Raw genomic sequence first — 72,089 nt, 5'->3', positions numbered from 1 at the left:
CCAACCAGGGATCAGACCGGTGTTGCCTGCATTGCAAGGTGGATTACTAACCAATGAACCACCAGGGAAGCCCCACCACCATTACTGAATTCTGTAACCCAAACTTCCTTCTTCAATCCAGCTTAAAGACTAGGACATGGAACACAGGAAAGTGTGAAGTAATTTCCAAAATGAGGTAGCTTCTGTGAAGGGCAAGGTACTGATGGAATGCCCAACACATCTGAAGGCGTACGTTCTCTGTTTAAGCCAAGAAGTCACCTACTGTCCTTAAAGTATATACATATATAGATAAGATACACACACACAAACACACACACACATATAATGTTATTTCAATTATGTTGTCTGGGAAGATAGGTTATCCTGGAAAATAAAAGACATCAGCCTCTGCTAAAGCTAGGATTTTCAGAAATAAAAGTAGGAGAACACTTCAGGCAAGAGCAACAAAAACAAAAATAAACAAATGAGACTACAAAAAACTAAAAAGCTTTTGCACAACAAAGGAAGCCATTAACAAAACAAAATAGCAGCCTTCGGAACGACAGAAGATATTCACAAATTGTATCTCCAATAAGGGGTTAATATCCAAAATATAAAAAAACTCACAACTCAATATCAAACACACAAGCAATCTAATTAAAAATGGACAGAGAACCTGACCAGACATATTTCCGAGAAAGACATAGAGATGGGCAAATCAGACTCATTAAACGATGTTCAACATCACTAATCATCAGGAAAATGCAAATCAAAATCACCTCTGTCAGAATGGTTATTATCAAAAAGACAACAAAAAACAAGCATCGGTGAAGATGTTGAAAAAAAGAATCATCGTGCCGTATTGGTGGGAATGTAAATTGGTGCAGCCACTGTGGAAAACTGTATAGAAATTCCTTAAAAACATTTAAAATAGAACTAAAATATGATCCAGCAATCCTACTTCTGGGTATTTATCTAAAATCATTTAAATCAGGATCTCAAATAGATGTTCAAATGAACCTCAAATGAACACTCCTATGTTCACGGCAGGACTATTCATAAGAACGAAGATGTGGAAACAATTAAATGCCCATCAATGAGTACATGCTAAGTCACTTCAGTTATGCCTGTCTCTCTGCGACCCTATGGACTGTAGCCTGCCAGGCTCCTCTGTCCATGGGATTCTCCAGGCAAGAACACAGGAGTGGGTTGCCATGCCCTCCTTCAGGGGATCTTCCCAACCTGGGGATCAAATCTGCCTCTCCTGCATTGTAGGTGGATTCTTTACCGCTGAGCCACAGGGGAAGTCCAAATGCCCACTGATAGATGAATGGATAAAGACAGTGTGTCTATACATGCAATGGAATGATACGTAGCCTTTATAAAACAGAAGATAATTCTGCAATACATACCAACATGGATGAACCTGGAAGATATTATGCTAAGTGAAATAAGCCTGTCACAGAAAGACAAATGATGACTGATTCCTTTTTTTTTTTTTTGAAGACTTACGATTCCTCTTTTTTTTTTTTAAATTTTTATTGAATTTGTTACAATAAGATTTCCATTTTATGTTTTGGTGTTTTGGCCCCACAACATGTGGGATCTTAGTTCCCTGACCAGGGATGGAAACGGCAGCCCCCGAATTAGAAGCGCAGAATCTTAACCACTGGACCCTCAGGGAAGTCCCTGCATGATTCCTCTTATTCATTCCTTATAACGACTCTGCACAGGCTGCATGACTATCCAAAATTTTGCAAATGTATTGTTTAAGGCTCCGAGAGGGTAAGAAACCTGACGGTCACCCAGCGAGCAAGGTCCAAAGCCAGGATTTAAATGCTGGTCCCCAAGTCTTCTATGCCTTGTTCTCTAGAGACTCAGGCAAGAGCTGGTGCTTCTGAGGAGAGGAGAGTGGGAGGAGTCTAAGATCCTGGAGGGAAGCAGGCCTGATCCGGAGAAAGGGCCCAGGGCTCAGGGGGAGACTTGCCCAGGGAACTCCCAATGCTGGGAGCCCCCTACCTCCCTCCTCCAGCCCTCAATTTTCTATCGCCACCAGACAGCTGTTTGAAATACTACAGCTCCAATCCCCATGACCCTCTTGGAATTCTTCCACCATCCCCACGGCCTCAAAGTCCCAGTATGGGAAATTGTGCTTTAGAGGGATGTTATGAATATTAAGGAACAAGTGATTATAAATCTTTTGGCAAACAAACAGTCCTATAGAAATGTTAAATAACCGTATGTTCCCATTTAACTTCATTTATAGTGTTTGGATGAAACTAAGACATTTTGCTCTTGTTTAGGACTTACACTATTCAGTATTTGTAAAGAAATCATTAGCCACCTCTTACGTAAGTCTTAGGGAGGTTCTCATCATCTCCATGCCATCTGCTCCAGGGGATTGTCTTTTCTGGGGGGCGGGCAGTGCAGAGTTGGAGGTTTGGTCTACTCTGAATGCCCTGTAGTTGGCTGGGTCTGCTACGAATAGTCTTTTAATTATGTGACTTTACTCCGGTCAAAAGGCTTCATCAATTCACTGACTCTCCAAGGGCATTTACAGGTCATTAGAAAACTAAGCTCTTCATCTTGAACTACAGATAACATTCAATACTATTCCTTTCCACGTGTTTCCATTTTGTTGTGCAAAACATCCTCCTCCTATCCCTACATCAGTGTGCATGTTTCTCCGAAATCCAATTATTCATAAAAATGTGGGACCTGTATCTAGAATAAATGATATCCATAAGTGTTCCAGGAAACTTTAACCTTAACTACTTCATGATAATTAATGGCGCCAAATTAAGCCAGCAAGCCTTTTACTAGAGTTGCCAAAAAGGAACTTAACTTCTTTGAGAGCCTTTACTCCACCCTCATCCCATGATTCTACAGAAGTTCCAAAGAGACATAGCAGAAAGGTGACGGTCATGGCAGATGGAGATGAAATGTGTCTGGTTCTCTGCAGGCTGGACAGTCGACCCTCCACTTCCTTGAGATGGAGTCCCTCCTCTAGATTCTTCCTACAGTTGGCAGTGCCTCCATTTTTCCTCTCTCCTTGGTGGATTTAATGAGTGCTTCCCACTATTTTGGAATCGCCTCCCATGTAAACAATTTCATGATTCGAGGAGGCCATCAGGTGGACCACAGTCTTCTGCGACTTCGTCTCCCCCTCACTTTGATTCCATCTTCAAAGTCTGTCCATAGCCAGTGCCCAGGGCCCTCTCTCTGGCCTGATTAGAGCCCCTGGGCCCCCAGTACAAAGCGTATGATCTCGGGATCAGAAATGCCTCACCAGACTCTTCTTCTACATCTTTAGTAAACTAAGTTAGTACTAAGACATTTTAAAGCAATAAAGTCTTCATTTACACCCTTTAAATATCTGTAGACAGTTATCACGGCCCTCAGTCAAGCAACACGCTAACCCAGTTCTGCCCTCTCTCAGAAAACACACCCGAGCAGTATTTGTGCTATTTCAGAAGATCTTTACGTCACCAAACACCCTGAATCCCTTGTTATTCAGAAATGGAAGGTGAACACAGAGCACAGAGAAACTTCTCCTTTTCTTCATAAAAACTCCCTGTGCAGCCTACAAACAACGGGATGTGGGCAAATGGTCATCAGTAAATAGCATTTTATCGAGCAGTTTTCTCATAGTAGTAAGATGTCTTCTCTTCCTTTTTTCTCTAAACTGCATTTTCCCTTCTATTTCTGTTGGCTCTTATCTTCTGGTAAAAACTGTGAATCTGCTCCTCAAAGAAAACTTTGAACAGGCTTCACTATGAATTTTTGAAGGACAGTGATTATAATAGTAATCTATGTGTGAGAGAGAGAGAGCCAAATAAGTGAGTGGCTGAATAAATAAATGACTAAATGAACACAACTGCAAAAAGAAATCATCAGGAAATAGGAGATAAGTTAAAAGAAGGAAGAAAATCTGGTTATTTTTCTACATTCAATACTGATGGTGTACTGTGACTGAAGCAGAAAATCCTAAGAAAACTGTGATGACTAAGAAAGGCACGTAGCAATTTGCCGGCTTTGGCAACAGACAGTCTTAAACTTAAATCCTGGCCCCATCACTTAGGAACCTCCTAAACCTCTCCAAACCTCAGTTTTCTCTTCTTCCTGAGGCAGGTCAAAACAGCCGTCATTCCCACGTCACAGGACTCACAATAGAATTATGTCGTAAATTGCTTGCCACTGTGCCTCGCACAGGGAGTGCTCAACAAATGTTGTAATGATTTCTGGATGACATTCTAGCAAGCGTGAAAGACATTTCTTTTGGCTAAATATACAACATGCGTCCCACTGACCTGTTCTCTCCCATCTTTTAATTCTCATCTCTTGTTTTTAAATCCTTAGTGTTTATTTTACTGAAGTAATTCCCATACTCTTTTCAGATCAGGACTTAGTAAGTAATGCCTTGCCTGTGTCTTGCCCAGGTTTTGGAGGACAAGGTCAAAGACCGAGGTGGTGCTCACCCCATCTGCAGCTGTGCTCCAAGTCCTCTCGTCCCACCCTTCCCGTTTTTGATGATGCAACTGCACGGGAGCATAAAATAAAGGAGAGTGCTCCAGCAAGTAAAGAAATGTCCCTAACATAAATCAGAAGAGGCAGAAAGGCAACTGAACATTTTTCAAATTCTAAAGGTATCGTTCAAATGGTCTCTCTTCCAGAATGTCTTATCTGAAGTTGGAGAAGATATTCCCGGAATCCTCTCTGCCAATAAAACTTGGAAGTTTTGCAAGAACCCCCAACAAGGCAGGCATCTTAGACCTGGTGCCGCCATGTTGCCTGTAAACTCAATCCGGGTCCCATCCTGTTAGTCTCCTCAAAGCAAAACCGCACAGCTGAGGTTGTCCTGGACACTATCACAACTGACAAGCGGGTTGAGAAGAGAAAAGGGAGCCAGGAGTGAGTTTGCTATGAGTGGGAAAGGAGGGAGCAGCAAGACTACTTAGCTGAGACACAGGTACTGAGGGCTTCACATGATTAAGAAAATAATGAATCCCCAGCTTAACAGCTGTTGGCTAGGGAGACATCAGCATGCCATTTTTATTTAGGGCTCAATTATCTTCACAGAGATCGGGATGTCTGTGCAAGACAGGCTGCCTGGGGTGGTTGAGAGCCTCCGATTTGCCACAAGCAGAGGATGCTGAGTCCACAGATGGAAAAGTTATGTGCCAGCCCCTATGGTCAGCTTTTGCAGGAATTGTCTCAGTTAATCCTCACAAAACTCCCTGTGAGTAAGGTGTGGTGGCTAGTGCCCATTTTACAGACGGAGAAACTGAATGGAGGGATATGAAGTAACTTGACCACGTTCATAAAGGGTCAGGATTCCTGCTCCAGCACAGGGACTTCTAGGCCACATTCCTAACCACTGTGCAACCTGGCCTCCTTAGCGACCTGGAAAGAAGCATGCATGGAAGCTCAGTCGCTCAGTCATGTCCAACTCCACGTGACCCCATGGACTGTAGTGCTCCAGGGTCCTCTGTCCATGGGATCCTCCAGGTAAGAATACTAGAGTGAGTTGCCATTTCCTTCTCCAGGGGATCTTCCAGCGATCAGACGCAAGTCTCTTGCATCTGCTACATTGGTAGGTGGATTCTTTAACGCTGAGCCACCTAGGAAGGCACCTGGGAAAGAAACAGTGACGTTTTAAGGTGAACTCTGGTGGTGGTTACCTAAGCCCTGTCCTAGACCCAAGACACATCAGGGTTGCTGAAAGGGCATTTTTTACTTCAGTATGGCTGGTGGAAATGTGGATATTCCAGGACGTTCATCCAGAAGAGGAGAGAGACTTGGTGGAGGAGAGAATGTGGAGTGTATATGTGATACAGAAGACACATGTCCTTACTCACTCATGTCTCCATGAGAAGCTCCAGGCAAGATGGTGCTCCTCCTTCTTTACCAGTGACCCCGGCCCAGTACCGTGGTAACACACTCTTCTCTCTCCCTTAGCATCCTCACCTATGCTACTCCTCAAATCCTGACCTCCTGGCTAGCATACTCCTTCCCATTACCTGGATACCCAGATTTCCCCTTGGAACATGGATCTTTGTTTCTCTTTGTTCTTTGAAAGCAGGAGACACAGAGGCTTGCTGCTTACTTATTATGTCCTTCTGCTTAAAATCCTGGCTGAAGTTGATAGAACCAAAATTAAACCACAGTAGATAAAGAACTTAATGTTAAATGAAAGTAACACTTCTTTTTAAAAAAATTTTCATTAGCATTCATGTCATTCTGACTTACTGGAAACTTCTTCCCATGAAATTCATATATTTTCTGAGCTTAACACTTCAATCACAATGATCGCTTTACATTTTTACTTCTTTCAACTGGGTTTTTGCAACTCGGAGATCAAGTTTGTTACATAATAACATTAACAGCTAATCAATTAGGCTCTCCTTTGCCATTTTCTTGAGCAGGGCTGGTGGAGCCAAGGCCTAACCGAATTTTGTGGGAACCTGTTTAGAGGCTGAGCTTCTCTTTAGACTCTAAGTTTCAGATTCCAAGCCAGAGCTGTGCTTCTCCTAACCGGGGAAATGGATGTGAGAGTCACCATGATATGGATTCATAAGCTCTTCTCTGAAGCTCTTTGAACCAACATAACTGAAGATTTTTTCAATTTCAGAGGAGAAATGTGCACATACTATGTATTATGTAACTTCTCCCTTTGGTGTCTGGGACAGCACCCCCTAATCAGACACATTAATATGTCTGCAGGTGAATATATGAATACTCCCACTAAGTGGGGTAAATGTGAAATAAAAACATCAGGCCAGGTTAGCTCTGTCATAACTTTAGATCAGATCATGGGCGTCACATGAGTTACCTTTGGTTTTCAGTGGTTTTGGATTGGGGATTTATGGGGAAGAGATTGTGGACCTGTAGATCGATGCAAATCGCTGCCGTTTATTGATCATTGGTTTGTGTTGTTGTTCAGTTGCTCAACTCTTTGCCACCCCATAGACTGTAGCCAGCAAGGTTTCCCTTCACTATCTCCCAGTGTTAGCTCAAACTCATGACCATTGAGTCGATGATGTCATCCAACAATCTCACTCTCTGTCTTCCCCTTCTCCTGCCTTCAGTCTTTCCCAGTATCAGGGTCTCTTGGTTTTGTATGCTCACGTGTAAACCCAGCAGAAAGTTAATTGCAGCAGAGGAAGGTAGTTCTGTTCTCAGCTTCGTGCCATAGATCAGGAAACTCCCAAGCGGAGAGTCTAGGAAAACGGCCTGAGGTCTCAGAGCTAGACCAGGACTCAGAGCTGGGTATCTCAAGCCATTCCAGGTGGCCATGATGTTCTCCTCCTGAGAAAGTAACCGGCTTTGGAGGGTTTTTTCCCTCAAGATGACAGCTTTTTGTATCTCCCCATCTAACTGGAAGCCCCCGGCTCCTTGGCCTTGGGAGCTCCGCCCTCCTCACGGACCAGCGTCTCTGGGGGCTGGTCCTGGCTCCTTCCGCAGGGCCTCTCTCCTTCTCTTGCTCAAGTTATTTTAAAAATAGTTGAGTGCCCCAGACATTCTTGAAGCAGTCACTTCCTTCCCTTCTCCTTTATTAATGGGTTTATTTCTTTGGCCTCCCCAGCGCTGCTCTGAGGCACGGTGGAAGGCCTGTTTATTGCCTTTGGCTGACATTACCTTTCTCCTCCTCCACCCACAACCTTATCTTCTCCCCGCCAGTGGGACTAACCTTTGTGCCTTTCCTCCTCTGGGCTTCCCTCTCCTGCTCTGCATTTTTCTGGGGTGAGCCTTCTCCCCACCCCCACCCCCGGGGTGGGGGATGGGGCGGAATTTCTGAGTGCGGCTCCCGGCCTGGGGAACTACAGCCTGCTCCTGGCCCCTGTTCCTCTGCAAGGGCCTGACTGTGAGGGAGTCACACTCCGTATCAAAAATGTCCAAGCTCCATGTGAAATTCTGACCATCTTCAATGTTCTTTGGCATTTCATATTCTCCCCAGGGCCAGTACTTTGGCTACCTGATGTGAAGAGCTGACTCATTGGAAAAGGCCCTGATCCTGGGAAAGACTCAGGGCAGGAGGAGAAGGGGGTGACAGAGGATGAGATGGTTGGATGGCATCACTGACTCAATGGACACGAGTTTGAACACTCTGGGAGATGATGAAGGACAGGGAAGTCTGGCGTGCTGCAGTCCATGGGGCTGCAAAGAGTTGGACACGACTGAGTGGTGACTGAACAACACCTTCTCCCGGGATGCACATGCTCTCAAGCAGGCAGGGCCTGAGGCTAGGGCTCTTCTTATTGGAAATCTAGTGCAGGATCACGTGCTCCTGGGCAGCTCCTGGCGGCTTTGTGAGGACAGTGGTTGTGGTGAATCGACACCAAAGGAACCTGCGCCACCTGGGGCTTCTGCTCTCCCAGCCTTTTTGGAAGGGGCCCCTGGCTGTTTAGGCAAGACTGGCTGAGGGTGGGGCTGATACGGTCTGCAGTTCCCAGCTCACCCGTTGGGGGACCTCCCAAGCAATCTCTTAATTAACCTCTTTTCCTTCACGCCACATCTATAAAATGAGAGTTATGAGAATATCACTGCCCTTTCACTAGTTTCAGTGCATGCTTTTTCACACCACCGAGCAATTCTCCCATGCCAGTAGAGGGTCCTACAATCCCACTCAGCTGTCATCCTATATACCTGGAGACGGCATCGGATCCCCCAGGTTAAGGGTTCAGTTCTAACAAGACTCCTCTTCAGGTATCAATGGCAAGTCCAAGTTGTCACCTGTGCTTCTGACCCACTGGCTCTCAATCAGAGGTTCCCATGACCCCATCCTTGGGTTTGATTAGTTTGCTAGAGGAGCTCGCAGAACTCAGACAAACATTTACTTAACCTTTATCAGCTTAGTTCCCAGGTGGCACCAGTGGTAAAGAAACCAAAATGCAGGAGACGTAAGAGATGCAGGCTTGATCCCTGGGTTGGGAAGATCCCCTGGATCTCCTGAATGGCAACCCGTTCCAGTATTGCCTGGAGAATCTTATGGGCAGAAGAGCCCGGCAGGCTACAGTCCATAAGTTTGCAAAGAGTCATACATGACAGAATAACTTAACATGCATGCATCAGCTTATTATGAAAGGATGTGACTCAGGGCAAGCACAAAGCTTCCACCATCTCCCAGCGGGTTCCTCTACCAAAACCTCCATGTGTTCACCACTCCAGAAGCTCTCTGAGCCTGGTTCAGTACATGGACGTGAGTGATGAAATCATTGGCCACTAGTGATGGATTCAACCTCCAACCCATCTCTGGTCTGTGGAGGCCTGGAGTGGGACCGAAAATTCCAATCCTCTGGGCATGGGGCAGGTTGCCCTGGCAACCAGCCCCCCACCCCCATTACTGATAGACTTTCCAAGAATCACTTTGTTAACATAACAAAAGATAGCTTTCTCACTCCATCACAGAAGAAATCCCAATGGCTTTAGGATCTCTGTGCCTGAAACATGGACTGAAACCAACTATGTATTTCTTGTTATAAATCACAACATTACAACCACCAAAGCCGTTGACTTGTTTTGAGGAATAAGTCAATTGAATGAGCAAATGTGTGTGGAGGCTTCCACACTCTGTCAGCTCTCTGGACAGAGTTCTCCATTACCCCCAAACTCTTCTGTGCTCCAGAGTGAAGTTCTAAGGCCACCAAGGCTTACAAGTGCTAAGATTGTTATCTCTCACTAGTTTCTGTCTCATCAGTCATTCTTTAATTGCTTCATTTTACAGATAAGGAAGGACAATTCCATAAACTTGCCCAGGGTGGGAACCCCCACACAGATAGGGTTGAAACTAAAACCCAAGGGTTGGGTTCTGTGTTGGTGCTCCCTACTAGGTTGACCAACCATCCTGGCTTTCTAGGGACTCTTTCCATTTTAGCACCAGAAGTTCCTCTTCTCAGAAAACCCTGAGCCCAGCTGGTCACTCTGACCCTCTGGTATTCGTAAGTCTTGTTGCTTTATTAATCAAAATAGTATGTTTATTGTGTTTACGACTATTTTGTTGTTGTTTTTCAGTTGCTAAGTTGTGCTCAACTCTTTATAACCCCATGGACTGCAGCTTGCCAGGCTTCCCTGTCCTTTACCATCTCCCAGAGTTTGCTCAAACTCATGTCCATTGAGTCAGTGATACCATCCAACCATTTTATCCTCTGTTGCCCCCTTCTCCTCCTGCTCTTAATCTTTTCTGGCACAACTATTCACATGGGGGGGAAAAACCCTTCACATGCCAGTTCTCCATATAGGCAATATTTTTAAGCCACTGAATCCTAACATTTTATAAAATAAGTGTTTTCAGTTAGGCATACTGTTTGTTTTTAATTACCTTCCATATCACAGCTCATTAGACTTCTTCAAACCAAGTGAGTAATCTGTAGCTGGCTGTCCAGAGGGAGGGGATGGGCTTTCAAACTGACTGCGAATGAGTTCAATGCTGTTAATTTAAAAGACAAAAATCATAAAGTTCTAACTAACTTTGGAGAGTAGCTTACAATCCATCAGACTTAATCCCCACATTTGAAAAATGTTGGCCTTCTGGAAACCATTATAAGAAGCTTTTGTTGCAAACACACTGATGGAGGATAAATGCTATGCAAACTAAAACATTAAATGATGTTATTAATCCAAATATCTTACCACAGTGGCTGTTTCTTTTGGAAGAGAGTGGGCAAATCTAAGGCTTGGCCTAAAACTTGCAGGAACTCAAGAAAAGTGATTATGGCTCCCATCGGTTTAATCTATAAAAATATTTATTGCATGCTCAATAGATGCTTGTCACAGGTGTTGGCTATTAAAAAGTAAATTATATCAAATAAGACAGAAAATGGCTGCTGTCCTCATGGCGCCTAGGGTAGCAAAAAAGAGAAAACTAATATAATTGCACAAATAAGGATGAAATCGTATTTGTGACGAGTGTCATGAATTAGAGTGCTGGGGGTTCTGCGAGTGTTTCACAGGGAATCAAATCTAAACAATCTGAAACTTGTAGGATTAGTTAGCCAGACTCAGACTTGGTGAGTAGCATTTCAGGTGGTGAGACCAACATAGGCAAAGACCCTCTCATGGGAAAAGGGTTTGGCGTATACCAAGATTCTGACTGCAGTCATGAAGTTAAAAGATGCTTGCTGCCTGGAAGAAAAGCTATGACAAACCTAGACACCATATTAAAAAGCAGAGACATCATTTTGCCCACAAAAGTCTGTATAGTCAAAGCTGTGGTTTTTCCAGTAGTCATGTATGGATGTGAGAGTTGGATCATAAGGAAGGCTGAGCACCAAAGAATTGATGCTTTCAAATTGTGGTACTGGAGAAGACTCCTGAGAATCCCTTCGATAGCAAGGAGATCAAACCAGTCAATCCTAAAGGAAATCAACCCTGAATATTCATTAGAAGGACTGATATTGAAGCTGAAGCTCCAATACTTTGGCTACCTGATGCAAAGAGCTGACTCATTGGAAAATACCCTGATGCTGTGAAAGATTGAGGGTAGGAGGAGAAGGGGGCGACAGAGGATGAGATAGTCAGATGACATCACTGTCTCAATGGACATGAGTATGAGCAAACTCCAGGAGGTGGTGAAGGACAGGAAAGCTGGCATGCTGGAGTCCATGGGATCGCAGCAAGCTGGACATGACTTAGCAACTGAACAATCACAACAAAGATTTTGAAAGAAGGTCAGTGGGCCACTGATTTGATAGGCACTGGAATATTTCAATTCCTACTACAGATGATAACAACATTTTTGTAAACTCTACCAGCAATCAGACCCTCTTTAGTGGTCCACATGCCACATTTGCCCTGGAAGCTTCCAGTCAACCCTAGTGATGTCATGGCATCACTGTTCCAAAAGAATTGACATCAGGATCTTGAAGAGATATTAGCAGCCCTATGTTTATTGCAGCACTATTCACAGTAGCCAGGATATAGAAACAACTTAAATGTCTATGGACAAAAGAATAGATTAAAAAACATTTGTATATATCTGTAGAATAACTGGAATGTTATTCAGCCTTCAAAAGGAAGGCATCCTGCTATACATGAAAATATTGATAAATCTTGAAACCATTATCTTAAAGAAAATAAGCTGGTCACAGAAGGACAAGTATCATACAATTCCTCTTATTATATGAGGTATCTAAAGTAGTCAGATTCATTGAAGCAAAGAATAGAATGGTGGTACCAGGGGCTGAGGGGAAGGGAAAATGAAAAGTCCTTATTTCTTTGAGCATAAAGTTTCAGTTAGGCAAAATGAATAAACTCTAGAGATTTGCTGTATAACAGTGTGCCTGTCAGTAACAATGCTGAATCGCATGCTTTAAAACCCACCTGGATAAATCTTATGTTGAGTGTTCTTATCACAATAAAATAAAATAAAAAATTTAAAAACTGTGGATATCTGAGAAAACTAGGAAGTTGTGTGGGAAAGTACCAAATGCCTAAATAAATATGTGACTAACCTTTACTGTTTATATTTAATACATGAGCCTCATTTACCACCATCTTGTTGTCTATATAATAATCATTGATCATGTTATAAACATTCACTTGAGTTATTGTTTATTTTTAATATCATTATTATTTAATTCCACAAAAATTATTCATTTGCTTATTAGTATCCGGCTATGTCGGCTTCCCGGGTGGCGCAGAGGTTAAAGCGTCTGCCTGGAATGTGGGAGACCCTGGTTTGATCCCTGGGTGGGGAAGATCCCCTGGAGAAGGAAATGGCAACCCACTCCAGTACTCTTGCCGGGAGAAGCCCATGGAGGCTACAGTCTATGGGGTCCCAAAGAGTCGGACATGACTGAGCGACTTCACTTTCTTTCTTTCTTTCTATGTTAGGTCTTAGTTGCAGCACTCAAGATCTTCTTGCATCGTGTGGGGTCTTTCCTTGCAGCACTTAGACTCTTTAGTTGTGGCTTGTGGGCTCAGGAGCACGCAGCTCAGTAGTTACAGCATGGGCTTAGTTGCTCTGAAGCATGTGGGATCTTAGATCCCGGACCAGGGGTCAAACTTGTGTCCCCTGCGTTGCAAGATGGATTCTTAACCACTGGAAGACCAGGGAAGCCTTGTAATTTTTGGTTTGCTTGTTACTGAAGATTATATAAAATATTGATGGAGTTTGCCTGGACAAGTTACTTTCTCTGTTCCCCTGCTTCCTCATTCATGGTTAATAATGGTGTCTCCTGTGAAGTTTAAGCATTAAATTAAATTATATTTGTAAGAGAGTCAGCCCAGCGTCTGACACTTAGCGATTAACAAATATTAGCTGTAATTCTCTTTATGCACTGAAGTTCAGCATGAATCAAAGAAGGAACACAGCAATAAAAGCAAAGCAGTCATGGATTTGAAACCATCTTAAACAAACAGACCCAAAGTCAGAAAACTTCAAAGACGAGATTATCTATCTCATCCTGTAGTTTCTAAAAACACAGATGAAAACTCTCCAAGAAGAAAAAATACTCAACTTGAAAAAACAAATATCAGGTAGTAAAAGAGCTTCCCAGGTGGTGCCAGTGGTAAAGGATCTGCCTGCCATGCAGGATAAGCAAGTTTGATCCCAGGGTCGGAAAGATCCCCTGGAGAAGGAAATGGCAACCCGCTCCAGTATTCTTGCCTGGGAAATCCCATGGACAGAGGAGCCTGGCGGGCTACAGTCCAGGGGTTGCAAAGAGTCAGACACGACTAAGCGACTAAGCACACACACACAGAGGACAATGAGAGTTATTTGTCCTTTGGATTTCCTCCCACTGTAAACAGAGATATGCTGGATGCTCAGTGTGTGTTGTGCGATTGAACAGTCTCTAGCACTTCCATTGAACCCTGCTAAGCCTTAGGATTTTGGAAGATAATGACTGTTAATGATCTTTTCCCTTGTACTACGTATGGTACCCATGAAAAATGGAGTTTCCGTGTAATATGCAATACTACAAGGGAACAAAATAAAAGAGTAGAGGTGATGCTGTGTTGTATGTGAGGGTGCAATTCAGTAGCTACAGACTTCAAGCAAAGTGGATGTAAACACAACACAAAAACAATGTTTTGTATTTTACTGTGTCTTACTGGATAGCACAAAATAGAAAATAAAATATATCTTTAATTTATTTTGATTTGCAGTGGTCCCTCAGGTGTCCTCGAGGGATTGGTTCCAGACTCACTGGAACCCCAAATCCAGGTCCCATGGTTCGTCCTCCATATCTACCGGTTCTGCATCCAAGTAGTATTTTGTGCTTAGTTAACAACTAAAATTTGTTTTCCTGAATTTTATTGCTGATTTCAGTTCTACTTTAATGTTTTAAAAATGCATACAGGTCAACTTTTTGATTATATCTTGCAAGAAGTATGCATTTGTAAATGCATACATATGTACATGTGTATGCATTGAATTTACTGAATGAGCTAGAATTCCTAAGACATTAAGAAAAGGCAACCTTATTCTTTTTCACCACATGCTTTTCAAGCCTGTTTTTTGACTTGTTTTTCTCCACTCTTAGCTTAAATATCAGTCATGTTCATAGTTTATCTGGTCCTTTTCAGATAATGAAAGTTCAGGCCTGTATAACAATTGCATGTCTCCATTTTGTCATTTGAGTAAAAATCTCCCTTTCTCTGGTGGCTTAGGAGCCTACAGCGGGGGTTAGAATCTTTGGCCATCTTCTCTTCTGATATCTGTCTCCACCATCTTATCTATCTGCAAGCTGCTATTTTAAACCCCACGGGCTTCCACAATGGCTCAGCAGTAAAGAATTTGCCTGCTAGGGTAGGAGACATGGGTTCAGTCCCTGTGTTGGGAAGAGCCCCTGGAGGAAAAAATGACAACCCACTCCAGTGTGCTCACCTGGGAAATCCCATGGACAGAGGAGCCTGGCAGGCTACAGTCCTTAGCGTGGCAAAGAGTAGAACACAGCTGAGCACACACACACATTTTAAACTCCTCCAAGGTTGAGCATGGGTGCCTAGGGGAAGGTAGGAGAAGAGAAGACAGCTAAAGGAAAGGGAAGTCTTACATGGCTGGTGCAGTTGGAAGATGGAGTGAATGTCCTTTGCATACAGTCAACTCCTTGTGATGACACAGTCTTTCTAAAGACTGCAGATGATTTATCTCTCCTTTGGAGTCACCTTGGCCAGGCTCTTTTTCAAGATGATACAATCCAGCTTGATTCAATTTGGCCCATGGGGAACTCACTGGTTCCTGTCTCTCTCTACTAAGGGAACCCAAGTCAAGCTTTTTGAATTGTTTTCTTGAAGCCCTGCCTCTTGACTTGAAAACCCTCCCCTCTTCCCCCATGGGAGAGACACATGGCCTACTGGCCATTCCAAAAATAATAGTCAACACAGGCCTCTTCAACTACAATGAATTCTTTGTCTCCTGTTTTACAGCCTAGAAGGGAGTAGGCTAATGCTGGCAGAAGATGTCACAGTTCTTAGCGCATACTGCATAGACAATTTAGCACCTTCCAAGGGGTGCAGACGGTGCACCCTGGTGGCTCAGATGGTAAAGAATCTGCCTGCAGTTCAATACACCCAGGTTCAATCTCTGAATCAGGAAAATCACCTTGAGAAGGAAATAGCAACCCACTCCAGTATTCTTACCTAGAGAATCCCATGAACCTAGGAGCCTGGCAGGCTACAGTCCATGGGGTTGCGAAGAGTCAGACACATTGAGTGACTAATACTTTTTGAGAGGTATAGCATGTGGAGGTAATCAACAACTCTTGTATTTGTCCTCAGATTTGGGGGCCTTAGCTGAAAGTCTGAGTCAACAAGAAAAGTTCCATCTTCACAGTATTATAAATATGTCATGCCTTCCTACTGGTAGCTCTTCAACATATTATTATTTAAATAAGATTCCTTGACAAAATAAATTTGGAAAACTCTACTCTTATGTTTTGCTTTTAAGCATGATGTAAGCTACTGCTTTGAGATAAATTTTTAATCATGTTGTGGGAGTATTCTATATGCAATTTATTTAACTTTTTATCAGAAATGGATACAGAATTTTGTTAAATGCCTTTTGACGTTTGTCAAGATGAACATAATATTTGTCTCCTTTGACCTATTGATGTGATCAATAATGTTTTTAGATTTCCTAATATTGAATCTTTCATGGTTTTCTAGATCATTATGTTTTTAATATAATAATAGATTAAACTTGCTAGTGTTTTATTTGCTTTGTGTCTGTATGCATAAGTGAGTTTAGTCAAAGTTTTGTGCCATCTTTGTCAGTTTTCAGATATGCTAGCTTTTAAAATGTGCAAAGCATTCCATATATTATTCAAGTCATAGTCCTTTAAAATGTCTTTTTATTAAAGCATAATATATCTGTAGAAATGTAGACATATCAATTAATTTTTAAAAAGTAACCACACCTGAGTTACCAACACCCAAATCAAAAAACTCTTAACATCAGCACTCCAGACCTTTCCGCTAATTGAGGTAAACTTAGAGAGGAAAGGGAACTCTCCCTTCTGTCTAAGGGTAACCACTACCTTGGCTGAGCAGAGGTTAATATTATCTGGTTTTATACCTTATCTACATAGACTCACACAGACGTACCCTTTTGTGTTGGTGTTCTTTAAGTCACTATTATGTTCATGAGATTCAGGCATATTATTGTGTGTGCTTGTATGCAGTTCATTTTCATTGAAATATAATACCCCATTGTATGCATATAATAAGGAATGCTTATCCTTTCTGCTGTCGATGGGCATTTGGGTTATTTTTAGTTTGCAGCTGTTACAAGTACTGCTTCTGTGAACAAGCTAGTGCATGTTGTTCTTTTAAATATGTGAATGTATATGTCTCAGGTATATAGTAGACGATAGATCTACCTATCTGTCTCACAACAGAACCCCAAAATAGAAGAAGCAAAAACAGAATTTCAAGGAGGTATAATTCAAAAGTAGTAATTGGAGGCTTCTATACCTTATTTTTCATAATAAAATGACTAGAAAGAATATCAATAAGGAACAGAAGACTTTAACATAGGAATAAATCTGGTGGCTCAGTGGTAACGAATCTGCCTGCTAATGCAGGAGACGCAGGTTCGATCCCCAGGTTGGAAAGATCCCCTCGAGAAAGAAATGGCAACCCACTCCAGTATTCTTGCCTGGGAAATTCCATGGACAGAGGAGCCTGGCAGGCTACAGCAGTCCTTGGGGTGGCCAAGAATCAGATACAACTTAGAATTAAACAACAACAATGAAATCTTCATTACTTGAAGCTAGGCAAAGCCTTATGATACCAAAAGCACAATAACAAAACAAAAACTAGGTGAATTAGACTTCACAAAAATTAAAAGTCTTGTGCTTCAATGAAGATCATTCAGAAAGCAAAAAGACAACCCACGAAATGGGAGGATATATTTGTAAATCATGTATCTGATAAGGGGCTTATATCTAGAATCATAAAGAACTCTTACAACTCAATAATAAAAAGAAAATGACCCAATTTCAAAATTGGCAGTGGATATGAAGAGGCATTTCTTCAAAGAAGATAGACAAATGGCCAATAAGCACATGAAAATATTAGTTATCAAGAAAATACAAATCAAAGTCACTATGAGATAACACATCACACCCACTTGGAGAGCTATAATCAGAAAGACAGATAATAACAAGTGTTGACAAGGTTGTGAAGAAAGTGAAACCCTTGTATATTGCTAATGGTGATGAAAAATGGTGCAGTCACTTTGGAAAGCAGTCTGAAACTCCTCAAAAGATTAAATGTTGAATGACCAGCAATTATATACTTATACCCTCCAAGACAAATGAAAACATATGTGGATATTATTCCATTGTATAAAGGAATAAAATGAAAGGCCATGAAATGCTGATACATGCATGCCACATCATGGATAAACCTTGACTACATTTTGCCCAGTGGGGGGAAAATAATCATGAAGACTGCATATTGTATGATTCTATTTATATGAATGATCCAGATCAGGCAAGTCCATAGACACAGAAAGTAAGTTAGTGATTGCCTGGAGAGGGGAGATTTGCTGTTTAGTCGCTAAGTTGTATCCGACTCTTTCGCAACCCCATGGGCTGTAGCCCACCAGATTCCTCTGTCCTTGGGATTTACCAGGCATGAATACTGGAGTGGGTTGCCATTTCCTTCTTTAAGGGATCCTCCCAGCTCAGGGCTCAAACCTGTGTCTCCTGCATTAGCAGGTGGGTTCATTACAACTGAGCCACCAGGGGTGATTTAGGAGGAGGGAAATGGGGATCAGCTGCCATTTGGTCTATGCTATGGATAATAAAATATTCTGAAGTTGAGCGTCATGTTAGCTGCACAACTCTGAATGCACCAAGAAGCATCGACTTGTACCCTTTAGCTGGATGACTTGGATGACATGTGAATTATATTTCAGTAAAGCTATTTTAAAAAGTAACAATCTCAGTCTTCAACCATTCATACTTACATTCTTTAAAAGGATTATTTTTCTTTAATATTTCCCACGGTGCTCAGGACACACTGCTAACTGGTCAGTAACTACTGATCAACAGGGTAAGAACTTGAGTCAAACTAGATGGACTGAATAGACCAGACGCCTTCAGATTTCTCCATAGACACAGACCGAGACCCTCTTACACAGACTTAGGTCATCTGATCTGATGAAGAGCAGAGCCCTTTCCTGGGTTGCATGAGAAGGGGACGCACCCCAAACAGCACGACAACCAAGCTACCCGCTGGCGCGCTCCTATCTGCGTGCCTGATAAGGACCATCTGATGCAATGAGGCCATTCTCTCCACAAAGTCACAATATTTATTTTAACACCAGTGAGTATTGAGTGTGTGTATATATCTATAGAGTGATAAAACATTGCTCTAATATGTACACAGGGTCTGAACAAAATCAATTCATCAGGGTAATCATGTAGGCCTATGTATGAGAGAGTTTGTTTATAGAGGGGGTTGATAGAGCACAGTGACAGAAGCCGAGGAGAAGCACTGTCTAGTGCTCATAATGTATGTTACATACTTCACAATATGAGCATGATATAAATAATTAAGAGCATGGACTGGCGATAGCCCCAATGTGAATAAGAGAGATAGAATGTTAGAATATCTGCTCCAATATTTTGCTCCTAGTGGGAGGGTGGAAATGCACAGCTTGGTCTATTACACATTTTAGAGACATCCTTTATCAAGCATCACCCCGTGTGATGACCGATTTTCCTACTCAATGACTGCTATTCCTGCAGATACGATTTCAGAGCATTTTATTTGTAAGTTTAAAAAAAAATGTTTCTACTGTCTATCTGTAGGAAGGTCCACATGGAAAGAAATTACACTGTGAAATAGCGCTAGAAAAGGCAACTCTATTTGAACTTCGATGCCAGTACTTTTCTCAGAAGTGTCCTATTCAGGGAGCTTAATTAGCAAGATATTAACGAGTCTATATGTAATTTATCTTTCCCCAAGCACCCTCGCTGTCTACCTAGGGAAGAGCACTGTACTGATAGTTAGCTCATGTCCCCAGGGACCTCTCCTCCCTCTAATACATATGTAGTAATTCCCATTAACCTCATTTAGAGTGGGGAGCATGAGGGCATGAAAAAGCCAGATGGCGGTGAGTGTCTGTTACGGTATATGAGTAACTCTTCCTACTATCATCCAGCCATCATTTACTCAATGAATTCACATTGTGAGTAACTCATTTTTGAAGATGGGTTCATTTTCCTCCAGGATTACCAGCAAAGACATGAATGCCCTCCTACTCTTTCCTCCAGCCATAAGTTACAGTAGCTGTGCATGACCCTGAAAAAAAGAAACTCTCTGAACGAATGCAGATATTTGCAGACAGAGGGGCGCTGTAAGAGCCCTTGTGAAGGTGCAGTTGCTAAGGCCCCAGGATTTTCTCTCACAGAGATGCTGGGCCCATGAATCACGTCTGCTCCCTATCAGTCAACACCCCAGAGACTGGGCAGTCCCCTGCCCCACCCCCACCCACTTAGACCTTGCTGGAAGCTGAAAGAAAACCAAATAGTTATTTATAAATCTCTCTGAAGTCATGTGATTCACCGGTGGAATCGATCCACTTCTGTCCTCTGCCTTTGAAGAGTGATGGAGAAGAGTTAGCTGACGGTCAACTTCCAGGCTGAAGCATGATTATAGGGTCTGCTCACTTTGCCTCTGGATTGTCCTACATCCTCAGGAACCACAATGCTAGGACTCAAGAATTTACAGTGAGAATACAAGTCCAGTATTGGAGATGGGGTCAAAAAGCCTCTCTCCAAAATTTGAAGGAACTTCTATTCTGAGTGGTTTGCTGTTTAGTAAGATCATTGTGTCCTGCTTCTGAGAAAAGTTGTATCACAGTCCTTTGTAAAGAAAAAAAAAAAAAAACCCTCTAACTTTAATTTAAACACAAAACCAAGAACTTTCAGGTATATTTTGAAGTGGTGTTAAGAAACCAAAAGAAAGGAGCAGCCAAATTTGTCAAATGATGCCCAGAGCTGAGGAAGATGAGACTGGAAAAGTGTGAATGAGTTTCTCCACCCATTCAGTGAGTGAAGTGAAGTCGCTCAGTCGTGTCCAACTCTTTGCAACCCTATGGACTGTAGCCTACCAGGCTCCTCTGCCCGTGGGATTCTCCAGGCAAGAGTGCTGGAGTGGGTTGCCGTTTCCTTCTCCAGGAGATCTTCCCAAGCCAGGGATTGAACCTGGGTCTCCCACATTGCAGGCAGATGTTTACCATCTGAGCCATTCAGTGAGAGGATTAGGATAAAACCCTGAGCAGTGACTTGATGCGTCTATCTGGGTTGGAGATTTCCAGCCCAGGACAACAGTGAGAGAGGGAAAAGAGAATTTAAGGGTGTTTTAAGGGTGAATGCGTTGTGTTAGTTGCTCAGTCATGCCTGACTCTTTGGAACCCCATGGACTGTAGCCCACCAGGCTCCTTTGTCCATGGAATTCTCTAAGCAAGAATACTGGAGTGAGTGACTTGCCATTCCTTTATCCAGGGGATCTTCCCAACCCAGGGATTGAACCCCAGTCTCCAGCACTGCAGGCAGATTACTTACTGTCTGAGCCACCAGGGAAGCCCCTTAGGGGTGAATAATTCAAATCAATCCAGAAAAAGAGGGATGTGACGACCAGAGGGCCTCATAGATAATGAGAAAGTTAGGCTCTTAGTGAACTGGTCTCGCATAGACATTTAATTTTCACAATAATCTCACAAGGTAACTGGGGTTTAGAGAGATGAACTAACTCTATTAACAAAGCTATACAGCTAACAAGAAGCAAACATGAGATTTAAACGTACTTTGCCTGACTCCACATCTGGCACTTTAGCCACCACTAGACATGGAGAAGGCGATAGCACCCCACTCCAGTACTCTTGCCTGGAAAACCCCATGGACAGAGGCGCCTGGTGGGCTGCAGTCCATGGGGTTGCTAAGAGCCAGACACGACTGAACGACTTCACTTTCACTTTTCACTTTCATGCATTGGAGAAGGAAATGGCAACCCACTCCAGTGTTCTTGCCTGGAGAATCCCAGGGACGGGAGAGCCTGGTGGGCTGCTGTCTATGGGGTCACACAGAGTTGGACACGACTGAAGTGACTTAGCAGCAGCAGCAGACACTGTCCGCAGACACTGTCCACAAACGCTGTCAGTAACTTGCATCCTGCACCTCTGAGCAGCTGCAAGTGGAGGCAGCAGGGGAGATGCCATCCAGCCACTAAGTGACTGCACGCCCCTTTAGGATGTCCTGATCCTCTCACTCAGAGCATGTTTTCAGAACATCAAGTAACAGAGTGATTTGTAAGGTCCACATCTTATACCAAGCTTTTTCCTTTATCTATTAGTATGATGCACCTTCAATCACTTTTAACAGTAACTTTAACAATAGTCCTAAAAACTATAAAGGCTTATATATACCCTGAGTTTATAACCACATATGCAAAATCCCACAGTATATTATTCCAGATTCAGACTTCTCTTGAAGAAGTACTATATTTGCACAAAAATTCTCACACTTGCTTGATGAATGACCATAAAGTATCAAATTACCCAACATCTTCATCTATATGTTTCTAGTTAACAATAATACAGTGGTTCAGCTATTTAATCTTAGATCATTTCAAATGACAATATCGTGATACTTTTCCATTGCTTTGGTTGTTGAAAGTAAGATTTGCGGTGACCTTTTTGTGCAGTTACATACTTTTTAGTCTTTGAGATCCATCCAGGTGAAAGTATTACAGAAGAAGCCTGCTTCTCTGTATTTACAATGTCTATATGCATGCTCAGTCACTTTAGTGGTGTCTAGCTCTTTGCAAGCCCATGTACCATAGCCCACCAGGTTCCTCTGTTCATGTGATTCTCCATGCAAGAGTATTGGAGTGGGTTGCCATTTCCTCCTCTAGAGGATATTCCCAACCCAGGGATCCAACCCACATCTCTAGCAACCTCTGCATTGACTAGGGGGTTCTTTACCACTTGTGCCACCTGGGAAGCTCTTATACCGCATATGCTCATAGAATCTCAGACTCTGAACCAAATCAGAAACCTAGATGTCCCACCAGATGCTGGAAGCCTCCATGTAGGATCACTGACCATCAGTCCTCAGGTCCTTCTAGTCAGTACCAGAAACTGCTGTGGAGTCCGCTCCATCTTTTAACTGCTCTGATTTGAGCTCCCAGGGAGAAAGCAGGCTTCCGGGATGAAGACCATGTGATCTCCCTAAGCCTCTGTTCCGTGACAGGTCACTTTAGGAAGCAAATGCACCTAAACCATTAACTAAAAATGCAACGTTGTTCTCTCTGCTCCCAGCCCTCTAACATTTTTCTTGACTGGGAGCTAAGACCAGAAAGAGAGGGAGAGAATGTAAGGGGAGCTTTCTTGCTGGTCCCATCAGATCACAGATAGGAGGCCTGCTCTGGAGGCCAATGTTAACAGGAACCCTGGACTCTCCCTCACTTGTTCTTTGTCTTTAATTACTGCAAGTTTTTCTGCCATGGGCTTTTTTATTATTCTAAATTGTGCGTGAGATAATAGCTGGTTTCTCAAAGTGCAAAGGCTAAGCCTACTGATAAATTTCAGCTGCTACCAGGGGATAAATGCCACCCAATCTGCCAAAACAACCATGACCTCACTTCCCACATGGCATGCTGCAAACTTCACCAGAAACTCCAAAAACCGGGCAGGCAGGCAAAGCTCTGGCCTGGGCCAAAGGCAGAGAGCTGTGAGTCATCCAAGCTACGCTGTGGCCAGGCTGATGCTTTTAAAGACAAAACCCGTGGAGAAGGTTCTTTGACTCCATTTCCCGATTATGGCTTCAGTCTCAGGAGATTTTGCTATCATCAAGCCTTGGCTCCTACCAGCACAACTCACTCATGGGCTTCTTGAAAAGTCAGAGCCAAACATCGAACAATTTAGACAACAATTCATTGCCTCCCTAACTGTTAGGATTTTCAGGTGTGGTATAAAAACCTCCATTTGTAGCATAGCATGGCCAGAAGAGCAAACATTGACTTTGCAAATACTGATTAGAGCTTTCTAAGGGGAATATTTAAGCCTTCCTGAAAACATAGGTTTAGGAGCATTTGAAGGTTTCAAAGGGGACAAAAACATTTGTGTGGTTCAATAATCTCAGATACGAAGATGACACTACCCTTACGGCAGAAAGCAAAGAAAAACAAAGAGCCTCTTGATGAAAGTGAAAGAGGAGATTGAAAATGTTGGCTTTAAACTCAACATTCAAAAACGAAGATCATGGCATCTGGTCCCATCACTTCAAGGCAAATACATGGGAAAACAATATGAGAGACTATTTTGGAGGGCTCCAAAATCACTGCAGATGATGACTGCAGCCATGAAATTAAAAGATGCTTGCTCCTTGGAAGAAAATCTATGACTAACCTAGACAGAATATTAAAAAGTAGAGACGTTACTTTGCTGACAAAGGTCTGTCTAGCCAAAGCTATGGTTTTTCCAGTAGTCATGTATGGATGAGAGATTTGGACTATAAAGAAAACTGAGCACTGAAGCGCTTTTGAATGTGGTGTTGGAGAAGACTCTTGAGAGTCCCTTGGACTGCAAGGAGATCAAATTAATCAATCCTCAAGGAAATCAGTCCTGAATATTCATTGGAAAGACTGATGCTAAAGCTGAAATTCCAATACTTTGGCCACTTGATGCGAAGAACTGGCTCATTGGAAAAGACCCTGATGCTGGGAAAGATTGAAGGCAGGAGGAGAAGGGGATGACAGAGGATGAGATGGTTGGATGGCACCACCAACTCGATGGACATGAGTTTGAGCAAGCTCTGGGAGTTGGTGATGGGCAAGGGAAGTCTGGTGTGTTGCATGGGGTTGCAGAGTCAGACACAACTGAGCAACTGAACTGAACTGAACTGAAGTTCTAGTGATCCTGCTGTTGTTGTTAATCACTCAGTCATGTCCGACCCTTTGTGACCCCATGGACTATACCCTGCCAGGCTCCTCTGTCCGTGGGATTTCCCAGATAAGAATACTGGAGTGGGTTGCCATTTCCTTCTCCAGGGAGTTTTCCTGACCCAGGGATCAAACTCACTTCACCTGCGTCTCCTGCGTTGCCAGGCAGGTTCTTTACCACTCTGAGCCAATGATCGTGAAACAGATAAAACTGTCAGCGTACAGTGGGGGCCTTGAACAGCTTTGGGGAAGGGAACCCAATATTATTTGAGGGGTTACCTTGTGCCAAGCCCAAGTTGACTCTAAAGATACAAAATTAAAACATCCTTGATCTGTGTGCCTGGACATTCCAAACACAGTGGAAAACACTAAACCAGAGGAATGTACAGGGTCTAGGGGAAGCATAGAAGAGGCACTGCATCCCGCCTTCACCTGGAAAAGGGGGTCAGAGAGGGCCCCTCAAGACAGGTATTAAAATCAAGTCCTGGAGAACAAGCAGGGATTAATGAGTCAGGCCATGGAATGGCAGAATAAAAGGAAAACAGGAACTGACGTTACAAAGCCTATGCTTGAGACTTGATTTTCTCATTTATATAAACTTTTGAGGGAAAATAACTTTAAGTTCCTAAAACAGTTCCCCTTTTATAAAACGGAGGTGATAATACCCCTCTTAGAATGTTGCTAAAAAGATCAATGAAACAAGATTTCTATTCCAGGGAGAGAAGCCAGTATGTACAGTGTCCTGAGGATAGAAGTAGCTGGTACCATCTTTAGAACCGGACATGTCCTAATCCTTCCATCCTAAAACACCTGTTTCTGTTTTCCCCATTTCTGAAATACAGAGATTCCCTGACAAATACTGTGTATTTTCAACCTGGCAGGGTTTTCTCTCTTCCGAAAATCTGTTATTGATCATTATTGCTTCTTCAATGGGTGGGATCTTAGAAATGTCTAATCCTTTGTTCTGCCTGGAACAAGGAAGCCGAGACACAAGACCAAGGCAAGAGAAGAGGCTGCAGAAGTAAGCAGGGATCACGATCGTGGGTTCGGGCTGTTTGGGGAAAGCAGTAACACAGGATGGAGCTTGTACACACAGAGAAGAAAGGCAGGCTGCAGGCTTGCTGCTCTTACCAAGGCAGAAGCACACATGTGGTGCAAGTCACCAGGGTGAGTGCTGACAGGACCCTGGAGGCAGACAGAAAGGGGGCCGTGCCAGTGTGGGATTTCTGGTGTGGGGAAGTTCTGGAAAACACAAGGAAACAAGCATAGTCAAGAGGGTAGCTGGCCGAAACGGAGTCCAAGGGAAAGCCACTGGAGTCAGAGGTCAAGATAACCATTGGCTAGAGTGTTTAGACCAGCCTGTGAGGTTGGCTTTGAAGTTCTCCAGGAGGCTGACAGGACTCACAGTGGAGAAGGTGGATGCCAAGGTCTTCATGCACCTTCTTCTGAATTTCCAACACGGGCAAAAGGTATCACTGTCCACCCAGTTATCCAAGCTGGGACCCTGAGCATGGTCCTTAGATCCTCTCTCTCCTTCGCATCTCCATCTAACCAAGGAGCCCCCTCACAGGGGTCATTTGTACAGCCTCGGACCTCTAGCAAAGGAGAGGTCACACAGCACTTGTTATGTGCCAGCTTCAAGGAGCCAGGCAGGTCTGGTGGAGTCTCAGCCCTTTCTTTTCTAGCCGTATCAACATGGACAAGGGACTTACCCACTAGGGTTCACTGCCCTCAGGTGTAAGAGAATGTATAATAATGTATCTGCCTCGAGGGGTTGTTGCAGTGGATTTTGAGATCCTCCACTTGCTGCAGTGGATTTTGAGATCCTCCACTTGCTGCAGTGTCTGCACATGGTAAGTGCCTAACAAATGCTAGCTGTTGATGTGATAGTGTTGGCAGTGCTTTAGTATACTATAAGAAACAGGAAAACCTGAGAATTCTTTGATGGTAAGAGATGAAGCATGCCAATCTTGGGTAAAAATGAAAGTGTCTTTGGATTACACTCCAGGATTAATGTGGAGAATGGTGGAAACTGAAGACTGAACAAATAGACAAAAGGGACCTCAGGGGAATCATGGAGCGTGCAGACCGATGCTGGTCAGGACGAGAAACCAGAGAGTGAGAGACAGAAAGGGGGTCAGCAGTGGCAACAGGGTTAGAGTCTTGTGACTCTGGAAGAGTAGGGAGGGTTTAGGAATGCGGAGGGCTCTGACTGTCCAGGCTGAGCAGGCAAAGGGATCGGGGGCGGCAGGGGGTGGCGTGCACTGAGATGATCCTCCAGGCTGCCTCCATGACCTGCTCAGGGTGAGGAGTCCTGAGAATTCTGGAGATCTGGAACACTAAATTTTGACCCCAGCACCCAAGAAGCATCATGGTTACCACGTCTGCAGACTGAGGTCACCAGGAATTCTCAGTGTCTAGAAACGCTAAGATGGTGTTTGACTTCCCAAATTTCAGCTCCATATTGCAAATTTCCCCACATGTTGACATGACTGAAATCAGAATGTGTCTTGCTGTGATTGTTTTCTTTCTTCCCAGAAAGTTGTGTGTTCAATCCATAGTGCTTACCATCGATGGTATCTTAGACTCAAGGAAACACAAAATATGTCATAATAGGATTAGTTAAATGAGATATGTTAAATTCCTTCTATGAGTGCATGCTAAGTCACTTCAGTTATGTCCAACTCTTTGTGACCCCATGGACTGTAGCCCTCCAGGCTCCTTTGTCCATGGGAGTTTACAGGTAAGAATACTGGAGTGGGTTGCCATGCACTTCTCCAGGGGATATTTCTGATCTGCATCTCTTATCTCCTGCATTGGCTGGCAGTTTCTTTACCACTAGTGCCACTTGGGAAGCCCAAATTTCTTGTATAATCTGGTGGTATTTGACCTATGAAAGTGAAAGTCACTCAGTTGTGCCCGACTCTTTGCCACTCCATGGACTATACAGACCATGGAATTCTTCAGGCCAGAATACTGGAGTGGGTAGCCTTTCCCTTCTCCAGGGGATCTTCCCAACCCAGGGATTGAACCCAGGTCTACCATATTGCAGGTAGATTCTTTACCAGCTGAGCCACAAGGGAAGACCAAGAATACTGGAGTGGGTAGCCTATCCCTTCTCTAGCGGATCTTCCCGACTCAGGAATTGAAACAGAGTCTCCTGCATTTCAGGCGGATTCTTTACCAGCTGAGCTATTAGGGAAGCCCCCATTTGTTCTGTAAGTTACGCAGACTCTGAGGGATACTTAGGAAAAATGATTATGTTGACCAGTGATACTCAGCATAGTTAATTACCTAGGGAAATTCCTGTTCAAATCAATTGATTGAGGAATTATGCACAGTTATGAAACTCACTCACTGGAGGTGATGGTAGCTGAGACCGCCCCCCCCTCCCCCGCAACACTGCCCGGCCGGCTAGGGTGAATGTCTTCCTACTCCCAGCCCAGCGCTGCCTTTCCAGTAAGTCCTGAATATCCACAAGTTTAATGCACAAAAGCTTTCCTCATTCATCCTGAAGCCTTGACAAATGTGCTTTTGCTTACTGGGGCTTCCAAAAGAAAAGGTTACTTGAAATCTGAATGGAATACAAATAGTTCTTCCTTTCAGGAATTTCATTCTCTGAGCGCTTGTGCCAGAAAATGAACTTCCCTCCTGACCACTGGGGAGACCCCACTGGTGTTTGGTGTTCTAATGGCTGGAGACGTCCCCCAGGTTCCTTCTATCAATTCATGTGATTGCATATATATTTAATCAGTTTCCACCATGTTCCTGGAAAGGCATTTAGCTGGCTGCCGACAGACTCCTCCCGCTCCCGTACATCCATGAAGTCAGTTGGCAAAGCCCTTAATTCCGTTGCTGGACCTCGGTCATTCTGTCCCTAGATTCTCTCCAAGGCAAGCCAAGCTTCCCATCAGGTTTTAGCTCATCATTCTGAGAAGAACTGCTGCCTTCCCAAACTCACCTACATGAAATCACCCATACATTTTTGATGGATGGGTCAACCAAGCCAAATTTACACACAAAAAATTCATAGAGGCTAGCATCATTCACGGAGAAGAAGATGTTCAGTAGAAATGAATGAAAACAAAATGAATCCCGGCTGACTCTGCAGATAGGATTGTGGTGCGGAAGAGAGAAGCAGTCCTACAGAGAAGGAAAATCAATTTTCATTAATGATTTTGAATGTGTCATTGACCTCGGGTTAATTATTTATTCACATGAGGGCTTAGATTTATCTCATGGATATACTAGATTATTTGAAAGGGTTTTAGTGCTTTTGACCTATGCTCAATGAATCTTCTTTACCCGTATGTCATTTCACATGCACAACTGTGAAATGCCTGTGTAAAGGAAGTGAATTGGTTATTATCTTTCTAGTTTATTCATCAATTCAACCAACCAGTAATTAAAGGGGCTTACTAGCTGCTAGATGCTGTTCTAGGTTCTAGAAATAAAGCTGTAAACAGAACAGTTCTTGGAGTTTAACATTCTAACGGTGGGAGAGATGGGTGACCAACTAATAAAAGATGAATGTGATACGAATGAAATGGCACTTTATGCTTTATCCTTAAAGGCCATAACCTCTGTCTAATCATGAGAAAAAAAAATCAGACAAATTCCAATAAAAGGTCCTCCTACAAAATACTTGACCGGTACTCCCCAGCACTTGTCAAGGTCCTCAAAAACAAAGAAAGTTTGAGAAACTGTTACAGCCAGAAGGAGCAAAAGAGCACATGGAAACTAAGTCTAATGTGGAATTCTGGGTGGGATCCTGGAAGAGAAAAGGACATTAGGCAAAAACTAAGGAAATTTGAATAAGATATGGGCTTCAATTAATTTTTTTAAAGTTTTCTTTTGATGTGGGCCATTTTTTAAAGTCTTCATTGAACTTGTCACAATTTTTGCTTCTGTTGTATGTTTCTTGGTTTTTTTGGCCACCATGCATGTGGGATCTTTGCTCCCTGACCAGCAATCAAACCCGCATCCCCTGCATTGGACACCAGGGAAGTCCCTGGACTTCAGTTAATTTAAAAAAATGAATGTGATCATCATAGTTTCAGAGAGAAATGAATGTTTTGAGGAAAATTAAAAGGAGTGACACTGAAGAGCAGTGGGGTCAGGGAGCACTTCCTTAGTCAGGGAAGGCTCCCTGGGGAGGAGACATTAAGATGCCACTTGAGTGATGAGACTGCATCAATCTGCAAAGGAGGGAAAAGCATCTGAGGGTTGGGAACAAGGAAGTCGGAAAGAGCCAGCATGTTCAAGAAACACAAAAAGCTCGTGTGGCCAGGGCCTGGTGTGCAAGTGGGAGAAGAGTGCAAGATGTACTTGGAGAGGTGACAGGTCATGTGTGGTCTTCCAAGTCAGGTTAAGGAATTTAAGTGTTATTCAAGGTCGTTGCAAGGCTTTAAGCAGGGAAGTGGCCTGATCGGATTTAGCTTTGGAAAATATCACTCCAGCTGCTGTGCTAACAGTAGATGGTGTGAGGGGCTGCCAGGGGCTGGGGAGTGAAGGAAATAGGAAGTGACTATGTAACAGATATGGGGTTTCTTTCGGGGGATGATGATAATGCTCAAGAAGTGGATAGTGGTGATAGTTGCACAACATTGGTAATATGCCAAAGACCACTGACTTGTATAAAATGGTTGAAATGGTGAACTTCATGTCAATTTGAAAAAGAATGGATTGTGGAAGTGGGGGGAGCATGAATGCAGGTGGTCTGGTTACATGGTTATTGCTATCAGACAGGAGGGCCATGATGGGGGCTTGGATTAAAGTGACCACAGCAGAGGTTGGAGAAGTGGTTGGGTTCTGACCTATTTTGAGTGGGTAGGATTCCTTTAGAGTTGTAGGAATCAAAAAGATTACTGAGGGAAATCGAGGGTGATTAGGACCATAAGAGAGATACTTCTGACTTCTAGTTTCTTTGAAGACCTTCTAATGTGGATTTTACCTGCTGTGTATTCATATACTTTGGCTATAAATGATAGAAAAACCCAACTCAATCTGAGTTAAACAACAGGAAATCTACTAATTCATATAAGAATAAGTCCAATGGCAGTGAGGGCTTTATAGTGGTATAATCAGTGGCTCAGCATATAGTCAAGGACCGAGGTTCTTACTGTCCTTCCACTATGCCTTCTTCATTCTATTAGCTTTGCCCATCCATGGGCTGTCCTCGCGGTTTTAAGATGGCAACAGCAGGTCCGAGTGTCACATACAAACAAGACAACAACAAGGGGAGACATGGTATCGGTTCCTATGTGTCTTTTAGGAGTAAAGAAAATAGAAGATCCCCAAGGACTTCTCAATATGTGTGTCTACATGTATGTCTAATTTTATTTTATTTTTGCCTCAGGAAACAAAATGTATTTTTTCTAATGGAACTGAGAAACAGAGAGAAAAAGAGTAATGTGGGGGTGAGTTAGAGGAAGGAAAGGAATAGAAATTTAAGAGAAATGGCTTTCCTTTGGAGCTGTGTGGTGTCTGCTGTGGTACACGGATCTTTCCATGAACAATAGCAGTCTGGGCTTACAGTTATTGAACAGATTCTCACATCTGTCTAAGAATCAGCATGAAAAGTGGGATTACCATGGTTGGCTTACACTACCTCAGATCCATCCCTTATAGCTGGGGATGAAGTTTAGTGTCCCCTGAAGTACACGGCAATGGGAGATGGCCAGGGGTTCCATAAGAAGGGCGTGTGTGTGTGTGTGTGTGTGTGTGTGTGTTAGTTGCTCAGTTGTGTCCTACCCCTTGTGACCCTGTGGACTGTAGCCTACCAGGCTCCTCTATCCATGGAATTCTCCAGGCAAGAATACCAGAGTGGGTAACCATTCCCTTCACCCGGGTGTCTTCCCAACCCAGGAATCAAACCTGGGTCTCCTGAATTGCAGGCAGTTTCTTTACCATCTGAGCCATCAGGGAAGACCAAAACATGAAGTGTATAGGCATTGGAAAATAGGTGTTGAGTCAGCAACTAACAATGTCTGCTCTGTGGTGGTTGAGCAGAACACTTTTTTGTTTGTTTGTTTCAAAAGTTTATTCATTATCAATAGGGAGAGGGGCACTGAACACAGTATGTTATTATATCACTATAACTGTCTGATGAGCTTCATTATCCCTATTTGTTTCTTAGAACTAGAGAAAACACCTTTGGAGCAACTTTGAACATTTGACGAGAACCTGAAGATCCTTGAAAGATTTAATAGGACCACAGGAAAATAGGAAATAAAAAAATGATGTCTAGTAATAATAGCTACAATCATCGACCATTTCCTAAGTGTCAACACTTCTACATACTTAAGATATATCCTACCATTTAATTCCAAAGACACCTTATAATGAGGTCTTATTACTACATCTTCACTTTACAAGTGAGGAAATGAAGGTTTAGAAAGTGTAAGGCAACTTGGCAATGTCATGCAGAGTGCACCCACAGGATTTGAACCTAGACAGTCTGGCTCCAAAGCCTACATGCCCAATCTCCAAGGTTCCTCCACATCAAATGTTCATCTAGACTTGAAAGCTTAAACATCAGAGAGATATTTCTAAGCCAACAGCAGTATTTTGGATTAAAAAAAAATGCCCTGCTCTTCTCAGACTTTGATTTCAATTACTTATTGTCATGTAGGCAATCAATAGGCACCTTCTTTCTTTTTTCACACATAAAATGGCATTATAAAATTGACTTGCATTTTCAAATGTTCCCCCTTCCCTGAAATTCTGATATGCTTTTTGTGGGGGACCTGTCCTTCTGGAGTGTGAATTACTCTGCTAGAGCTTTTGAGAAGATAGCCACAGATTGAGATTCCCAAGGAATTCTGGTCCTGATGGAATTCTGATCCCCGTGACCTATACTGGCTATCTATATACCACTCAAGTAAACGAAATCATTGCTCAACTCTTCACTTAACTTTAGCTGAACCATCTGGTCTTGAGGGTCAAAGACCTCTTCGAACTGACTTTTAATTATGCAAGAGAGGGCAAACCACTGATCCTCTCATTTCTTAAATGAGAAAACACACAATAGTTAACATCTCCAAAGGATATGTGGAACTCATAGTAGTCAATGACTATTTGAAAATAGAGTTATTTCTCAGAAGATCATCCTCAAGGGAGAGAGAAAATATTTCTATTTCTTCCAAGAATGCAGGTGAGGCTGAAAGTACTTTTGCTTGCTCCTTCTTTCTCTTTTTGCATAATTATTCCTTCAGGGTAAGGAGCATACTGCTAATAGTCAGCACTTGAGTGGAATTAAATCATAAATACAATAGATAAGATGTACAGCATTAGGTTAGCCAGTTCCCCACCCCATCCCACCCTCACTCATCTCCTGGACTCCAGGACTGACACCTGCATTGAGATCAGCAATTTATCTGTGGTCCAGTTAAAGATCATTCAAAACTGCCATCCAGGCTGCGAGTGTTAAATGGGGCAATAAATACTAACATCATGGCTGCCACTCAGCCCGCATAGACGGAGACTTAGTGCAGCCCCCTCTCAGCACAGGCAGTGACGATGTCACTGCAGCCACACATAGGAAATGTGGTGTCATCGTTTCTCCCTGTGCAGGTCTGTGGATGACCATCAGCTGTGTAGGGCTTTGGGGGAACCTGGGTGCTAACTGTGATACAGTCAACGAAGATTTTAAAATACTAAAAAAAAAAAAAAAAAAAACCTTAAAATTTTAAAATATTGACATTGTAAACAACTAGAAAGATTTAAGAAATAAAGATTAAACTTAGTCAAGGCAACAGATTAAAATAAATTTAACGATTAAAAAAGAGAACTTGGCCAATTTTTTAAAAATTATGCTGGTATTTGGAGGTCAAGGTTTTGCTTCTGACAAAACTATGCTACATGCATATGCATGCGTGCATGCTCAGTCATGTCTGACTCTTTGTGACCCTATAGACAGTAAGTAGCCCACCAGGTCCTCTGTCCATGGAATTTTTCCAGCCAAGCATACTGGAGTGAGTTGCCATTTCCTACTCCAGGGGTCTTCCCGACTCAGGGATTGAACCCGTGTCTCTGGCGTCTCGTGTATTTGGCAGGCAGATCCTTTTGCACTGCAGTACCTGGGAAGCCCAGTACTATACTACACATAATATCATTGCCTTATTTTTTCCCTATTAATATTATGTGTAAGTTGGCACCATGGAGAATTAAACGAGTTTATATATATATATATATATAAAACAGTGCTTCAAATACTACTTGGCACATATATGAGTGTAACTACTATGGAAGTATTAGCTGTTGTCATTATGAGGCCAAGCATCTGGAAGTCAGCATAAGGCTATTCATCTAACATCTCTGAAAGCCATCTGTCAGTGGAGGATATTCATATTCTCTGTTAGATGTTGGCTGTTGTCAGAAGTCATCTGTCACTTCCTTCAACTCTCTCCTGAGATAAGCAGTGGCGTAATGAGAGCTTTAGAAGAATATTTCTCAAGCTTTGGCTACTTGAGGGAGAATTTTGCTGTAACATTCTCCCATTCCCTTCTGAGGAAAGGCGGCCCTGCTGTTTACTTCCTTGGTCCGTCTGTCAAATTGGCAGGGAATCATGGGAATTTCCGAAGTTGACTTTGTGAAAATGTTCCAGCTTTAATGTTTGTCAAACTAACCTCACAGGATGAAGACTGCCAGGCTCAGCACGCTAGCATGAGCTCTGAAGACCCCTCACCTGGTATGAGTGCAGGCTCTTCGGCCCCATTTGAGACCTTGTTTGTATTGCTTAACCTCTTCCAACCTCAGTTTTATCTTCAGTTTAGCCATAGAAAATGAAAAGAATAAAAATTTATAGGATAGTGATAAGATTTAGGAGTAATGTGTGATACATATAGGGCACTGACTTGGCAAATTAATTGGTGCTCACTAAATGTAGGTACTGTTATAATTTCTTTGCAGTGTTTATACCAGGGAGCAAGGCTTATGTTAGGTTTCTAAAAACAGTGCATTCAAAATTATACCCACACAAACACATACGTTATCTCAACTAGGTTAAGATATGCACGGGAAAAAATCGAAAAGAAAAATATCAAGATGTTAATAGTCATTGTGTGGGGGTAAACTACTTGTACAATGAAAGAATAAAACAAACCTTATAAGAAATGACTGCAGGGTCGTATTAATCACCCTAGTGATGCTTAATGAATATTTTCTCCTTATGGTCCTTTCTTCAGACCAGATATGAGTACAGTTAGGACTTTGTGTCAAGTATTTTACATCTTTGCTTTTAATATGTTAATATTCATATAGATTTGCCTAAAGAAAATACATCATTTTGTTTAAAAAAAAATGGTACAACCCCATGTGCCGTGCTTAGTTGCTCAGTCATGTCTGACTCTTTGCAACCCCATGGACTGTAGCCTGCCAAGCTCCTCTGTCCATAGGGATTCTCCAGGCAAGAATATTGGAGTGGGTAGCCTATCCCTTCTCCAGGGGATCTTCCAAACTCAGGAACTGAACTGGGGTCTCCTGCATTGCAGGTGGATTCTTTACCAGATGAGCTACCAGAGAAGCCTGGTACGATCCCATATGTCTTCATGAAACACTGTCTTTGAAATCTTATCATGCTGCTACATATGAATGTAATAATTGCTCTTAACTGCTATGTTTTGCTGTATGACTTTACCATAATTGACTTTATTCCACTTCTAATGGACATTTAGTCTGTCCTCATTTTTCACTCTTCCTGGTTCCTGGGTCTCTAGCTGGTCTGCCATCTCCCTACCTTTCAAAGTTTTCTTATATAATTTTCTATGTATCAGTGATACCCAGGGTTGTTATCTGTATTTAACAGGAATACTAGAGAAAAGCACTTCTACATTGTATTTTCAGAGGCAGAATGCAAAACCATTATTTAAATTTGCATTTGTATTATTAGTAAGGTTTGTTTTCATTTTGTACACTCACTTGACATTCACCTTTTCCTCTTCTTGAATTGCTTGCCTCTTCACACACCCTCTCCTATTTTCCTATTAGATGGATTATATTTTTCTTAATGATTTCTCAGAATTCTTCACATAGTCCAAATACAACTTCTTTGTCGGTTTGTATGCTGTGTATGTATTCCCAAAACTTATCACTTGCTTTTATCTTTTTTATGGGCTTCTCTGATGGCTCAGTGGTAAAGAATTCACCTGCCAGTGCAGGAGATGAGGGTTTGATCCTTGCTCAAGAAGATCCCTTGGAGAAGGAAATGGCAACCCTCTCCAGTATTTTTGCCTGGCAAATCCTATGGACAGAGAGCCTGGCTGGTTACAGTCCATGGGTCACTAATGACTTGGACACAACTGAACAACTGAACAACAACAACATCCTTCTTTATAATGCTTTTGTCATACAGAGGACTTTTAATATGCTAAATGCTGTCTTTTAATAATAAAAAATACAGAACTGCATTGGGCTTTCTTGGTGGCTCAGGTGGTAAAGAATCTGCCTACAACTGCAGGAGACCTGGGTTTGATCCCTGGGTCAGGAAGATCCCCTAGAGAAGGGAATGGCATACCACTCCAGTGTTCTTGCCTGGAGAATTCCATGGACAAAGGAGCCTCGCAGGCTACAGTCCATGGGGTTGCAAAGAGTCGGATGTGATTGAGTGACTAACACTTTCACTTACTTAAGTACACATTGATAGGAAGGTGGTGTCTTATGTAACTGTTAAAAAAGGATGTTTCAATCAAAGTCAGGAAAGCTCCTGGTCTTAGCTCTCTTGTTCTATAGATTTCCTATCTTCTTTAAGTACTTTGGAAAAGGTCAGTTTTCATTCCAGTCCCAAAGAAAGACAATGCCAAAGAATGTTCAAACTACCACACAACTGCACTCATCTCACACACTAGCAAAGTAATGTTCAAAATTCTCCAAGCTAGGCTTCAGCAGTACGTGAACCGTGAACTTCCAGATGTTCAAGCTGGATTTAGAAAAGGCAGAGGAACCAGAGATCAAATTGCCAACATCCATTGGACCATTGAAAAAGCAAGAGAGTTCCAGCAAAACATCAACTTCTGCTTTATTGACTATACCAAAGTCTTTGCCTGTGTGGATCAAAACAAACTGTGGAAAATTATTCAAGAGATGAGAATACCAGACCACCTGATATGCCTCCTGAGAAATCTGTATGCAGGTCAAGAAGCAACAGTTAGAACTGGTCATGGAACAACAGACTGGTTCCAAATCAGGAAAGGAGTATATCAAGGCTGCATATTGTCACCCTGCTTATTTAATTTATATGCAGAGTACATCATGTGAAATGCCTGGCTGGAAGAAGCACAAGCTGGAATCAAGACTGCCAGGAGAAATATCAATAACCTCAGATATGCAGATGACACCAACCTTATGGCAGAAAGCAAAGAAGAACTAAAGAGCCTCTTGATGAAAGTGAAAGAGGAGAGTGAAAAAGTTGGCTTAAAACTCAACATTCAGAAAACTAAGAGTGTGGCATACAGTCCCATCACTTCATGGCAAATAGATGGGGAAACAGTGGAAACAGAAATTTTATTTTGGGGAGCTCCAAAATCACTGCAGATGGTGACTACAGCCATGAAATTAAAAGACGCTTGATCCTTGGAAGAAAGGTTATGACCAACCTAGATAGCTTATTAAAAAGCAGAGACATTACTTGGCCAAAAAAGGTCTGTGTAGTCAAAGCTATTGTTTTTCCAGGAGTCATGTATGGATGTCAGAGTAGGACTGTAAGGAAAGCTGAGCATGGAAGAACTGATGCTTTTGACCTGTGGTGTTGGAGAAGACTCTTGAGAGTCCCTTGGACAGCAAGGAGATCCAACCAGTCCATTTTAAAATAAATCAGTCCTGAATATTCATTGGAAGGACTGATGCTGAAGCTGAAACTCCAATACTTTGGCCACCTGATGTGAGGAGATGACTCATTTGAAAAGACCCTGATGCTGGGAAAGATGGAAGGCGGGAAGAGAAGGGGACGACAGAGGATGAGATGGTTGTATGGTATCACCGACTCAATGGACATGAGTTTGAGCAAGATCCAGGAGTTGGTGATGGACGGGGAGACCTGGTATGCTGCAGTCCTTGGGGGTCACAAAGAGTTGGACATGACTGAGTGACTGAACTGAACTGAACTTCAGTACTTTGAGCATATAAAACATTAGTTGCTTCCCTGGTGGGTCAGATGGTAAAGCATCTGCCTTCAATGAGGGAGACCCGGATTTGATTCCTGAGTTTGGAAGATCCCTTGGAGACAGAAATGGCAACCCACTCCAGTACTCTTGCCTGGAAAATACCATCGATGGAGGAGCCGGGTAGGCTACAGTCTATGGGGTTGCAAAGAGTCAGACACAACTTCATTTTCACTTTCGACATTAGTCACAGAAAGTATTTCTGTTTCCTCTACTGTCTTCCTTAAGAATGATTTCTCCATTTGCCTTTCAGAGCTATGCTGTTTCCTTCCCTTTTTTTGCTGTAGCATCATTTCATGGTTGTGATATTCTTTCTTTTTATCTTATTCTTATTAGATGAATATAGCTCTATCCAGACCTTGTACTTGGCCAAATAAAATACATCATACATATGTGTGTATATATATGTATATATATACACACATGTATATGTATTGTTTATATGAGTGATTAAGTCATGTCCAACTCTTTGTGACCCATGAACTGTAGTCCACCAAGTTCCTCTGTCCATGGGATTCTCCAGGCAAGAATACTAGAGTGGGTTGCCATTCCCTTCTCCAGGGCATCTTCCTGACCCAGGGATTGAACCCTTGTCTCCTGCATTGGAGGCAGATTCTTTACCACTGGGCCACCAGGGAAGCCTGATTGTGTATATATGTATGTATATATCTAATACATACATAAACCACTTCAGTATTCTTACCTTGAGAATCCCATGAACAGTATGAAAAGACAGAAAAGATAGGACACTGAAAGATGAACTCCCCAGGTTGGTAGGTGCCCAATATGCTACTGGAGAACAGTGGAGAAATAACTCCAGAAAATGAAGAGACAGAGCCAAAGCAAAAACAACACTCAGTTGTGGATGTGACTGGTAACGGAAGTAAAGTTTGATGCTATAAAGAGCAATATTGCATAGGAACCTGGAATGTTAGGTCCATGAATCAAGGTAAATTGGAAGTGGTCAAATAGGAGATGACAAGAGTGAATATCAACATTTTAGGAATCAGCAAACTTAAATGGACTGGAAGGGGTGAATTTAACTCAGATGACCATTATATCTACTACTATGGGCAAGAATCCCTTAGAAGAAATGAAGTAGCCATCATAGTCAATGAAAGAGTATGAAATGCAGTACTTCGATGCAATCTCAAAAACAACAGAATCATCTCTGTTAATTTTCAAGGCAAACCATTCAATATCACAGTAATCCAAGTTTACGCCCCAACCAGTAGTGCTGAAGAAGCTGAAGTTGAAATGTTCTATGAAGACCTACAAGACCTTCTAGAACTAACACCCAAAGAAGATGTCCTTTTCATTATAGGGAACTGGAATGCAAAAGTACAAAGTCAAGAGATACCTGGAGTAACAGGCAAATTTGGCCTTGGAGTACAGAATGAAGCAGGGCAAAGAGTTTTGTCAAAAGAATGCACTGGTCATAGCAAACATCCTCTTCCAACAACACAAGAGAAAAGTCTACACATGGACATCACCAGACGGTCAACACCAAAATCAGATTGATTATATTCTTTCCAGCCAAAGATGGAGAAGCTCTATACAGTCAGCAAAAAGAAGACCAGGAGCTGACTGTGGCTCAGATCATGAACTTCTTATTGTCAAATTCAGACTTAAATTGAAGAAAGTAAAGAAAACCACTAGACTATTCAAGTATGATCTAAATCAAATCCCTACAATTATACAGAGAAAGTGACAAATAAGAGTCAAGGGCCTAGATCTGATAGACAGAGTGCCTGAAGAACTATGGATGGAGATTCATGCAATTGTTCAGGAGGCAGGGATCAAGACCACCCCCAAGAAAAAGTAATGCAAAAAGTCAAAATGGTTGTCTGAGGAGGGCTTACAAATAGCTGAGAAAAGAAGTGAAAGGCAAAGGAGAAAAGGAATGATACACCCATTTGAAATAAGAGTTCCAAAGAATAGCAAGGAAAATAAAAAAGCCTTCCTCAGTGATCAATGCAAAGAAATAGAGGAAAACAATGGAGTGGGAAAGACTAGAGATCTCGTCAAGAAAATTAGAGATACCAAGGGAACATTTCATGCAAAGATGGGCACAATAAAGGACAGAAATGGTATGGACCCAACAGAAGCAGAAGATATTAAGAAGAGGTGTCAAGAATACACAGAAAAACTGTACAAAAAAGATCTTCATGACCCAGATAACCACAATGGTGTGATCACACACCAAGAGCCAGACATCCTGGAATGTGAAGTCAAGTGGGTCTTAGGAAGCATCATTACGAACAAAGCTAGAAGAGGTGATGGAGTTCCAGTTGAGCTTTTTTAAATCCTGAAAGATGATGCTGTGAAAGTGCTGCACTCAATATGCCAGCAAATTTGGAAAACTCAGCAATGGCCACAGGACTGGAAAAGGTCAGTTTTCATTCCAATCTCAAAGAAAGACAATGCCAAAGAATGTTCAAACTACTACACAATTGCACTCATCTCACACGCTGGCAAAGTAATGCTCAAAAATTCTCCAAGCTAGTCTTCAACAGTATATGAACCGTGAACTTCCAGATGTTCAAGCTGGATTTAGAAAAGGCAGAGGAACCAGAGATCAAATTGCCAACATCTGCTGGATCATCAAAAAGCAAGAGAGCTACAGAAAAATATCTACTTTTGCTTAATTGACTATGCCAAAGCCTTTGACTGTGTGGATCACAACAAACTGTGGAAAATTCTTCAAGAGATGGGAATACCAGACCATCTTACCTGCTTCTGAAAAATCTGTATGCAGGTCAAGGAGCAACAGTTAGAACTGGAAATAGAACAACAGACTGGTTCCAAATCGGGAAAGGAGTATGTCGTCAAGGCTGTATATTGTCACCCTGCTTATTTAACTTATATGCAGAGTGCATCATGCAAAATGCCGGGCTGGATGAAGCACAAACTGGAATCAAGATTGCTGGGAGGAATATCAATAACATCAGATACCCAGATGACACCACCCCTATGGAAGAAAGCAAAGAAGAACTAAAGAGCCTCTTGATGACAGTGAAAGAGGAGAGTGAAAAAGTTGGCTTAAAACTCAACATTCAGGAAACTAAGATCATGGGATCCAGTCCCATCACTTCATGGCAAATAGATGGGGAAACAGTGGAAACAGTGAGAGACTATTTTGGGGGGCTCCAAAATCACTGAAGATGGTGACTACAGCCACAAAATTAAATGAAGCTTGCTCCTTGGAAGAAAAGCTATGACTAGACAGCATATTAAAAAGTAGAGATGTTACTTTGCCAACAAAGGTCCATCTAGTCAAAGCTATGGTTTTTCCAGTGGTCATGTATGGATGTGAGCGTAGGACTGTAAAGAAAGCTGAGCACGGAAGAATTGATGCTTTTGAACTGTGGTGCTGGAGAAGACTCTAAGAGTCCCTTGGACATCAAGGAGATCCAACCAGTCAATCCTAAAGGAAATCAATCCTAAACATTCATTGGAAGGACTGATACTAAAGCTGAAACTCCAATACTTTGGCCACTTGATGTGAAGAACTGACTCATTTGAAAAGACCCTGATGCTAGGAAAGACGGAAGGCAGAAAGAGAAGGGGATGACAGAGGATGAGATGGTTGGATGGCATCATTGACTGAACGGGCATGAGTTTGAGTAAGCTCCGGGAGTTGGTGATGGTCAGGGAAGCCTGGTGTGCTGCAGTCCATTGGGTCACAAAGAGTCAGACATGACTGATTGACTGAACTGAACTGATCTAATATATATACATATATATAATATATGGATTTTCCCTGACAACTTCCCCATCTCTTACCTCTGTGCTCTGCTTTCTGCTTTTCTCTTGCTGTAGCAAGAAAAGGAATAAATCTGTTTTTAGTATAGTTGGTTAATTTCTTCTCTGGTTCAGCTCTCTCCTGTGGAATTCTGTTAAGAGTTCCCCAGAGAGATGCCTTCAGATTCTGAATTATTCCCCCAATTCAAGCAGTGCCACCAACTCATTGTTTCTGTTGGAGACAATCTTGCCTGGTTTAAAAATAATTCTCCTGTCTCGTCTGCCTCTCGCCAGCAGTGAGGCAGAATTTAATAAAAGTAAGGGATTTGGATATGATGGGCCCTTATCCCACCCTGCGGGCTTCCTATGCATTTCCTTGAACCATCACCATGCTCAGTGGCTTTTATTTCTTTTCTCTTCTTGTTCTACTAAAAGCTCTACTTGTAGTTGGAGAATTTTAAGTTCTGGAGATTTTTCCACAGAATTTCCCGTGCTTTCTTTCCAGTCAGTCAAAAAGAAAATAATGAGATATGGTTTCTTTTTCACTGTTGAGTATTATTCAGCCAGGACATCAGGGAAGAACTCCTTGGGAAAGGCATTCCTCATCTTCACCCCTGGGTGGCATATCCCACTCCCCAAATGGAAGGAGGAAGAGGATGGGCAAGATGAATAAGATTTCTCTGAATTTTATCTGTGCTTCATTTCTACAGAGCTCTCTCTGGATTTTATGTTGGGCAGGCATCAATTTTCAGAGTCTTCCATTTTGAAACACTTTCCAGTGTTACAGCACTGGTCTCAAACCATTCATCAGTTTTATTTATTTATTTATCCCATTTCATTAGGTTTAGGACTAAAGGGTATCATAATTTTGTTGTATCTGCTTTGCCATCCCTCCCCAAAATTCACCCGAATAAACATAAAAATGCCATTTTCAATTCCTGTGTCTCATGTTGCTTCTCTGTAACTAAGAGAAAGAATACTTGCTTTTGTTGAATGACAACTACATTTTTTCCATGAGCTTTCCTCATAAACTAAAAATGTAGTTAAAATAATGAATAATGAACAGGTATGAAAATCCCTGCTAATGTCAATTTTTATTTGCTCCTTTAAGAAATATTTTTCTTAAATTTTCTTACTAGATTGATTATTCACAATTAGATATGAGCTGAGTTGTTGATTCTTTATCTTATTTTCTTTCCTTTCCTCCTTCCTTCCTTTCTTCCTACTTTCCTTCCTCCCTCCCTTCCTTCCTTTTTCTTTCCCCCTCCTCTCTTTATGATCAGTTAAGTTTCCCATAACTTCCAAGGGAATTCTGTATCCCTCTAGGATGCTCCTCTATACCTGCTTCTGCTGGGAAATATGCCTTTTTTCTGGACATTTCTAGAAATTGAAAATTAGAGGTATGAGCTTATTTCCTCAATTTTAACTCTGATTGCCTTTTATATGCTTTCTTTCCTGATAGCATATCAAGAAATCCTCAACAGCAGCATTTCCCAAATCACTAGCTTGCACCATCTCCTTTAGAAGGAGAGCTGACTTCTAAAGATGTAGAAGGAGAGCTGACTTCTAAAGATGTAGAAGGAGGAGACCATGACTTCTGCCAGTAATACTTGGTTGAACCCAACTGAGCTTCTTGGTCTTAGTAACTTTCCATGTTCATCTTCTCCTCTGCCATTTTAAAATGGCAGACCCTATGCCCAGTATGGGGCTTCTCTGGTGGCTCAAATGGTAAAGAATCTGCCTGTAAAGCAGGAGACCCAAGTTCAGTCCCTGCACGGGGAAGATCTGGAGGAGGGCACGGTACCCATGCCAGTATTCTTGCTTGGAGAATTCCATGGACAGAGGAGGCTGGCAGGCTACAGTCCTTAGGGTCTCACAGAGTCAGATATGACTGAAGTAAGTTAGCACGCATGCATGCACGCTCAATATGCCATGACTAAGTTCCATCCCTTCCTCTGTCTGACTTCTGCTGGCCCTTAATCTATGTTTGAATATCGTTTAATAGAAAGCCTTTCCTACTCTCCAGAACTGGACCAGGGACCCCTTATGTGAGTCCTCTTCCGTGGCACGCTATCTGCATCCCTGATTTGCCTTGATCAGTCTCTATGGTGACTGCCTGTGTCTTTTTATTTCCCGCTGGACAGTTAAGTCCAGGAGGATAGACAGTAAGCACCCAGCTTAGAACTTCACACACAATTCCTTCTCAATGAGTCTGTATTTCATAGCTACATTTAAAAACTTTAACAACATTTTGAAAGTTTTTAAAGTGATTTGAAGTTCAAAAACAATGTACAGTTGCCAAGTTGGTTCTTGTCATCCCATCCTTTGTGGTTTAAGGGAAAGAGGCCGTGGGTGCATTCAACTCACTAAACTGTGATCAAGCAGACCAAATTTTAATGGAGTTTGGTAAAGCACCAGAACGAGGTTATACGCTGAACCAGCTGAGAGGCCGCAGGTTTCATCACACTATTATTGATGGCTTCTTATTTATTTATTTAGTTTTACCATGACTAGGTCACCATTCCACCCTGTGCAGAATTCATCAAAGACACAACCTTTGCGCTGGGTGCTGTGGATTTTCTCATTCCACTACCTGAAGTCACCCATCTGTGAAGGAAGGGCACACATCTACCTCATAAGAGTGTTGACCATTAATTAGGCCACAGAGAGCTGTCTTCAGTAGGAGAGTAGCGTGTACGTGCACGTGTTCCACGTCTATTTAAATTACACCCCATGTGCCAGCGAGGTGGCTAAGACCCAGGAGCGTTCGGATTTGCAAGGGCTTTGAATGCAGTACAAAGCTCTCAACGTCTCAATATAAAGCATCAATCGGAGGCATTAAAATGTCAGCACCTTTTCAGGGATTTTGTTCATTAAAAAGGCTGCAAAGGAGTCCTCCGGAATGCGAGCGACTGTAGGCCAAGCCACAGCCCCGGCATGCGAGCAAACGAGCAAACCGGAGACTCGGGAGAAATTCCCGAGCAAGCGGAGCAAGTTTTCAATGGTGGGTGAAGCGAGGCTGGGGGCTTGGGGAGAAAGCTGGACTTGCCGGGCACTCCCGCCCCCCAGCGCCGCAGTAGATCAACTTGACACTTCCCGGCTCTAATTTCCTTCCTCCTCGTTTTTGATTTCGCGGCATTCCCGATTATGCAGCTGCCAGGAAAGGAAGCAATGGAATGGCAATATAGCAAAGACCCGACTTTTCGGATTAGACATTTCTGAAGTAAGAGCCAGCGGGTCACGTCTTCTGGCCGGTTCCGAGATGCTTCCAGGACCAGCTAGTGCGGTCACCCAGCTGTGCGAACCAGTTGGCTTCCCTCTCTCCTTACGGGCCACGCGGGTGCTCAGTAGCCTGGGGCATCATCTATAATAGACCGTTTTATTTGGTAAATGTTTTCCTACTTACTGAAGAGTGTTCATTATTAATGACCAGAAAGGGAACTCCTGCCTCCTGTGGCAGAAGTTGATACATTTGCTTTGTATAATTGCTGTGTATAGTTAGCCATGTGGTCGTTCAGCTAAAATAAATTGTCTTCTTCCCATAAGAGGCTTCCTGCATGTCACGGGAGAGCGAGAGGGAAGGCGGCCGCTGAGACTAAGCTCTTAGCTAAGGCGATGGACGAATCCCACAAACAGAAGGCAGATGGCAAGTTCGAGATGAATAGCATTTTTTAATGGCTTCAGAATAACTCTGTCTGTAAAGGGCTTTGCTGAATGACAACCGGTAGGGCGATTTATCTACTGCTGCGTTCTCAGACCTTCTGAGAACTCTTCTCCCATTTGTCTGTTAGGACAAGAACTGAGCTCCCTTCCAAGGGGGGAATTTAGGACGCTACCGGATTTAAAAGGCCAGTAGAGCGGAAGGTTAAGAAAACCCTGCAGTTACTTCCAAATAGATGACCACGATCCTACCACACGGGCAGTCTCCTGCGTTTTGGCATTTGAAGAAAGCAGCTCCATATTGAGATTTAATGGCAGAAGTTGAACTCTGAAATGAACTAGGCCCAAGGTCTAGGAGAAAAGGTCATGGTAAAGACAGCAGACCCCTTTCTGTCTCCAATTACTAAGAATTCACATACTGCTGGTGAGATTAACCCTTCACCATCCATGCAGGTGATTTGAGAAGTGCTACTGGGAGAACACGGGGTTTGTCTGTATGCTGTCCGGAAAGAAGGCGTAAAAAAGACAATCAGTGGTAAAATCGAGGGAAGAAATAAGTACATACCTTTCATTTTCTTTTTTTTTAAATGTAAATATTATTAGTAAATCATGTGGCCAAATTGCAGAACAGGTGTCCTTTTATTTATTTATTTTAATTGGAGGATAATTACAATATTGTGATGGTTTTGCCATACATCACTTATAATTTTCAATTTCCAGAAATGTCTAGAAAAAGGTGTACTTCCTATCAGAAGCAGATTTGAGGAACATCTGAGAGCCGAGAATAGAAAATACTAGCATTTCTTACAAATTAGCAGATATACTCACCCTGAACTTAAAGGACGAGTTAGAGAGGGAGTTATATGGGAACAATAATTTTATTAAGAGCAAAGTCACAGGCACAGAGGAAGTTAGGCCACGGTCAGCATTTTCCCCCTCTGTTCGGATGTTGGATGTGAAATGATGCATAAAGAAAGTTCTTTCTTCTTCTCTGTTGCATTCGTCTTTCAAAACATGCACAGGGGCTAGTAATTAGTGACAACTTGAAGCTTATGCTTATTGTTTTAATAAAGCATTTTATTCGAATTCGGATCATTTACTCCCTCACTCAAATCTGAAAACAAGCCCGACTTGTTTGTCCACCTTATTCAGTTCAGCTTTACAGATATTTATTGATTTCCTGCAACTTTCAAGGTATACACTGACCACACAGGACAAGCCCCCAGCTGGGTCAAGAGTCCTAATCTGTTAGAATGAGATAAAATATCTGAACTTGAGACTCTCTCCAAAATTCCAAATTACAAACTTGGTACCAGAAGCTGAAAGGAAAAACAAGAAAGCTCTTCAAGGCCTTGCGTACACAGGAATCAAATAATTACAAAAATAACCAGATGGTGCCCTCAGACAGGTGCCCCAAGAAGGCACAAACTAAGCTGTATGGCTGCCCTGCATGCAGATTTCCAGGCCCATCACATACTAGTCATGTCACATGACCCTGGACAGGTGGCTGGGCCTCAGGTAGGCCCAGTCTCCACTGTAAAGTTGGGATAATGGTATCTAGTTAACAGATGTGATCTGAGGATATAAGGCCTTGGGATATATGAGCTGTTCAAACAAAATCTTGAAAATACATTGTGGATTCAAAGGAAGATACAACCTTAGAGTGGGGAGTGGTGGACAAAGAAAGAACATGTGTTCTAAGGTAGTATTTGGGGTATCTAAGGGGCGAGTTTTCCACTGGGGGATGATGGGCTGGGAAGGAGGAGCTTCTAGTGTCCTGGCATCATTTAGGGTGTCCTGGAGACAAACATCTACTCAGCTGAGAGCAGCTGGAGGGATAAAGAAAAGAGGACCAAGGACACGAGCGTGAGCAATGCTTACACAGGAGAGAGGAAGTATAGACCACAGAAACAGAATGTGGCATGAGAGCTAGAGGAAAAGCAGAAGAGAACAGCATCACAGACACCAAGAGATGAAAGAGTATCGAAGGGAGCGGTGGTGTCTAATGTCTCAGTGACACGGAGGAGACTGATCAAAGGGCCCTCACTTTTCTCATTGGGGGCTCACCTTCATGCCCATGCAAACTCTCCCAACACCAGTTTGTCTCACTTTACTGCAGTGCCGTAGTAAGTTAGAACAGAGGGTAAATGGTGGTCACCAGGGGATAGAGGTGGGGCGATAAGATAGATGTTGTTTAAGGGAACAAGCTCATGTGGAGTAATGAGTAAACCCTGAAGGTCTAATGCACAGCTCGGTGAATACAGGAAATGTTGTCCTACCATCAGTTTATTTGCTAAGAGATTAGAACAATTATTCCAATCACTGAAAAGAAAAGACAATTATGTAACATGAGAGATGTGCTAATGATCACTATAGTGGCTCTCATATTACAACATATAAATGCACCAAATTAACATATTGTACCCCTTAAATTTACACGTGGTATATGCCATATGTATATATATATATATATATATATATATATATATATACACACACACATATATTTTACAGTCCAGTCAACTTGAAATTTTTGTCTCCTATTGCTTGTTAGATTTATAAATCTACAGTTTTTACATTTCCTACAATGAAACCCAAATTCTCTCTCAGAAGTTGTCATCACATCCCCAAATCAGTTATATCAAAGTTATTCTTCATGGTAACTACTATATTTATACAGGTTTCCTAGGTGGCACAGTGGTAAACAATCTACCCACCAATGTAGGAGACACAGGTTTGATCTTTGGGTCAGGAAGATCCCCTGGAGTAAGAAATGGCAACCCACCCCAGTACTCTTGCCTGGAAGGTTTCACGGACAAAGGAGCCTGGGGGGCTACAGTTCATGGGGTCATGAGTCAGACACAACTGAGCTTGCACACAACACAGGCTATATGTATATATTGTAATGAAAAATAAAAAGCGGAACTGAGACGTACCATCAGTGGTGAAGAACTGAGATGAGTAACTTACTCTTATGGGAGATGCAGTATGATATTATTCTAGTCTGTCTATTCCGTTTCTTTTTTTTAAAAAAGTGATGGACCCACTAAATTTACTTTGTGTCTCAATGAAGGTTATGAGGAGCAGTTTGAGAAACACTTTAGTTCTCTAATTTTCAGAGCTTGGCCCATCAATTGTAAAGTTCCCGTCGACACTTCTAGGACTTCTCGGACCTTCCAACCACCTCCAGAGGCAGAGGACCATCACTGCTGTGTATCCCCAGTTGCCTAGGGCGTGAGAAAAAACAACCGAAAGCCAGGAAACTTTGAAGTATTTTGTTTTGAAACTTCACAGAAGTTTTATATACAAATTTGATTTGTAATATCTGTTTGCTTTGGCATAAAATCATGTTTTTTACTGTGAAAATTTTCAAACACACAAAACAGAATAGTATGGTGAGTCCTCTCTTATTCATCACCCAGCTCTAAAAATTATCAGCATTCTGTCCTCCTCTTTCATTTCTCTGTCTCCCCCAGCAACACAAACACAGACACACACAGAGTTTTTGCTGGAATATTTTTAAAAGCAACGACCAGACAGCATACCTCCACCTCACAATTCTCTAATGGTCAAGGACTTATATTTTAAATCATACCTCAGAGTCCTGCATCTCTTCCCAACGCGGCCGAAACCCCCAGACCACTCCGGACAATGGCGGCAGTCGAAGTACTGAAGATTGGTAAGAAACTCTATGAGGGTAAAACAAAAGAAGTCTATGAATTGTTGGATAGTCCAGGAAGAGTCCTCCTGCAGTCCAAGGACCAGATTACAGCAGGAAACACAGCCAGAAAGAATCACCTTGAAGGAAAAGCTGCAATCTCAAATAAATTTACCAGCTGTATTTTTCAGTTGTTACAAGAAGCAGGTATCAAAACTGCTTTCACCAGAAAATGTGTGGAGACAGCTTTCATTGCACCCAAGTGTGAAATGATTCCAATTGAATGGGTTTGTAGACTAGCAACTGGTTCTTTTCTCAAAAGAAATCCTGGTGTTAAGGAAGGATATAAGTTCTACCCACCTAAAGTGGAGATGTTTTTTAAGGATGATGCCAATAATGACCCACAGTGGTCTGAGGAACAGCTAATTGCTGTGAATTTTTGCTTTGCTGGACTTGTTATAGGACAAACTGAAGTGGATATCATAAGTCATGCTACACAGGCTATTTTTGAAATACTGGAGAAATCCTGGTTGCCCCAGAACTGTACACTAGTTGATATGAAGATTGAGTTTGGTGTTGATGTAACCACCAGAGAAATCGTTCTTGCTGATGTTATTGGTAATGATTCCTGGAGACTCTGGCCATCAGGAGATCGAAGCCAGCAAAAAGACAAACAGTCATATCATGATCTCAAGGAAGTAACTCCTGAAGGGCTACAGATGGTAAACAAAAATTTTGTGTGGGTTGCAGAAAGAGTAGAGTTGCTTCTGAAACCAGAAAGTCAGTGCAGGGTCATAGTACTGATGGGCTCAACCTCTGATCTTAGTCACTGTGAAAAAATTAAGAAGCCTTGTGGAACTTTTGGCATTCCATATGAACTTAGGGTCACCTCTGCCCATAAAGGACCAGATGAAACTCTGAGGATTAAAGCTGAGTATGAAGGGGATGGCATTTCTACTGTATTTGTGGCAGTGGCAGGCAGAAGCAATGGTTTAGGGCCAGTGTTGTCTGGTAACACTGCATATCCAGTTATCAGCTGTCCTCCTCTCACTCCAGACTGGGGAGCTCTGGATGTGTGGTCTTCTCTTCGATTATCCAGTGGTCTTGGCTGTTCGACCATCCTTTCTCCAGAAGGATCAGCTCAGTTTGCTGCTCAGATATTTGGATTAAATAACCATTTCATCTGGGCCCGACTGCGAGCAAGTGTATTAAATACATGGATTTCCTTGAAGCAGGCTGACAAGAAAATCAGAGAGGCCAATTTATAAGAAAGAATATCACTGCATTTTTTTAGGAGGAAAACTATAATTTTCTAGTTTAGCTGCCCGCCCCCCAAAATCAAGATGAAAAGATTTTAAATCATTGAGAGAAAAATAAAATTTGTAAGTGAAAAAAAATAAAAATAAATCATACCTCAGTATCATTACCACACCTAACACAATTACCAGTAACTCTTCAACATCTCAGTCTTCAATTTTCCCTAGTTGTCTCAAAAAATGTATTTTATGACTGAATCGTCTGAATTGAATCATAAAAATATTTACATATTGCATATGGTTGGTGGATCCCGTAAGGGAGTTCCCCTGCCTTTTGTCTATTTTTAATGCTACTTGTTTGTGGTAGAAACTGAGTAATTCTTCTTGTAGAAATTCCTTTATTATGTGTGTATGTGTGCATGTGTGTATGTGTGCGTGTGTGTGTGTGTGTGTGTGTGCGCTCAGTCACTCAGTTGCATCTGACTCTTTGCAACCCCATGGACTGTAGCCTGCCAGGCTCTTCTGTCCATGATATTTTCCAGGCAAGAATACTGGAGTGGGTTGCCATTTCCTTCTCCAGGGGTCGTACCGACCCAGGGATTGACCCAGAGTCTACCTGTGTCTGCTGCATGGACAGGTGGATTCTTTACTGCTGAGCCACTGAGGAAGCCCTCCTTTACTCTGTACTTGGCTAATAGAAGGCTCCTGGTGTCATTCAACATGTTCCTCTGTCCTCCACATTTCTTGAAATTTACATATTTATGTTTGGCTGTGCCAGGTCTTTGTTGCTGCGAGGGCTTTTCTCTAGTTGCAAGTGGAGGCTACTCTCTATTTGTAAAGCACAGGCTTCTCATTGTGGTTTCTTTTGTGGAGCACGGGCTCTAGGGTGCTCAGGCTTCAGTAGTTGCAGTTCCTGGGCTCTAGAGGGCAGGTTCGGTGGTTGTGGTGCACAGGCTTCGCTGTTCCATCATGTGGGCTCTTACCAGATCAGGGATTGAATCTGCGTCTCCTGCATTGGCAGGTGGATTCTTTACCACTAAGACACAATGACAGGGAAGCCCTGCCCTCCACATTTTTAAAACCTGGCTGATACAGGCTTTATTTGCATCAAGTTTAAATTTTGGCAGATGATACTGAATGCCTACTGAGTGGAGTTCTGTGCTTTCATCCTATCAGGGTGCTTGCCTCACCCTGGGGGCTACTAAGATTGACCAGTGGATTCCAGTGGTGTCAGTCTGATCCATCAGTTATAAATTCCCATCAACATTTTACCTAATAATTTAGTGGCCACTGAGGCTTGTTGTCCGGAATAATGGTTTTACCAGGGTAACAAATAGTGATTTGCTAACTCTGTCATTTCTCCCACATTTATTAGCTGTAATATAAACTTTCCCTCATCAGTTATTTGCTTACCCTGAAATACCCTATAAATATTAATAAGTTAGGATACATGCTTTATTCTTTTTTTATTTACCAGTTTTCAATATGAGTAGGTATCCTCATAAGATTGTTTACAGTCCCTTCAAGCCAATGGCACCCCACTCCAGTATTCTTGCATGGAAAATCCCATGGATGGAGGAGTTGGTAGGCTGCAGTCCATGTGGTCGCTAAGAGTCGGGCATGACTGAGTGACTTCACTTTGACTTTTCACTTTCATGCATTGGAGAAGGAAATGGCAACCCACTCCAGTGTTCTTGCCTGGAGAATCCCAGGGACGGGGGAGCCTGTTGGGCTGCCGTCTATGGGGTCGCACAGAGTCGGACACGACTGAAGCGACTTAGCAGCAGCAGCAGCAGCATCTTACTGCTTCACATGATGCTGACCCCGGGCTTGGGCTTCGCAATCAATGTTTATTTTGTTGAACTGAACTGAATTGAATTAAACGATGGTCATAATGATGCTACAACAAAAATTTGTTTGTTAATTTTGAAATGCAACCACCTTCCCAGAGGAAACAATACATGGAGGTAAAGTTAGCTACGTTTCCCTATAGGACAGCGAGACACAAAGTTAAAAACAAATAAAATCCTGATTTTTGTGTAAATTGCAGGAGTGTAAGGGAAAACTAACTACATAAAACCTGTGTATATCTTAGTGAACATTCTCAGAGGGAGCACTCTGGTACAACTAGTTGGTGCAACTAGTACCAAGATCAGAATTAGAACAAGATTTGCAGCACAGAAGCCCCTTCCTATCTCTTTCTGTCACTACAGTCCTTTGAGGGCAGCCACCAGCCTGACTGCTAACACCATAGATTTGTTTTAGTGTCTGTTTGCTTATATATTTTAAATCGATGTATCAGTATCTTCTATCCACGTATCTGCATGTTATGGCATACATTCACTCTCACTGCTGTATAAGGTTCCATTACATGAATATAGTAGTTTGCTTATACACTCTACATAATGGATATTTGAGTTATTTTCAGTTTGAGGTTATAAATAGTGTTGCTAGGAATATTTTTGTATATGTCTTTTGGTGAACACGTGCAACTCTTTCTGTTGGGTATATTGTTGATGTTGTTCAGTCGCTAAGTCGTGTCCAACTCTTGTCACCCCATGGATTGTCGCCCACCAGGCTCCTCTGTCCATGGGATTTTTCAGGCAAGAATCCTGGACGGGCTTGCTGTTTCCTTCTCCAGGGGTTCTTCCAGACCCAGCAATCAAACGCTGGTCTCCTGGGCCACAGGCGTCTCCTGCTTTGCAGGCGGATTCTTTACGGACTGAACTGCCAGGAGTTAGACAATCTCCTGCATTCCTCTCAGAAGGCGGAGGTGACATCATACTCCAGCTATGAGTGGTGTTGTTAGTTCTGGAAACTGAGGGAGCATATTCAACATATCTGAGTCCCAATTTCCTTACCTCTAAGATGGGAACAATCGTACTTCATGTAAGGGTGTCGTGAGACTAAGGACAAATATACGTGAAGTTCTGTCCTTGGTATATTCTATTGTTGAACAGAAGGTACCTCCCACTGTTGTCAATAGCCATGCTGTTCACATCAAATACAATTGCCTTTATTTAATTTCAGTAAAAACAGAGTTGGTACCTCTACACTAGCAATTGAAGTTTGCATACAAGTTTGCGTGGCAGTAAAGTTAACTTGCCCTGAGACTTTCCTGGCAGTCTAGTGGTTAAGGATATGCCTTCCAATGCAGGGGATGGTCAGGGAACTAAGATCCCACATGACACAGGGCAACTAAGCCTGCACACTGCAACTAAAGAGCAACTAGAGAACAACAGTTCTCTTTTGTTCTTGCTGCAACAAAAGACCCAGTGAAGCCAAAAAATTAAAAACTAAGTAAAGCTAACTCACTCTGTGATGAGAATCTTAACTTTGGCTCCTTCACTTAATTCCTAAGAGATGTTATTTAGTAAAGAAAAGTAGAAAAAAAATCACACAAATACAAAAATCATCATTCTTAAAATTGCCTCTCATTATCCTTGAACTCAAAAGTTTATCCTAAACATTTGTAGAGTCCAGGACTGGACAGAATGCCACAAAGATACTTGTCCACCATGAATTATGAAGTCTTTAGTCATTAAATTTCTGCAAAGGGACTGACTCTGACTCCTCATCTACTCCACAGCTCCATCGTTCTCAGCTCACTCTGTTTTGCCTCATAGTAATTACCACTACCTGACATATTGCCGTTCCTTTTTGTTAATCATTTGTCACCCTCAGCTAGCATGTAAACTCCACACTCTCAGTTGTGTCCAACTCTTTACAACCCCATGGACTGTAGCCGGCCAGGCTCCTCTGTTTACAGGATTTTTCAGGCAAGAATACTGGAATGGATTGTCAATTCCTCCTTCAAGGGATCTTCCCAACCCAGGGATCAAACCCACATCTCTTACATCATCTGCATTGGCAGGCGGATTCTTTACCACATTTTTAACTTATCGTGTTCTTTCAGCACCAGCAGAATGCCTGGCACATAGCAGACATTCAGTGAAAGTGAAAATGAGGTCGCTCAGTCGTGTCCGATTCTTTGCGACCCCATGGACACCAGGCTCCTCCATCCATGGGATTTTCTAGGCAAGAGTACTGGAGTGGGTTGCCATTTCCTTCTCCAGGGAATCTTCCCGACCCAGGGATCGAACCCAGGTCTCCTGCATTGTAGACAGATGCTTTACCATCTGAGCCATAAATACTGTTAAATAAATGAATTTTAAAAAATAAATGAATGAAGGCAAAATAAGACTCCCATAAAATATATATCAAAAGTAGTAACAATTTTCAATTAGGTCCATGCTATATTTAATCTGACCCAGAAGTCAATAATGTATTCTGACTGCAATTCCGCATCAACCCCCAACCCTAATTATTGTAGATGTTCAATAATAACATTACCAAAAACTATTAGACTGTTAATAATCAACACATTTTTCTCAAGTGCACCTTTGGGAACTATGAGGAGGAAATTGATATTTCCCACACACATATGCTGTAATTGGTTTTTTTGCAAAAGAGGGACAACTTAATAAATATGGTTACTGAAAATGATTCAAATTTTTATTTTTCTTTTCTTTAAATAAAAGCAGACATGAGAGTCATGTTTTTACTATAAACAAATATTAAGTTTTACATGTTGACTGTTACAAAGTTGGTCAGTTTTTCCTTTACCAAAATAAGTTGTTAATTAAGATAGACAAAAACCAGGAAACATTGAAGTTAGTCATTTAATTTCCTTACTTATTCAGAGCTGCCTAGAGTCATTTCCTGCAGGAATTTCATGTCTTCCCATGGAAGTGTTTCAGCAGCTGGTAACGAAATCATCAACTTAGGCAGTGGCTGTTACTCCAGGCTCCAATTACAAATCAGGTGGATTTTTTTTTTTTAATATTCATGATGGAGCCAGATCAACTTTAGAAATAAATCTAAATACCTTCTAGAATGCTTTTTCTGTGTTGGTCTGAGGAAGCCATTTGGTCTAGTGGGAGAAACTGTAGACAAGGAAATCTGACTTCTAGATTTGGCTCAGCCACTAATTAGTTTCGTGACCTTAGCTTTCACCTCCTGTACCCAATAGCTGCGTCTACGTGAGGTAATAACACTTAAATTTTACCTTACCGAGTTGTTTTTAAGATGGAAGGAATACTAGCCAAATTCTGTGTGCAGCTAATTTTGTTGATGTGTGTGGCTCCAATATGTGCCATAAAGCTTGTACTATTCTTAAGGATAAAGACCTTGTCTACTACTTCACTGGGTTCAGCCTTGCCCAGGGCAATGTGCTGGGAGCACAGCAGATAACGTACAAATCAGAGAAATCAAGGTCTTTTGCACTCTTCTAAGAAAATGATCACTATTCCTTACAGGTCTAAAATGTACAAGCTTTTTTTCCATTCCTAAGTTGCCTATTTACTTGGGAAACAGAAGCCAATCATATTAGTAGATATATATTTCTTTAAGAATAAGAAGAGATTTCAGCGAATGTGTACTGTAGGGTGGGTAGGGATCAGGGGTGGAACTAAAGGTATGCTCTCTTCTTGTCCAAATGTTTTCTCAACAGAGCCGGTTGACTGAACAAGGAAAGACGCCGGTAGTAAGTCATATTTTAAGAGCTCCTTTGCCTTAGTTTGGAAGCCAGCATATTCCCCAGATTGAGGGAGGACACACTGAATTTTGCAAGCTTGAATCAGTAAGCTGAAGGAAAAGTTCGAACTCCACTTTTGGAAGAACTTTTCTTCTGCAGGTGAGACTGCTGTTGCGGTTGTTCTCCACTTCATGGGTGAGCTCAACGCTCTGCTCTCCTTGACGGCTTGCACTGAAGCTGAATGTTGGGAGAGTCAATAAACTTCTGAATGACAACATTGTCTGGACAGTATAATAGAAGACAGTATGAAACATGTATTGCTCAACTCTTTTGAATATGTTACATTTACTGAGAACAACAATTAGCATTGCACATTTCTAACAGTTAAGCACTTCGTTCACTGGGGACACAAAGCTGAATAATTCTGTCATATTTTACCTAGCTATCACTGCTCCTGTCCTTAGTGGTTCAGAAAATCTACAGGCATGATTTCTGAGCACTTGATGAGCTGTGAGCATATGGGAATATAAAAACATTGGAGTGAGTTGATTCTGTACAACTTATTTTAATTTTATGTTCATTTCAATGATAAACTAAGCAAATTATTATAAGTATTGTGCTCGTGCTAATTCCGTGATGGCCCAGTGGTCAGACCTCTACACTTTCACTATGGTGGCCTCAGGTTCAATCCCTGGTTGGGTAACTAAGATCCCACAAGTTCTGCAGGGCAGCCAATAAATAAATAAATAAATACAAGTGTTATGTTCAGGTTCTGCAGTCAGACATTATGGGTTTAAATTCTTTATGAGTAGAATGAATTTGAGAATATCATTGGATTTCTTTGAGCCTCAATAAGATAGCAAAGGAGGCCTGGCGTGCTGCAGTCCATGGAGCTGCAAAGAGTCAGACACAACTGAACAACTGAACTGAACTGAACTGAAGATAGCAAAAATAATAACCACTTTCTCAGAGGGTTTATGTGAGAATTAAGTGAGATAATCTAGATATACTTTGTCACAAATTAAACAATCTGTAAATATCAGCTAGTAATACTACAATCTTCATCTGGATGACCGTCGTGTAACAAAGTACTGCCATAAGATTTCACAATATCCGTGTTGAAGTCCCCATGGATGCCAAGAAGCACATTCATTGCTGTAGGTAAATGAGAAAAAAGAGAGGTTAGAATGGATATGGAAATGATGTATCTGTGCCAAATGAAGTTCAAATGATAGAGTGGTTCAAATAGAGAAGGTGAATGGGGAAATGGCACAGCTGAGTCAGAGGAAGCCTGCACTAGAGGAGCCAGGACCATATTCACCCTCTGAACAACGATCCAGCAAAAGCATGGATACATCACATGAAATTAATTTGAATTTATTAGGCTTATTTGCATCTAATTGTAAACTTTCAATTTCATGGTTGTGTTAGAGGTATAAGCAGAATGAGCTTATGCTTTATTTTATACTTAAACAATATTTAACTAATACTTTAAAATATTAAGCCAACACTAGAGGTGCACACATTTCTTTGCCTTTAAGCAGGGACGGGGGAGCCTGGTGGGCTGCCGTCTATGGGGTCACCCAGAGTCGGACACGACTGAAGTGACTTAGCAGCAGCAGCAGCAAGCGATCTCTACATTATTCAATTCTGAGAAACATTGACATTTGGTAAAGTGAGGTTGTAAGTAATTTGGGGGGCAATGCCCTATGGCATGATTCACATATACTTGCAAAAGCTCACTGTGTGGGGGGCATTTGCTGGACTCAAACAGTGATAAGATGCAAACTGTGTTAGTTTAGTTTGGAGAGATTGGAAGGGGATGTGTGTGCACATGCACACAAGAGAATGAGAAAGAGAGAGACAGAGAGACAGAGCAGGGTGGAGGGAGGAATGGAGAGAGAACTCAGGGAGAGAGGGAGGGAGAGAGAACTCACAAACAACAGAGGACGACGTGAAGTGTCAACTGAACAGTATGGAAAGATCATAAGAGAGGACTGGGTTGCAGTGGCTGAGATGACCGTGTACATGTGGGGACATGAGATGTGAGCTAGTCCTTAAGTGAAGATAGGAGAAGGCACTCCAGTTTTAGGAAGTGGATGTCTGAAGTAAGAAACGGTGTAGGCACAGGAGACAGTAGTAGTAGTTATATTCAGTTGCTTACTGCCCCATTTAGAGAAAAATATTAAGACTTTCCCAGTAAAAGCAATATATTATATATAGACAATTTCAAGTGACCCAAGTAAAGAGCTGGTGTCTGCCCACTCCTCTGATCAGAAGTTCACATTTTGCTGTCACGGTTGTGGTGAAGTAGAGTCTCCACGACCTGCCACTCTTGGAGACTTCTGAGTCACGGAGAATCATGGGATTCTCCTTGCTCTGAGAACCATGGGATTTTCCTTCCTTTGATTAGTGGAACACTGCCCCAAACTGGCCATGAGATTATTTAATTGATGCTTTAAATGAGTTCTCACATGCCAGTGTTTTATAAATTAAACAAAGGTGTTTTGTCCGTGAAAAAGAATTAGGGATTGTTTGTCTCAAATTAATGTAAAAATGGGTAAATGTTGATCCATGTTTAATATTTCCCTTCACATATTTTTCTTATACCTGTGGTGCCTACCATTGCTTATCTGCTAGCAAATTCCAGTAGATAACCAGTTAATGATTATTAGCAAACAAATATTAGTGGAAACCCATGAAAAGTCAATTACATTGAACTGATAGGTGTGTTTGCATGTTCATGTTAATAATTTCATCATACTGTCATATTCCTTGAAATCATTTTTGATTTACATTTGGAATGAAATATATCCATGTTATGTGATCCTCTGCAAGGAGCGTGGTGTTCTCTGCAAAGAGTACCATAGTTTCCAGAAGCTCCCTCACTTAAATTTTATGAACTGTAGCCTAAGAGATAAGCTACCTTCCCTTTAAATGGAGAAGTAAACTTGGGTGATTTTACCATGCTGTAACATATGCCACGCCTTCTAACAGTTCATGGAGAAAGAGCTGGTGAAGCAGATGGCAGTAGCCAAGTGGATCCATCCAACCAAGGAGAAAGTCAGCTAATGAAGACAGTTGTCTGACTTAACACAGAAATGCTTTCTAAGCACAATGACGGCATACACTCAGATTCTAATTGGAGGAGATTGTGCTTGTGGAGCTGTGAGAGACACTGCTGGTGCCCACTCCCTATTCTCTAAAGTAGATTCCACAAAGTCCCCAGGCTGGAGTCCAGTTGCCCAGAGATGACCACTGATTGGCTTTCTTCTCTCCCTGGACTCCCTTCCTCATTGCACTTCCTGGGATCACCTGAATAAACGCTGTCCACAAGTCCTTATCTCAGGCTCTGCTTTTGAGGAATTCAAGATAGCAAATTACCTAACAAATATCTTGCTGATCCCTGGAGTCATCCAAGGGAAAATAATAATTTAAAATATGTACCTATTAAAATACTAATGGGGCTTCCCTGGTGGCTTAGACAGTAAAGAATCTGCCTGCAATGCAGGAAACCCAGGTTTGATCCCTGGGTCAGGAAGATCCCCTGGAGAAGCAAATGGTTACCCACTCCAGTATTCTTGCCTGGAGAATCCCATGGACAGAGGACCCTGGTGGGCTACAGTTCATGGGGTCACAAAGATTTGGACACAACTGACACAACCGAGTACACACTCAAAATACTAATAGACTCTTTTACTGAATGTTTACTATGTGCCAGGTATTGTATTGAAGTATCTTCTTACAGTAGTATCTTATCAAATCTGTACAGTAATCATGTGAACTCCATATTGTTTATATTTTTTTAATAATAAAACTAAAGCCTCAGAGGGTTAGCTCACTTGCTCAAGGTTACTAGTAAATGACAGATCTGGGATTCAAACCCAGATCCTTTCTGCTTTTTCTTCTAGAAGCTCATACACAAGTATGATTGAGTCATTCGTATCTTCATTTCACTCATAATTTTAACAAAACTACCAACCCTCAAGAAACATCTTTGTAACAAATATTGATTTAATAAGAGTCGGAAAGGATCCTGTGTGAGGGTGTTCATCCTCCAGATAAGCTGTTCTCAAGGTGTATCCTTTTAATCTCAGAGGAAACAAAAGTAGAGCCATTACACAATTTTTAAAAATCAAGCTTAAGCTGATACAGATTTTATTTTTATCCTGGGGATCTCAGTTTTTTGGGCTTCTTTGTGCTCAATTGCTTAGTCGTGTCTGACTCTTTGTGACCCCATGGACTGTGTAGCCTGCCAGGCTCCTCTATCCATGGAATTTTCCATTCTGCAAGAATGCTGGAGTGAGTTGCCATTTCCTTCTCCAGGGGATCTTCCCGACCCAGGGATTGAACCAGAGTCTCCCGCATCCCCGGCAGCGGCAGGCAGATTCTTTACCATTGTGCTACCTGGAAAGCCCCCTCATTCTTTTCTTGAGTTTATAAAGATTTAGTCATTAAAGACTTTGTATTCTTTTTTTTTTAAAAGAACTTTTTGATGTGGACAATTTTTAAAGTCTTTATTGAATGTGTTACAATATTGCTTCTGTTTTTCACGTTTGGTATTTTTGGGCCATGAGGTATGCGTGATCTTAGCTCATCAACCAGAGATTGAACCTAAACTCTGCATTGGAAGGAGGAGTCTAAACCACAGGACTGGCAGGGAAATCTTAAGGATTTGTTTTCTTAAGTAAGTTTCCAAACAAGTATTGGCTTGAGTCCAAGACCCTTCTCCTGTGGTTCAGACAGCCCGCCTCCCCCAGTGGCTCTGCTGACGACCACGCTGACCTGAGTCAATGCGTCCAGAGGCCCAGTGCCCACCCCACACCAGAGCAGGCTCATGTGACCTGGGTGCCCCAGCTGCCTTATTTTGCCTCATCTTTAAAAAGTGAGGTTTCTCTGATTGTTCAGTTGCTAGGTCATGTCCATCTGTTTGTGACCCCATGACCTGCAGCATGCGAGGCTTTCCTGTCCATCATTTCCCAGAGTTTGCTCAAACTCACGCCTATTGAGTTGGTGATGCCATCCAACCATCTCGTTCTCTGTCGCCCCCTTCTCCTCCTGCCTTCAATCTTTTCCAACATCAGGGTCTTTTCCAGTCAGTCAGCTCTTCACATCAGGTGGCCAAAGTATTACAGCTTCAGCTTCAGCATCAGTCATTCTAATGAATATTCAGGACAATTTCCTTTAGGATTGATTGGCTTGATCTTCATAATCCAAGGGATTCTCAAGAGTCTTCTCCAATACCGCATTTCAAAAGCATCAATTCTTTGCACTCAGCTTTCTTTATGGTCCAACTCTCACATCCATACCTGACTACTGGAAAAACCATAGCTTTGACTAAACAGACCTTTGTTGGTAAAGTAATGTCTCTGTTTTTTAAAATGCTGTCTAGGTTGGGCATAGCTTTTCTTCCAAGGAGCAAGCGTCTTTTAATTTCATGACTGAAATTATCTCTAATCTTGCTCAAACTCTCCAGAGATTCTGTGCAGGTTTTTTTCTTCCTTATTTCACAAGTAAGATAGGAAAACATTTTTGCCTGAATTCACACACAGTATACAGAATAAAATGTGACAAAGCCCCACCCCAGCCACCCCAGCACCTTTCCCCTCTCTTATGTGGAGGTTTCCACTGTTACCAGTTTAATGTATATCATTCCAGTCCTTTCCTCATGCAGGAAACCTTTGTGTCCTGGTGGCATGCTATCACAGAACCCTTGGGATCTACCAGCTTCCAGAGTATGAAGTTATCTTCTCTGTGTTTGGGGGAAATGGAGCCTGTGGCAAAAGAGAAAGTGAGTTACTAATTGGATTTATGGTCATTACTCCCAGAGCAGCCCTCTGCCCTCAGTAATCTCGAGAGCGGTTCAGATAGAATCTCTCTCTGTGAAGGATCCAGAAGACTCTGTAAGGAGAAAGCTGGCACGTCTCCTGCTCACCCAATAAAAAGTCAGATAGTTATTAAACTGTCCCTGAAGCTACTGTGATTTACATTCATTTTAATGGTTCCCTTTGTAGAGCAGTCCCTTTAATGGGGGTGCCCTCCGGTTCCTATTGGTTCCATTTAAAATAAATATTACACCATCTCCAGCTATCCAGCTCTCCTGTCATGCTTTGACCTGCTACAGAAAGTACAGTGACTTGATATTTCCCTCTGAGAAACTCCCACATGTTCAAGGACTCCCAACACCACAATATTTGTGTGGCAGAGAGGTAGAGGTGGTCCAGGTACCCTCTTAGGGGAAATATAGATGTGTACTGTGAAATACAGCATAGTGCTCAGAAGCCAGGAGCCAGGTGGATAGAAAGCACCACAGGAAGAACTTATGATCTTTGAGAAAAAAAGAAACAAATAGTGAAATGCTATGTATACAACTTAATGTGCACCCCGGTGAAAGACAATGCTATATGTATATTCAAGAATGCATACACACACACACACACATATATATATACATGTATACACACACACCCAAGGACATGTACCAAACAGAGTAGGGTGGTGCCTCTAGTGGTGAAAGAAATGGGGATGGGAGATTTAAGAGAAAAAGTAGAAGCTACAATGGACACAGCTCTTAAAAGGAATGATGAATTAGGATGATGCTAATATTTAACGTTCTGCCCCTGAGAGGTAGTAAACAAATAAATAACAAATGAATAAAAGCACAAAATCACCTGTCTTTCACTTTCCTTTAAATTTCATTGCCAACAAGCATTCATAGACCACCCCCCCCCCCAGGTATGTGACATGATTTTGAATTCTGCTCTGTGACCATGGACAAGTTGCTGCACCTCTGTGAGCCTCAGTTTCTCTAATGGTAAAAAAGTAACAAAAGGGAAAAGGAAAGGGAAAATGAGCAATAGTACTATGTAGAGACAGTGTTGTAGGTTTTATTAAGACGATATGGTTTGTTAAGATTGACAAAAGAGGGCTTCCCAGGTGGTCCAGTGGTCAAGAGTCTGCCTTGCAACCCAGAGGACACCGGTTCCGTTCCTGATCTGCGAAGATCCCACATGCCTCAGAGCTACTAAACCCGTGAGTCACAACTACTGAGCCCTCACAATGAGAGCCTGAGCTTTGCAACAGGAGAAGCCACCACAATGAGAAACCCATGCGCCAGAGCTAATGAGTAATTCTGACTCGGGCAACTAGAAGAGGCCTGCACAGAGCAATGAAGATCCAGCACAGCCCCAAACAACTAACTAAATAAAATTATATCAAAAAACCCACACACACACAAGGTAAAATCTGAGACCTGGCATAGGGTGGGCCCTGGAGAGCATCATGGTTTCATCTCTGGAGGACGAGACCACAGTGGAATCAGGGAGAACTCTTGAACATCCATTCCTAACTGACCTCCAGGGTTACAAGAGGCAAATGCCTGTGTCTGCTGAATGACACTCAACTGTCCTCTGTTCCTGTGAGAGAGGGAGAACCGGCCACAACGTGTCACCCCACGGTTACCAGAATTAATTTGGTATTAACTATCCCAAGTGCCCTTTCTCCTCCTCCACTGCAAAGCTGCGGGCCTGGTCAAAGATGAACCCACCCAATCTGAGACAGGGTCATTCTTCAGACTATCGGGTGCCTAAATAGAAGGCTAGGCTGCCAAGAGGAAAAAAACCGAAGAAGGAAACCAGCGAAGAATCCAATAGCACAAATCTCTGGACCAAGTCTGCAGTGGGCATGAGGTCTTGTAGATATAAAATCTCACCAAGCCACACAGAGAGGCTGCTGCAGGAGATGGCGATGGAGGATCTCACGTATTTCAGGAATTTGTATTTCAGCAGAGACAGAGGGAAAGTCCATGCATGGACTTGCAGAACAGAAGAAGCTTGTGTACCATCCATTCGTTCACTAAACGTCCTGTGAGCATTGACTATGTCCTGACCACCAGGCAGTAGCACAGAAGATATCTACAGCAGGAGAAGACGAGGGTGGGATGATGTGAGAGACCAGCACTGAAACATGTATAGTCCCATATGTAAAATAGATGTCCAGTGCAAAGTCGATGCATGAAGCAGGGCACCCAAAGCTGGTGTTCTGGGACAACCCAGAGGGATAGGGTGGAGAAGGAGGTGGAAAGAGGGTTCAGGATGGGGGGACACGTGTATACCTGTGGCCAATTCATTTTGATGTATGGTATAAACCATCATAATATTGCAAAATAATTATCCTCCAATTAAAGTTAATTATTTAATTTTAAAAAAAGAAATAGTCCCTGCCTGACATGAGTTCATATTCTGGTGAAGGAAGCCAATATTAAAAAAAATAAAAAAACTAAAATGCAAACCAGTTGCAATAAGAGAGGTGTATAGGCTGCTGTGCTGTGCTTAATCACTCAATCATGTCCGACTCTTTGTGACCCCATGGACTGTAGCCCACCAGGCTTCTCTGTCCATGGGGATTCTCCAGGCAAGAATACTGGAGTGGGTTGTCATGCCCTCCTCCAGGGGATCTTCCCAATCCAGGGATAGAACCCAAGTCTCCCACATTGCTGGCAGATTCTTTACCCTCTGGCCACCAGGGAAACCCAAAAATATTGGAATGGGTAACCTATTCCTTCTCCAGGGGGTCTCCTGCATTGGAGGAGTGTCATTGGATTCTTTACCAGCTGAACTAGCAGGGAAGCCCAGAAGTGTATATACTCAAAGTATATTAAAAGGCAGCAAAGCTGGGGACTCTTTCAAGTGGAGATCAAACCTTTTGGAGATTTTCTAAATCCTGCTCCAATTTCCTTAAGATTTGGAAATCTTATACCCTGTCTCTGGCATTATAGTGTCTGTCACCTTAAATTTTTATATTGTTGCAGGTTTGAAGATTTTTCTGCATTTTCATGGAAATCTGGGATGTGAAAATAGAAGGATTCTACAAGATCATCAGAAAGAAGCATGCTAGGAAGCCAACTGATGTTGGAAAAGTTGAAATCTTCACATAGAGATATTAAAATCTTCTATGAAGTTTATTAAAATATGTGAGACTGATTGAGCAAAGGACAGTCATTTCAGTGGAAAAGATAGCTCCTCTGGAAATATTCTCAGAGATATTTAGTAGCTTAGTGTATGGAAAAATTTGCAGCTCAAATCGGTGATGAGAGGCTGGGTCATTCCAAAAATGGTGTTGAGTGTCATTTGCAAAGATATCCATTTTGCAAATGGATTACCACTTGCAAAAATATGATACATCTCTCCTACCCCATATCAAATTAATTCCAGATGGACTAATAATTTAAATGCTTTCAAATAATCCTCAAATTTCTGGAATAAAATATGGGTGACTATTTATGCAACCTGAGTGGAGAAAAATTTCCTAAGAAGAATCACAGGGAAAGAAAGCTTAAAAGATAATGTTGATAGATTTTCTTCCATGTAAAGACAAGATGTACAGTGTCACTGGTGCTTTGATTATTAATAGAAGTCAAGGGCAGGATAGTTCAGTAGACCCTGTGTATATATTAGTACTTTGACATTGAGAGAGTATGTGTGTATGTGTATGGATGTGCACATGTCTGCGAGTGTGTCTTTTCATTTTTCAATAATGCTTCTGTCAGTTCAGTTCAGTCGCTCAGTCATGTCTGACTCTTTGCAACCCCATGGACTGTAGCACATCAGGCTTCCTTGTCCATCACCAACTCCTGGAGCCTACTCTAACTCATGTACATTGAGCCAGTGATGCCATCCAACCATCTCATCCTCTGTTGTCCCCTTCTCCTCCCACCTTCAATTTTTCCCAGCATCGAGGTCTTTTCCAAAGAGTTGGTTCTTCCCATTAGGTGGCCAAAGTATTGGAGTTTCAGCTTCAGCATCAGTCCTCCTAATGAATATTTAGGACTGATTTCCCTTAAGATTGACTGGTTGGATCTCCTTGCAGTCCAAGGGACTCTCAAGAGTCTTCTCCAACACCACAGTTCAAAAGCATCAATTCTTTGGCACTAAGCTTTCTTTATATTCCAACTCTCACATCTATACGTAACTACTGGAAAAACCATATCCTTGACTAGACAGACCTTTGTTGGTAAAGCAATGCCTCTGCTTTTTAATAAGCTATCTAGGTTGGTCATAACTTTCCTTCCAAGGAATAAGTGTCTTTTAATTTCATGGCTGCAGTCACCATCTGCAGTGATTTTATAGTCTCTCACTGTTTCCATTGTTTCCCCATCCATTTGCCATGAAGTGGTTGGACCAGATGCCATGATCTTAGTTTGCTGAATGTTGAGTTTTAAGCCAAATTTTTCACTCTCCTCTTTCACTTTCATCAAAGGCTCTTTAGTTCCTCTTCACTTTCTGCCATAAGGGTGGTGTCATCTGCATATCTGAGGTTATTGTTATTTCTCCCAGCAATCTTGATTCCAGCTTGTGCTTTATCCAGCCTGGCATTTTGCATGATGTACTCTGCATATAAGTAAAATAAGCAGGGTGACAATATACAGCCTTGACGTACTCCTTTCCCAATTTGGAACCAGTCTGTTGTTCTATTTCCAGTTCTAACTGTTGCTTCTTGACCTGTGTATAGATTTCTGAGGAAGCAGGTCAGGTGGTCTGGTATTCTCATCTCTTGAAGAATTTTCCTCAGTTTGTTGTGATCCACACAGTCAAAGGCTTTGGCATAGTCAATTAAGGAAAAGCAGATATTTTTCTGAAGCTCGCTTGCTTTTTTCGATGGTCCAACAGATGTTGGCAATTTGATCTCTGGTTTCTCTGCCTTTTCAAAATCCATTTTGGACATCTCAAAGTTCACGATTCACGTACTGTTGAAGTCTGGATTGGAGAATTTTGAGCATTATTTTGCTAGCATGTGAGATGAGTGCAATTGTGTGGTAGTTTGAACATTCTTTGACATTGTCTTTCTTTGGGATTGGAATGAAAACTGACCTTTTCCTGTCCTGTGGCCACTGCTGAGTTTTCCAGATTTGCTGGAATATTGAGTACAGCACTTTCACAGCATCATCTTTTAAGACTTGAAATAGCTCAACTGGAATTCCATCACCTCCTCTAGCTTTGCTCATAGTGATGCTTCCTAAGGCCCACTCGACTTCACATTCTGGGATGTCTGGCTCTAGGTGAGTGACCATACCATCATAGTTATCTGGGTCATGAAGATCTTTCTTATATAGTTCTTCTGTGTATTCTTGCCACCTCTTCTTAATATCTTCTGCTTCTGTTAGGTCCATACCATTTCTGTCTTTTATTGTGCCTATCTTTGCATGAAATATTCCCTTGGTATCTCTCATTTTATTGAAGAGATCTCTAGTCTTTCTCATTCTATTTTTTTTCTCTATTTCTTTGCATTGATCATGGAGGAAGGCTTTTTTACCTTTCCTTGCTATTCTTTGGAACTCTGATTTCAAATGGGTATATAATTCCTTTTCTACTTTGCCTTTCACTTCTCTTCTTTTCTCAGCTATTTGTAAGGCCTCCTCAGACAACCATTTTGACTTTTTGCATTTCTTTTCCTTGGGGATGGTCTTGATCCCTGTCTCATGAATCTTCATCCATAATTCTTTAGGCACTCTACCTATCAGATCTAATCCCTTGAATCTATTCATCACTTCTACTGTATAATCATTAGAGATTTGATTTAGGTCATACCTGAATGGTCTGGTGGTTTTCCCTAGTTTCTTCAATTTAAGTCTGAATTTTGCAATAAGGAGTTCATGATCTGAGTCACAGAATAATGCTTGTGTATTTTTGGGTAATAAAAACAGAATCATGTTGTTCTTACAACAAATATCTAGGGACTCAATTTTCAAAATATTTTCCTCTTAACTAACCTCTAAAACAAGCAAAACATGAAATTAAAATGCTTACTCCTTGGAAGAAAAGTTATGACCAACCTAGATAGTATATTCAAAAGCAGAGACATTACTTTGCCAACTAAGGTCCATCTAGTCAAGGCTATGGTTTTTCCTGTGGTCATGTATGAATGTGAGAGTTGGACTGTGAAGAAGGCTGAGCACTGAAGAATTGATGCTTTTGAGCTGTGGTGTTGGAGAAGACTCTTGAGAGTCCCTTGGACTGCAAGGAAATCCAACCAGTCCATTTGGAAGGAGATCAACCCTGGGATTTCTTTGGAGGGAATGATGCTGAAGCTGAAACTCCAGTATTTTGGTCACTTCATGCAAAGAGTTGACTCATTGGAAAAGACTCTGATGCTGGGAGGGATTGGGGGCAGGAGGAGAAGGGGACGACAGAGGATGAGATGGCTGGATGGGATCACTGACTCGATGGACGTGAATCTGAGTGAATTCCGGGAGTTGGTGATGGACAGGGAGGCCTGGCGTGCTGCGATTCATGGGGTCGCAAAGAGTCAGACATGACTGAGCAACTGAACTTAACTTAAAACAAGCAAAGACTAAAGTTGATATGTCTCTTGGTCATGGCTCAAATAGTGAAAAATCTGCCTGCAATCCAGGAGGCCCAAGTTCAATCCCTGGGTAGGGAAAACCCCTGGAGAAGAGAATAGCAATCCACTCCAGTATTCTTGCTTGGAGAATTCCATGGACAGAGGAGCGTGTGTCCATAGGGTCACAAGGAGTCAGACACGACCGAGTGACTAACACTTTCACATTCTTTCCTGGTCAATATAGCTCTTTCATATACATTATGATACCATTTTTCAAAATAACTCAAGTAAAGGACTTCACTTTTATCTCAATATTAGTCAATGAGGATATGGGGACTCAGAGTGGTTTAGTGACTTGCCCAACATCACACAGCAAACAAGAAGCAAAACTATGAACCCTGCATTGGTACGTGAATTCTTAACCACTGGACCACCAGGGAAGTCCTCCATATTGTTTTCCATAGTGGTTGCACCATTTGTCATCCCCAACAACAGTATGAAAGGATTCTCTTTACTCTGAATGTTTGCCAACACTTGTCCTTTTTTAATAATGGCCATCCAAACAGGTTCGACATGATATCTCATTATGGTTTTGATTTGTGGAGCAAGAGCTGATGAATAAGTGTAGGGCATTGATTGTGATAATGGTTTCCTAAGTATATATTTATCTCCATACACCCCAAGTCATATATGTTAAATAACTACAGCTTTTCTTATATCAGTTAGATTTCCATAAGGGGGGTTTAAGACAAATAAATAATTTAAAGGAATAGGTAATTTAAATTCATGCACAGAAAATTGTAGATTTCCCTAAGAAGCTATAAAGTCTAGAGCCATAACTCTTTATGCTAAAATATGTTTACTTTGTATTACCAATTGAAACACTTAAAATCACTTTATTTTCTCCAAGAACCAATAGGTGGGAATAAGTTTCACACCATTGGTTGATTGTTTTCAAATCAAAGGAGCACAAGTTCTCATGAGCTACACAAGGACTGGGATCTTGTCAATTTTAAGTCACAGTTCTAGCCTGAGCCCCCAGCATGGTAGGCACTCACAAAATAAAAATGGGTGGATGAATGCAAGCCTCCTATTCTTAGGAAACAGAAAAATGCTTGCAATTTTATTTGGCACAATTTGCAGAAAGGGACCCTCTTTATATTAGAGTGACTGAAAATGGAAAATTGCCTAACTGTTAAGTCACAGTGGATTATTAAATGTATTATAGTCTAGACATGCTCTAGAGACAATTAAAATAACATTACAGAAGTCAACCTAACAATATATCACTTGGATGTTTTCAGTTTCAAGTAACATGAAACACTGGCTGAAACTGACTTTAAAAAGAAGGCTTTTATTTTCACACATCAGGAAGGCCAAAAGTGGGGAGGGCTATCCTTGCATATCATGAGATATTTAGCAGCATCATTGATTTCAACACTAGCAGCACTTGTGACAACCAAAAATGTCTCCAGTCATTGCCAAATGTTTCCATAGAGTGGTGGAGAGCCACCATATTAGAGGGCTATCTAATCTTTTCTTTTAAAAGATACCTCTACAAGGTAAACTCTTTCTAACTCCCCATGTGCCTCAAATCTTCAGTGGAATCTATCAGATACACAAAGGATTTACGTGAGTTGTTTCTCTTGGGATATTCAAGGAGTGGGTATGTTTACCCTGAACATGATTGGGAGCTTTGAATGAAATTTCAAGGACTTAAAGGGAAGGAGAGTATTGATCAGTTGACTGATCAATCAATAGATACACACACACACACACACACACACACACACACATACATAGAGAAACTAGGAAGACATAGAATAAGGCACAAGGATGCTGCCTCTCTAGCATCCATTCCTCCTCTCAATGCCTCCCTCATCGGTTATCTGACATGTGGTTTGTCTCTTCCCAGCCCTGACTCTGAAGGATGCTAGTTGCTTAGGCAGGGTAATCCCAAGTCTTTTGTTTTAGTGATTAACTCAGGAGTGGGCCAGTCAGAGCACAGCTCAGAACTCTTGTTCAAAAGCGAAGAGAAGTGATGTTCTTTTTCCCTAGGAAGATGTACGTAAGACACTGTAGCCCTGGTTTTGCAGGTGTGAAGAAGCCAGTCTGAAAATGGAGCCCATCAATAACAAGAGACAACCAAGAATGACAGAGATGCTGAGCAGAGAACTGATGAAGCCAGGTACCACTCCCACACTGCCTGCCCCTGATCTCCTTCGTAAAAGTCACTTCGTTACTATTTAAGCAAGTTTGAACTGAGTTGCTTGCTACAGAGGTCTTCTGACTAACATATGATAGATATGATATATTAAATAAATGCCTCTGAATATATACATAGATGCACACATATGCATAATTGGGTAGTGAACATGCATTCATGTACACACATGTGTAATTTAAAGATCTAGAAGGAAAAACATCAAATGTTAACAGTGCTGTAGATTGTAGGGGTGCAGGCTACATTAATTTTCCCTTTGTGCTTTTCCAAATTCTCTATAAAAAACACACATTAGTTTTGCTAGCAGAAAGAAGTCCATAAGTATAATAAAGTATTTATGGGTGAAGTGACATGATTCTGGTATTTATGTTAAACTACCTCAGCAAAGTAAAGCTCAAATTCTCCAAGCCAGGCTTCAACAGTACATGAACCATGAACTTCCAGATGTTCAAGCTGGATTTAGAAAAGGCAGAGGAACCAGAGATCAAATTGCCAATATCCGTTGGATCATAGAAAAAGCAAGAGTTCCAGAAAAACATCTACTTCTGCTTTATTGACTAGGCCAAAGCCTTTGACTGTGTGGATCACAACAAACTGTGGGAAATCCTTCAAGAGATGGGAATACCAGACCACCTGACCTGCCTCCTGAGAAATCTGTATGCAGGTCAAGAAGCAACAGTTAGAACTGGTCATGGAACAACAGACTGGTTCCAAATAAGGAAAGGAGTATATCAAGGCTGCATATTGTCACACTGCTTATTTAACTTATATGAAGAGTACATCATGTGAAATGCTGGGCTGGATGAAGCACAAGCTGGAATCAAGATTGCTGGGGAGAAATATCAATAACCTCAGATATACAGATTACACCCCACTAATGGCAAAAAGCGAGAAGAACTAAAGAGGCTCTTGAGGAAAGTGAAAGAGGAGAGTGAAAAAGCTGGCTTAAAACTCAACATTCAGAAAGCTAAGATCATGGCATCTGGTCCAATCACTTCATGGAAAAGAGATGGGGAAACAATGACAGACTTTATTTTGGGAGGCTCCAAAATCACTGAGGTTGGTGACTGCAGCCATGAAATTAAAAGACACTTGCTCCTTGGAGGAAAAGTTATGACCAACCTAGACAGCATATTAAAAAGCAGAGACATTACTTTGCCAACAAAGTTCCATCTGGTCAAAGCTATGGTTTTTCCAGTAGTCATGTATGGATATGAGAGTTAGATTAAAAAAAAAAAAAAACTGAGCGTCAAAGAATTGATGCTTTTGAACTGTGCTGTTGGAGAAAACTCTTGAGAGTCCCTTGGACAGCAAGGAGATCCAACCAGTCAGTCCTAAAGAAAATCAGTCCTGAATATTCATTGGAAGGACTGATGCTGAAGCTGAAACTCCAATACTTTGGCCACCTGATGGGAAGAACTGACTCATTTGGAAAGACCCTGATGCTGGGAAAGATTGAAGGCAGGAAGAGAAGGGGACAACAGAGGATGAGATGGTTGGATGGTATCACTGACTCAATGGACATGAGTTTGAGTAGGCTCTCAGAATTGGTGATGGACAGGGAGGCCTGGTGTGCTGCAGTCCATGGGGTCCCAAAGAGTCAGCCACAACTGAGGGACTGAACTGAACCTCAGCAAAAATTAAAGACGGAGTGAGATGAAATGAAATTGGTAAGATATTGATATTGAAGCTAGATGGCAAGCACATAAGGGTTCAGTATACTATTTGTTTTTGTAATTTTGAAAATTCACATAAAATAATGAGAGAAGAAAAAAGGAGGAAAGAACAAGGGAGAAGGAAGAAGGGAAGCTAATTAGTTAGTTAGTTGGTTAGTTCATTGGTTAGCCAGGCTTGCTGTGTGCCACAGTTGTTGCTGATGGACCTGATGGCATACATCCATGGCCTAAAGTAGATGTTAATATTTCTTCAGCTGTTTGTACAGCATTAACGCTATAGTGCTTTGAACATCAACCAATGCTTTGTGTCACTTATACCTCTCATCATCAATTTTCTTCTGAAATAGACACCCAAAAGTTAATTTTTCCTTCAACATGTACTTCATGCAATTCTTTTAAAAGCAGATTTTAAAAAAATCTTCTTGCTGCTGAAAGTACTTATTATAAAAAGTTAGAAAGGTGTT

The 72,089-nt window shown here is 41.9% G+C and overlaps 1 protein-coding gene across 1 annotated transcript; it reads left to right on the top strand.

Moving 5' to 3' along the window:
• Positions 1-27,238: 27,238 nt before the first annotated feature.
• On the top strand, positions 27,239-49,984 carry LOC120881137 (multifunctional protein ADE2-like). Its single transcript, XM_040264720.1, has 3 exons — positions 27,239-27,243; positions 27,358-27,360; positions 48,537-49,984. Exon 3 carries the CDS (start codon positions 48,588-48,590, stop codon positions 49,860-49,862), a length of 1,275 nt encoding a protein of 424 aa, XP_040120654.1. The 5' UTR covers positions 27,239-27,243; positions 27,358-27,360; positions 48,537-48,587; the 3' UTR covers positions 49,863-49,984.
• Positions 49,985-72,089: the final 22,105 nt, after the last annotated feature.

Source organism: Oryx dammah, unplaced genomic scaffold, assembly GCF_014754425.2.
Source record: "Oryx dammah isolate SB20612 unplaced genomic scaffold, SCBI_Odam_1.1 HiC_scaffold_22, whole genome shotgun sequence".
Taxonomy (NCBI): Eukaryota; Metazoa; Chordata; class Mammalia; order Artiodactyla; family Bovidae; genus Oryx; species Oryx dammah.
Note: the sequence above shows the minus strand (reverse complement) of the source record. Positions and strands in the feature narration are given on the sequence as shown.

What these genes read in the sequence shown, in the direction of transcription:
- LOC120881137 (XM_040264720.1), top strand. Translation starts at nt 48,588, where the DNA reads ATGGCGGCAGTCGAAGTACTGAAGATTGGTAAGAAACTCTATGAGGGT.